At 44.9% G+C, this 72,089-nt stretch overlaps 1 protein-coding gene across 1 annotated transcript; it reads right to left on the reverse strand.

Moving 5' to 3' along the window:
- Positions 1 to 18,650: 18,650 nt before the first annotated feature.
- LOC147678671 (beta-1,3-galactosyltransferase 5-like) lies at positions 18,651 to 32,306 on the reverse strand. The gene is made up of 2 exons (XM_086946619.1): positions 31,696 to 32,306; positions 18,651 to 19,212 (listed from the first exon to the last, which is right to left on the reverse strand). Exons 1-2 carry the CDS (start codon positions 32,294 to 32,296, stop codon positions 18,665 to 18,667), a joined length of 1,149 nt encoding a protein of 382 aa, XP_086802745.1. The 5' UTR covers positions 32,297 to 32,306; the 3' UTR covers positions 18,651 to 18,664.
- Positions 32,307 to 72,089: the final 39,783 nt, after the last annotated feature.

Below are 72,089 nucleotides of genomic sequence, written 5' to 3' on the forward strand. Positions count from 1 at the left end.
CATGCAGGAGAGCTAGGCCAGGATTTATCAAACGATTGTTTGCTCAGGGCGTCCCAGGGGCAACTCAATCCTTAAGTCAGATGTACCAAGTCACACAAGACCACCTTACTTGGCCCTCTGTTGCTTGATAAATCTGGAGTAACGAAAGGCAGCGTAAGTGTCTTGCATTATTCCACCCGGGGATGGCGCTATAGGTTGAGAATGGGTGTTCCCACACATCCACCGCGTATTTAGGTGCATTCCCAGATTTACCAAGACTGGTAAACTTGAGCTTCCAGGAAAACATGGTGGGCAGCTAGCGGGCGGGTCGGGGTCAGCTCGAGGTGCGTTTCGAAAAAGTAAGCCTGCAGACTGTAGGAATGAAAATGAAAACTTTGTAATTACCTAAGATCTTTGGAAAGCAATAATCCAGCTATTTGCGAGTGAACGGGTGCCCTTGTGGGTCTATTGTTAGGTTGTGGCCACGGAGCTCGGCAACACGGTAGAACAGCTGAGGGGGAGGTTGGTGCAGGAGCTGCAGACGGGCCGGCGCACTGCCGCAAGGTTTCTCTTCCGGCGCAGAGGAAGTGGAACCAGGGACAGCGGCCTTGGGTTTGGAGTTGGAGTCGAAGTGTGCTGCAAGGGAGCCAGCAGCTGTGAGACAGTTGGAGTGCGGTGCAGAGAGCAGGGAAAATGCTGAGGCTTGGGCTACAGGTCAAGAGCGTCAGGAGAGAGACGGGATGCGAGCAAAAGCAAAAATGGAAAAAGAGCCCTGTATGGGGGGGTGCAGGTATAACAGGATGTAGGGGAGTATCAAGATATACTCTTAGGAGCACACGGAAAGGAAGTGGTGGGGGAGCCTTTGAGTTGGTTAAACCTGTGCTGGAAATTGAAGAAGGTGAAACAGCATGAAAAGAGGAGGTTAAGGTCAAAGAGAAATTTGGCAAAGAGGTTATATCTCACAAAAAGATATTAAAAAAGTCCATCCCGACCACAAGATAAAGGTTACTCCCTCGCTCAGGACATACTTTAAAGTCTTGCCAAAAACCCTTATTTTAGGTAAAGCTAAAGGGTGTTTGGAAGAGTTGAGCAACAATCTAGAAGATGTAAGTGGAAAGATGGAGCCGTCAATTATGGGTGATTGGTCTAGACACTTGAGCTCGAACAGCTATCAGGCTCCGGAGAGGGGAGAACATCCAAACACTGGCCCTAAGGTGTTAAAAGAGCTTCATCTTAGTGAGGAGGGAGAACGCTTAAGTTTTAAGGATAATCAGAGAGAGCGAGAAGGGTACTAGCAAGAAAGTTGTTGGGCGAAAAGCTGAGGTGGGCCGTAATAACGTGGAGAGGGGGGACCTTCCTGACCTTTCTGTCAGCGCACTTCTTACTACCCTCAAGCTTGAAATAAAGAGTAGATTTGAAACCTCAGGGACTAATCAGAAAGAGATCAGATCGGCATGCGAAATTTTGGAAAAGAAAATTGATGATTTAAGTAACAGAACACTTACGTTAGAAGGCAAGGGTAAAGGTCTCAAAGAAACAGTAAAGGGTAATATGGTTGAAATTAAGGGTATCAAAACAAGGGAGAAAGAAACAGCAGGATACGGTTGAAAGGTTAGAGAATTTCAAAAGAAGGAATAATTTAAAGATCTAAAGAATTATGGCGGGCAAAGAAGGAGAAAACATTAAAACCTATATAGTTCAGTAGATTAAAAGGGAATTGCAGCTGGAGGAAACTGAAGAATAGTTTGTGAGAGATATTCAAAGGATTCACAGGGACTCTTCCAGACTTAATGTGAATCGGACTAAGCCAAGGAGAATTTTAGTTAATTTTCTAACCTACACACTTAAGGAGAAGATCTTGACCAAGGCACTGACAAAACAAGCATTGGCATAGCCAATAGGTTTCGCTTTTCGGACCTTATAAGTATTTAGTTATGCAGCACAATATCCTTGTTGCAACAACATCAACTGTTGCATGGCTAAACACTTATAAGGCACCAAAGGCGAGACCTATTTGCTATGTCAATGCTTTTTTTTAAGGACAAGCAGTGCTATCAGGCTCCAGCTGCCATTTAGAGGTAGAGAGAGAGAGAGAGAGAGGTGTGTAGGGAGAGGGGTAAAGAGAGGTGTAGAGAAAGGTAGAGAGAGAGGTAGAGAAAGGTAGAGAGAGAGAGAGAGAGAGGTATAGGGAGAGAGCGAGGTAGAGAGAGAGGTAGAGAGAGGGTTAAAAGGCTTTAATTGTGCATTTGTCGGATCACTAGTGGCACATCAGGCAGTACGTCCTACCTTTTAAAGCTATTCTCATAGTGTGTTCTGGGACTTGTAGTTTCACTTTTAAAACTGCAACTAGTTCCTCAATAAACAGCATGAAAAGCGAGGGCGGGCTAAAGGTTCCAGTGCCACATGTTCCATGTGCGGGTCCACATTGCAGATATGTTGTTTAACTTCAGTCCTTCGCTTGCAGTTATAAATAGAGAGAATATGAACGTGGCAGTGCCAGAATGTAACAATAAACTGGTCTGGATAAACCACTCACACGTGACCTGCGCAGATTAAAAGTTAGGGTTTTGCACTTGCCAACACGCCCCTACAAACCGAGAATGAATATACATGTTGCACAAAATGAGCCCCACATATGAATTTTTTTCAACATAGCACTCATTCATTCACTCTTTCAGACACATAAACAAACAACATGACTGGCCACAAGTACACAATATTCACAGATCTCATGAATGGTCAAACCTATAACAAAAAATGCCCTATTAATGTTATTTCCTTATACACTGTTGCATTAATATCAGCAGTAACTTATGTTTTTTTAAATTATTTTATACATTAAAAAAATGTTTTTTATTATTGAAAAACAACATCATGTATTGCCATCCGATCTTGTTGGAAAATTTGTGCCAGATGTGTTGGGAACAAAATACGCCAACGTGGGTTTCAGTGAAAGAACCAGATACAAGGGTCACACCTTCTTCAGGGCGCTTCAAGGTTGAAGGAAGGGGGCAGCGAAGGCATGGGGAGACTGAAAACGATGCAAAGCATTCATAAATACAATAGATTCAATAGAGTACCCTAATTCATAAAAATTCACACTGGAGCTCCAGAGGTGGGTAAGAAATTCCCACAGATAATACATATAAAGAACAGGGATATGGAGTCATGCATCGAGTACAGATGACAGAACCTTATAACTCTGAGAGTACGGTGTCACATCGTGCAACAGACAAAAGAGGTAACAAGTAAATGAAGAACCCATTTGGGTGCCACTTAACCAAAGAGTGCCTCAGACATACCGAGAAAACCAACTAATGGAATAATCTGAAGCAGGTAAGAGGTGTGCCCAGTGAGGTAACAGCATGCTCTATAGCGTACCTTAGTGATGTATAGGAATAAATATACATATTTTACAGGTACCTGAGCCGCAATCTTTGAAGTCGTGGTGTTCCCCCTCCAAGCTCCACAAACGGTATGCAGGTTTGTAACTGACATTTGTCAAGTACATGACCCAAAGGGCTTAGAGCCCGATGTCAGGGAGATTAGGCACACTGTTCCCACAGACAAAAAACTGTCAAAATACGCCTGAAAAAACGGCCTGAAAAACCGCATCAACCAAGCTACCAAGGGTTGAACCCAGGAATTGAAACTTCAATTAGTTGTAGGTTTGTTTTATTGAAATAACCAATTTTCTTACAGGCATTTTCTCAACTCTTCACATAAAATATGTATAAACCACATATACTGAAAAATTAAAGGATTAGAAGGATGAGTGCACACCACCAAAGTATGTTCTCTGAAGTTTAAATTATTGCTGTACCTTTAAGAGATATGTGGGATTTGAGGGGTGTGGCCTTACGCTAATGGACTAGGTAGCCTTGTGCAGAGCTCCCGCTGGCAACTCCTATCTAGCGCCATCTAGCACTACTTGGATAAGGGGCCCCAGTAAGTACAGCACAAAGCACCCTGACACTCTTGGAGCTGGTGGCAGTGACTAGCACTGACATTCAAGGCGGATTGCCGAAGAAGACGAGCAGAGACACACGACGGCGACCTCTAAATGGCGGCCGGGAGCAACTAGCATCAGGCCCGCTGCCAAGACAATGAGCTGTTGCAGAGCCTCAAGCTGTCCGAAGTACGGCGGGCGGTCTGGTGGAGTGGCACAGAGTGGCCCTGCCTAGGGGTGAGCAGCGGCTTTGCTGTGGTGGAGACCTGAGAGGAAGGCGGAGCATGCCCAGTTCGGCATGAGACGGCAGCAGCAAGCACTGCAGATGAACGCTGAGCTCCTGGTGGTCTTGATAGTGCATAATTACAGGAACAAGAAGACCTGCATGGGGTTTCCGGGCTCTCCCCTCTTCTGCCGTCAAAGCTCCCTTGGGGAGTTAATAGGCAAGTGATTTGGCAGGCGAGGAGGGAAGGCGGGAGGGCACGATCATCTTGATTTAGCAGCCTGAGAAACAAGCACAGGCGAAGTAGGGAAAAATAGCACAACTAGCATTTTAATACGGCAAACACCAATCTTGAGGCAGTAAATAAAAACAAAGTTAAACAAGTGGAAATTACTTTAAGTGCTTCTGCATACCTGAAAAAAGACACACTGTGAGTGTGAATGTACTGAAGGACCGGGTTTTAGAACCCAGCGGCGTCAGGGAAAACGCCCGATGCCTTCGAGTTACCCTGCTTTGGCAAACGGAGACACTGGATACTTCTTGATGACGTCAAAGAGCAAAGTTTATTGGCTGCAACCAGGAACAGAGATCTACGAAGCACAACACGGGTGGCTTGCTAGAGACTGCACAAATTCAATGAGCGGAGCATGGTCTTTTATGCCAAAAATCAAGCCTCAGGCAACATTCTAAATTAGCATTGGGTTCATACAAACTGACCAATGACAGTGTGACATTTCAAAAGTAGCATATGACGACAATCCAACTTTCCGTTGTCCAGCCCACCAGAAATGACCAAGCACATTCCAGGTTTCTTGTCGGATCAGGCCGGACAAACCCATCATAAAACCCTCAACCCAAATCAATGATTATGTCGTAAAGGAAGGGCAGAAACAGATTGGAAGTGAGATAGAAAGGTGGATGCAGTGTACCGTAAACTCGGGCATGTCCTACTTTTTGATCTTTATCAGACCAGCTGCTTAACAAGGAACTGGCTCAGCGAGGTCAGCCTCTGGCAAGGAGTCAGTTCGGCCAGGTCATTCAGAAGTCAGCTAAGGCATACGTGTCTCAAGGACTCGTTCGGCCGCAGTCATCGGCCTATGTGAGGGCAACCATACAAAATGGCTGCCGTACACAAAATGGAACCCGAAGGTTCGAACAAAATCCTTAAATACGGAGTGTTCTCATTGATCAATTCATGCGAAAACACTCAGACACACTACACTCGTCATTTGCGGTCTGCTGACACCAAAATCGTCTATTTCCGACTACCTTTATTGTACGGGTTCGGAACCATCGAACCTCACTCACAAACCACGGAACTACAGTACCTGATCAGTGAGGTCATCATTTTAGGAAACTCAGTAACTTGGAAACAACAAGCAATGGCTGCGAAAGTGAAAGTAATGGCCAGCGGAGGAAGAGATAAGAAAGGCAGATGGCGGCTGCGCGCGTGCACGCAAGCGTGCACGCAAGCTTCAGGCCCGCAAAAGCTTGTGGATAGCACTTTCAAAACGCCCTTACTAAAAGTCGAGCAGGCAGCGCTTGCGCTGCTCTAGGCTCGACCTAAAAACAATGGAAGTGGACGGGGCCAGGTTTGAAATCAGATCCGACCTGTTTAGTGTCTCCTCTCATAGACAGTGGGAATTAGGGAAAATAATTGAACCTCAAAAAAAGTTGGGGGCATCGGTTTAGCTGAAGTTCCCTGCTTTTCTGAAAGTGATGTATAACAATAAAATGCACACATTTCGTTTTGTTGAGGGGCGGATAAGTTCATTGAAACACTTCAGCCGGGGGGCTAGCGAGATGATATGAACTATGGATTACTGTAACGTTAAGATTAAGATAAAGGATAATTGAGTTCTATTAAGTGTAAATATTTTGGGGGTTTTCTGAGGCGCACTCAGGGGGACACCCACAGGGCTTTGGCCATGGAAGTTTGGGTAGAGTTTTCCACGGGGGGAGTGTTCACAGAGTGGGGAGCATGAGGGAGAAAATACAAAAAAAAATCCTCAGAAGTCTCGTTGATATGGTACCAATGTTTGAAGTTTGATTTTAGAGATCATGGTTGAGAAAGGAACAAAGGAGATACAAATTCTTTGACAGAATGTAAATGGGCTTCGGGTGAAGGGCTGGTGGGAGAGGATACTACCATACTTAGGGAAATGTCCCGCATAAATTGTTATTTTACAAGAGACGCACCTAACGGAGGAAGAATGTAGGGAGATATTTAAAGCCAGGAGATGGGTTTTACAGGTTGTTCATACAAAACAGACCGCAGTTACAAAACGGGTGGCTATTCTGGTCAAACAAGGGATGAACCCCAAGATGTCCAAATTGATACGATTAATTATGGTCCAAATGGGACTTTGTGATATTTGGCATCTTAGGGCAGGAACCCAGAAAGGCCTCACATTCTATAGTAAGAAATATAGACACCAATCACGTATTGATTATTTTCTAGTAGATGATAAATTAAAGGATCAAGTTCTAGATGAGGAACATGTAGGTGTGCACCTGTCACTCAGCAATACTATTACATCTGAAGGTGGCTGAGGGAGCTGTCTAGTCAAGATGGGCATTAGATCGCACAATACTACTAGAAGAAGGAGTTTTTGATATCTTAAAGGAAGAAACAATAGAGTTTTTCTGTAATAATCAGGGTTCATCTGTGACAGGGGTAGTATGGGACTCATTTAAGGCCGTTTTAAGAGTTAGAATGGGTTCCCAAGCCACATCAAAAAGGCGAACATATCATAAAGAGGTGTTAGAATTAGAAGAGCAAGTTCGGATTTTAGAAAAGAACTTGATTACTTCAAGAAGTCTGGTAGACCAGGAAAAGATCCTTGGTGAGATAACAAATATAAAACTAACCTGACCGGAATTTTTCAGGATAGGGTTAGGAAGAAATGGGAGTCCAGTTGATTAGCTCATTTCGAGTACGGGAAGGCTGTGGTAAGTTGCTAGCCTGGAAGGCTAAGAATGACAAAGTTAGGAATACGATTAACCCCTTCAGCGCGGCGCGAATTCTCGCGCTGTGCGGAAGATTCTATTGAGCCAACAGACTCATGACGGAACGGTACCGTCATGAGCACAGGCCAGCCGACGCTCATGACTGAACCGTTCCGTCATGAGCACCGAAGTGGTTAAAGAAATTAGGTGTGAGCAATCGGGAAACCTTATCGGAGACAGCCAGGGTATTGGATCAGCTTTTTTAAGGCATTTTTAGAAAGTGTATCAGGAAGATTTGAATATGACGGAGGAAGAAGTACTGACCTGGTTAAGTCAAGTTTTGACAAAAAGGGGTAACCCTGTGTCCCTCAGAACCTGGGTAGGAGTGGTTAACAACAAAAGTGGTTCTGTCGGGTAACCGGATAAATTGCTTTTAAGAAAAGTCTGGGTTAGCTCCAAGACACAATGTAATACTTCAAGTGCAATTAAATTGAATTAAACCTCTCTGAAAACAAATATAGTTCAAGGTATTTATATAGGAAACAAAATCACATTTGTAGAATACAGGAATTACTTCATTCCATTTCAATTTATACAAATTCTAAGAACATGTGAAAAAGTGACTAGAGGTGAACATGGTGAATAGTGCAATATATTGAGTGACACTTATTTACAATTATATACAGTACTATACACGGGGAAGGGAAGGAAAAACAACTTTGAATTGGCGGTCAGTGTTCTTAATTAAAACTCCAAAAAATGTGATTTTGTTTCCTATATAAATACCTTGAACTATATTTGTTTTCAGAGAGGTTTAATTCAATTTAATTGCACTTGAAGTATTACATTGTGTCTTGGAGCTAACCCAGCCTTTTCTTAAAAGCAATTTATCCGGTTACCCGACAGAACCACTTTGGTTAAGTCAAGAGCATTTTGACCCACTACAGATGAGAAGAATAAATTGTTGAACGATAGGATAAGTTGTAGAGAATTGGAAGAGGCAATTGGGGGAGATAAGAAAGGGAGGGCACCAGGACCAGATGGTCTTCCTCATGAAGTTTATAAACCATAGGCCAGTGTATTGCGTCCTATGGTAGGTGATCTTTTTAACTGAATATTTTTGACAGATGCGATAATGCCGGAATCCTGGAAAGAGGCTATTATAACTTTAATCCCCAAACCAGGGAAATGCCCGAAAAAGTGTGACGCTAATAGGCCCATATCACTTTTGAATTGTGACTATAAGATTTTTGCAAAGTTATGGCTGAAAGACTAAATGGGGTTATGTCACAATTGGTACATGAGGATCAAAAGGTGTTCATTAGAGGCAGGTCGTTAAAAGAGCTTACGTATGCGCTTATAGGGTCTATTGACTTGGCCTCTGCCTATGAGCTCCTGTTTGCAGTCTTGGCCCTAGATGCTGCCAAGAATACAACAAAACAAATTACCTCTGACACCATAAATTAGAAAAACATTTCTTATCCCAAACAATTTTTTAATTAATGTTGGGGTGTATATATCACTATTTTTTCTTTTTTTGATTGCAAAACAAGAATGCCCATGAAGTTGGACCCCGTTTTTATCAAATTGTGCAGTTAAGCATAGAAATCACACTTTTAAAAAAAAAACACAATGCGTCCATTAATTATATACAGTGAAAAAAACTGTTATATGGTGGTATATACATTCAAGAAGTGAGACAATTATATACACATTTGTTCAAAAGGTACATGAACAGCATAAGGGCTTGATGTCCACAAAGGAAGTCCTATTATTTTATACGACAGGGCAGTATATTCTATTTGACCGTCCTTAAACTGTTTTTCTTTATCTTGCCAGGTGAGAGGTCTTGGGGGATTATCTCAGAGCACGAAACAACAAAAACTTTAATTTAAGGAATGTTTAACCAGAATATACATGTATAAAAATGTAGATTCAAAATACTTTTAAAAGTTACGTTAAAGATTTTAGGGGGTATGGCTGAGACTTTATAAAGGATTATAAAGCCATACAACTGCCATATTTCTGCCATTTTGCCCCCATATAGGAAGCTCTGGGCTCCCCAGAATGGAAAAAGGACGCCTTGGCACTGCCATTGAAAGAGGCTGGTGTATTAAGATGGAAACATCTATTCAAGGACGGTCACCTGATTACGTGGGAATGGTGTGTACAGGAAATGGCTCAAGGCATCTCAAGATTTAAGTTTCTTCGAATTCAAAGTTGGTATCAAGCGGGAAAGATAAAAATAGGAGAACTCAATGAATTTGATGAGAAAATGCTGTCGGGGGTCATACCAAAGAAAGAAATTGAGATGTGGTATTGGCTCATGATAGCAGTGCTTAATTTGTAAAATATGAAGTGCAGGTGCTCAAATGTTTTTCGGAGGCCACCCACCCTTTTCATGGCTCCACCCACTCCCTTCACTAGCTCCACCCACTTCCTCTATTGGCTCCACCCACACCCTCAACTGGCACGCAAGCCATACACCGTGAAAATGTCACACATGTCCTCAGGCCAGAACGCATGGAAATGTTACACATAAGCACCCATGCCATAAACCATGCAAATGTCACACAAAAGTAAGCACCCAAGCCATAAACTGTGGAAATATCACACTTAAGCCCTCAGGCCAGAAAGCATGGAAATGTCACACATGAGCGTCCAGGCCAGAAAACATGCCATAATCCGTCACACATAAGCATCCAGGACAGGGCTAGGCCAAAAACCGTGGAAATGTCACACATAAACATCCATGATCCAGGCCATAAACCATTGAAATGTCACATATAGGCATCCAGCCGGGGTGTGTTGTTAACTTCCAGCCACAGTAAACCAGTGCTTAATTTGTAAAAACATAAGTGCCAGGACCCTTTTCGGGAGGCCATTGCAGCTTGCACCACGCATTTTCCCTCCCTGGCAGTGCTGCTAATAGCAGTACCAACACAACTAGTACACACTCACCTACAAGTGTGACAATTCAGACTATTTAAAGTCACTTAAAGCTATAATAATGGTGTGAGCAGTAGATATTATTCATATATAATGTATATTAAATTATTAATCTATTGCTGTGCTTAACTCAAAATTAGACAGACACAGAGCCACCAGGTGCCAGACTTTCATAGGTACCTGAATACAGGCGTTGAGAATTAGGTACTGGTACTGAGCACCGAAAACACCAGCTGAAATTAAGCGCTGGGTGCTGCCCTTACTGCACTGCTTAATTTGTGCCAGTTGTTGCAGGTGCTGGTAACAAGCCCTCGTTTTTGAAGGCCTGGACTTATTGTTCAACAGCAGACTAACTGAGTCAGAGCAGGAGAGAGAAAGGTGAAAAAGATTGAATGGAGGAAGAGAAGGGTAGGGAAACAGAGACACAGTGGGAAAGCCGGCTTGAAAAAGAACATACAAGAGAGAAAATCGTACAGAGTGAAGAAAGAGACATGATGAGGTGGAATCAAGACCAGAAGCCTCCGTAGGTTGCAACACTGGCATTCAAAAGTTCTCCCAATGGTCTCAAAAGACAAACTTTGGCCCCCTGCATTTCTTTTTTTCACACTTTAAGCCCTAACTGGCAACAAGGCTTCATCCTCACACTTTCAGGTTCCAATCACCAGCTCAGCATTGGACCATCTGGAATTGATCGAAGTTTGTCTGAAGCCTGTAGTTTCGGCCAACTACGGCTAGAACTAGTGATGGCTGCTGCCTTTACCTTCTGCCTCCACACTGCCTGCCAGAGCCCCACAGTCTATCGCCTGTCAGAGCCCTTCGTGCATAGCTGCGAAGGTTTTAGATTGCTAGGTGTGACTTTTCTATAATTTCTGAGCAAATATGAGTGGCATTTGAAAGACTATGGGTGACAGTTTCTCGTTAGTCAAAATAAAGCAATGACGGCCAGGGAAACATATAAACATCAGAAATTGCACCCATTTGCGCAACAAGAAACTCTAGGAATCAGTTATTAGCATTACGTTAAAAGGATCATTATTATTATATGCGGCCTCCTACTTGCATCATTTTTTAATTCAGCTCACTGAGGCTGCTCACTTCCACCTAGCCTTTCAGCCTCTGCTTAGATTTATTTGTACAGTGTATACAAGCCCACAGGCTACCAACACGCACTGTGGAAGCTGGTATTACAATCACAGCTTCCTTTCAAAAACTCTGGAATTTGATAATTAATCACTCGACTCCAGTTCGACTTGGCAGTGGCATCACATGGCGGCTACAGCCGCTACCTTACTTTACATGCAGTCACAGTGTGTGTGCGTCATGTCATGTGTCAATTAGCTTAAGTTACCGGTTGGTTCGGGCCGGGCGGACAGGGACACGCACACACGCACAGACTGATTGCAGTAGTGCACTGCACAGCCTGCAGGCTGCCGCTGTAGCCTTACTTAGGCTAACTAATTGGGCCTGCTGCTGCCGCCCACACTTTGCACAGGCCCTGCCTCACCTGTTGGCTGGTGCCTGCCATGCGCTTACTGGTGAAAACCTTTGATACATCTGGCCCGAAATCTGCACTGGTATGATTGCAGTCTGCCGTGGTACAGAGTTGTGGCTGCCATTAATGCAGCAGGTGCAGTGACACCGGGACACGGAGTGCGCGAAGGACCAACTGCAGCCAAATTGCGGTTGTTGTTTAATGCCAATTCTGACAGGGGGGGGGTGCATGCTCCATATTTGAACTCGAGCCATTGTACTTTCGCGAGGCCACTACACAGAGACACAGCACTGTGAATGAAGATGAGTGAACACACGACCCATCAAGTTGCCACGATCCACACCACGCGCTTCCCAAACCCCTATTCGGTACTGATTTGAACAACTTTCTCCTCTCCCTGTTTCCCAAACAGCCTCATGGGATGCACTGAGCCACGCAGAGTCTGTCTGCACAGAGTGGGCACGTGGCAGTGTTATTGTTCTCAGGTAGCTGCCACTTGGCACTGAAGACCGGTTCAAACGGTGAGCTTGTGAATGACACCCTGGCATCTGTGCGAGGTGTGATCGTGGGGCTTTGCCTCAGGGCCGCAGACGTTTTTTTTCTGACTTTCCGGAGAAGGTACCTGCTGAAGTTGATATACTGTTGACTCCATAATCAACAGAACCCGTTTAAACCTTGGCTCCCAGCGCCCTCCCAGCACGGCAACAGTTGAAATCCAAACGCCTGTCTCGCTCAACTCCCTTTTTAGGTTTTGCCTCGCCAAAAAGATGCGCTCTGCGCATCTTTTTCGCGCAGGCGAAAACCTGATGAGAACTGTAGTGTGGCTTTGGGTCGGCCCTCGTCATTCATTGGCTGGCTCCATAAATGGAGCCTAGCCATTGGACGAGGGGCCTGTCCGTCAATGCCGGACCAGACACGGGGGCGTTCCCGACATTCTTTGGCTTTTGCCGATGTCACGCGACGTCAGGCGAAAGCCGGGAACGCCCCCGAATCTGTTCCGGCATTGCCGGCACTTCTGCGTCCCTCCTCCCCCGTTTCCCGCCCCGTGACTGGCCGGCCGGCCAATCCTAGCGCGGCCGGCCGGAAGTGCCCGCCCCCCGCAGCCCGGGGGAAGAAGGAAGACGGCAAGAAGTATGGCGGCGCCCGCGGGGCTCCCGTGGCCTGGAGGGAACCCCGGGAGATGCGGAGGACGTTACCGGTCTCCCATGCCGAAGAGGGAGACCGGAGAAGTGCCGCCGTCGCAAGGTGCAGGTGAGTCGATTTGTTTTTTTTTTTTTCCCCTCCTCTCTTCCCCTGCCTTCCTGCCCCAACCTCTCTCCCCCTGTCTCCTACCTTCACTCGTCGCTCGTCATGTCCTCCCGCAGCTCCTCGTCCACCTACCGCTCCTCGCAGCCGGTGAAGTCAATTGTGGCGCCCAGGGCTCCCGGCCAGCGCGCCGCCGCCCTCCGATGTCATTCGATCGCTGGTGCGCTGGCTTCAGGAGGACGGTGCTCAGTGTAGAAAACTTAGAGAGGCAGCTGTCCAGATTCGCTGCAGTGGCCGCAGTGAAGGAAGCCGGGTCGACGACTCGATACGGGCCGCCGCTTAAGCGAGGTCGCTGCCGCCTTGCAATCTCCACGAGGCAGGACGCTGTCGTCTCCGATGGGCTCCGCTGCCTGCTTTCAGCCCCCGCCGGATCTCAAAGCGGGCGTCAAGGGCAGCAACGGCACAGGGGAGCTCTCCGAAGTCAAAATCAGGCTTCTCCACTCTCGTTGGGCCTATACGATGCTAATGACGATGGACGGCGGGCAGGAGCTCAGGAAAACGTGTCCTACCTCGCCGCCATCTTGGCCACGTCCCTCAAACGAATGGGTTTATAGGAGTTTATATCTTTCTTATCTTTATCTTTTTAAAAAGCTATCAACAATTGCTGTTCTAAAAGAAGATGGTATTTTCCCGCTTAGTAAAATAGGACTGGCAAGTAGCACAAGTTCCTTTATTCAGACTTGGGCTAAATTTCTTTAAAAACTCAATCGGAATCCCATCTTCCCCGCAGGCTTTGCCATTGTTCGAACCACTCCTTCTATTTCTTGTATTGACACATCGGCCATTAAACTTGAGGGTTGATCCGTAGTTACATTTGGAATTTGTAATCCACTGAAAAAAGAATCTAGCTTTGTGCTATGCACTTCTTGTCTGATGGAATAAATAGACTCATAATGCCTGACAAACCCACTTTGTATTATGTTTTCATCTGTAATAAGACTCTTAGTGAGTTTATCACTTAGTGCAAGAACTCTATTCTGTGCTTGTTTACCTTTTATTTGCCAGGCTGCTAAAAACTAGCCTGTAAACTTCCTCTCTTCATAGACCTTCTGTAGATAGGCCGAGTTAGCAGTGTTAACTTTAGAATAATAGTAATCTTGCATCTCCTGATGCGCCTGTCCCAGGGCCTGTTTATTCCTATTGCTTTTAACCCTCAGGTATCACTCGTTTGTATGCTTAACCTTTGCCTCGAGGTTATTTCTCTCTATCATCTGTGCCTTTCTCATGGAGATCTGCTTGGATAATATAACCCCGCAAATTGCTGATTTAAAGGCCTCCCAAACATTCTTCAGTAAAGCTGTATCTCTATTAATCTGGAAAAAGCCCTCTATCTCTGCATGAATTTTCTCACAACAGTCTTCATCTTCCAGCAGAATTCTATCGAATGTCCATTTCCGGGTATTTGAATTTCTATCAATACCACCTAATTCTAGTTTTAGCAATGTATGATCTGAAAAGCTATTATGTATCTATACGCAATTAGCCTGAGATAGGTCCCTAGAAAGCAAGAAATAATCCAATCTAGCAGCCGAGTTGTATTTTTCTGAATAATATGAATATTCTTTTCTTTCTGGATATCTTGACCACCAGGAATCTATCAAATATAAATTCGTCTTGCAGTCCTTTAATTCCCCTACCCGAGGTTTTTTTTGTTTCCTCAACCCTGACGAAGAATGGAGCTTCAGAGTGGAGCTTCAGAGTGGAGCTTCAGAGTGGAGCTTCAGAGTGGAGCTTCAGAGTGGAGCTTCAGAGTGGAGCTTCAGAGTGCAGCTTCAGAGTGGAGCTTCAGAGTGGAGCTTCAGAGTGGAGCTTCAGAGTGGAGCTTCAGAGTGCAGAGTGGAGCTTCAGAGTGTCAAGAGCAATGCCAATAGCTCTAACTTTAACAAAGGCAAAACCATTGCATTGTAAATGCTTGTTGCAAAAGTTAGCAGTACTTCAAAACAGGCTAGCTGCGTCAATGACGGAAGGGTGTGGCATGGGATACGTATGTCAATTTTATAAGAAAATATATGTGCTTTCAGAGCTGTGTGTATAGCTGCAGCAGAGGGTCCTGATTGGTGCCTTTCTTATGGTGATAAACTTGTATATGGTGTTACACCCAGATCCCAGTGTGGAACTATATAATAGAACAACAATACCAGGTCGAAGTCCGTTTGCCACCAGGCTCTCTTACACGCCCCCCCCCGCCCCTCCCATCCTGAAAAACAGATGCGCATCATATTTCAAAACAGAGAGGGGTTGCGGGCAGCACTGGCCGGAGTCAGACCGGCCAGTACTAGTAGTAGAGTACTCACTCACTCACTGCTGGTGGCGGACGGCTACACTAATCTTACACCCGCGCCGGACTACTACTCAGGCTCGCCAATGAAGCATGTGATGTCGCACTTGCAGCTAAACAACACGGTCTGTCCTGCCTGGCTGCTTCTTGCTGCTGGCCTACTTTCGGTTTCACTCTTACACTGACTTACTTTCACTTAGCGACGCTGGTGAACGGATCTTTGAATCTTGAACCGAATGGCCATGTTCTGTTTGGAAGTTCCTGACTCGGAGGTGAGAGGCGGCCGGGTATGAGGTGTGCACTGTGCTGTCTGCTGTGTGCCAAAGCAGCGAAAGTGTGCAATCCGCGCATTGAAATCATTCTAAAAAAACTGCACGCCTCTTGGCGCGCAGAACCCCAACCCCCGCAGAAGACCAAAGCCCTGCCCAATAATCAGTGTCTCGCCCACTGGGCGGCAACACTGAGCCGCCTCAGTGCATGATTCAACAGAAGAGTAATAACTAACTAGTGTGACAAGTGGTGTGTGACTGAGTCGTGAAGCGAGGCAAATGAAGTAAACAAGTACTTCAACGCGTTACAAAAGCTATGCCAGTACTCTAACAGCAGCACTTACGTGGTAGAGCAGCAGTGGCACTGACTGTGCCACTAATTACCATAAAATCAATTACGTGCACTTAACGCTCGTAGACCCGGCCCTGATAATTTAGTGCCGGTGCTAAGCACCGGCAAGCACCGGCACAAATTAAGCCCTGCATGATAGAGATGAAGGATGGGTCTTTCCCCTTGCCGGAGGATCTTCGGGGAGGATGCTTGCTGGAGACTACGCTGGAAGATCACTGGCAAGTATCTATGTCTATGCTATATAAAGTAGTTAAACCTGCATACCTGAGAAGGAACCATCTTTTTACCATTCATAAGGGTTATTGGAGCCAGCAAAGGTTATCTAAATTTGGGTCTTGTGGTGATGTGGCATTTCCAAAATGAGGCAGCAAGAAGGAAGACGATCTGCAAATGTTTGTACACTGTCCAAAGGTCCAGCCATTCTGGGAGGCCGTGAGTAATGTGTTAACTAACGCTTTGAACCTACAAGTCAAGGTAAGCGCTTTATTGGTTATCTTTCGAGGTTTGGATCTGTAAATTACAGTCAATAACAATTATGCCAAGCTGGTCTTCTATGCCGTACTTCCGGCATGTAGAGAGATTTGCAAACGATGGGTATCACAGGCTCCCCCAAGTTGTGTTGAGTGGTTTAACTCTGTGAAGAGCATGGCCAAGTTGAACATTAAAGATAAGGGGAAAAAGAGGTATGAATTTTGGACTCCCCTCTTACGCTGGTGTGAGCAATAAGTAAGAATGTAGATCTAGGGTCAAATAACTAAGCCTCTCGCCCCCTCAGCTGGCTCCATCCTCCATTGAGCAGTGAGGCTTGTGGAGTTTGGTGTGTATCGGAAGTAAAGGAGGAAATATGTCGCAATCCGAGGGCGTTTAAGATCAAATAAAAGAGCGAATCCCCTTCTTGTTCCTTTCTTCAGCGAATGAGGTCTGGGACACCCCTAGGGTGGAAACGTTGGTATAAAGGTTGAAAGGAGGCAAATGAGGACAAACAAAAAAAAGGCTGGTAAACTTGGGAATTTGTCAGACCTGTAACGCTGGAGGCACAGCAAGGAGAAATTCTTTATTTCTCCTTGTTTTTTCCTCTTTCAAAGTGTGCTGTAATCTGCAGCACACTTAGAAAGAGGAAAATGCTTCTCAGTCCTGTTTCTGTGCCGGTAGGTGTCCCTTCCTGTACAAAAACAATACTGCCCGCAACACTGGCACCCTTGCATCCTGGCAATAGGGTATCTGCATTGAAGTTAGGCAGCCGCAAGTGCGCCATCACAAAGAGAGTGCAGGAATGCACCATATCATGGAAAATTCCTGCTCTCTCCATTTGATGCAGAACAGTTTCTTGCTGTATTTAACCCTGGGCGTAGTTCGTGTAGTAGCGATACGCATAGCTACATGAAGTGCACTTTGCACTACGCGAGCCACGCATAGCTACGCGAACTGCGTAGTGCACTGTACAAAATGCTGTTCGCACTGATTGCACAGTGCCGGATGCTTGCCCACACTGTGCAATTAGTGAAAACGGCATCTTGCACAGTGCAAGCAGTCATTTTCTGCCGCTCGAGTAGATTTCTACTCTAGCGGCAGCTTTCTCAATGCGGACTGGTAGTTTCTCATCGCGAGCAGTTGCGAGCATACGCGACCACTCGCAATGAGAAACCTGACCTCCCTGGGACGTTTATTTTCCACGCTCGCGATCGGCAACTTGATGTTGTTGATCGCAAATGGGGAAAAAGTCTCGCCAGGATGTCATTTTTCTTGCTAGTGGTCGCCAACTTGACGTTGAGGACCGCGTGCAAGCAAAAAATTACCTCTACACTACACGGGTTTGCACTGTGTTACGTGGAATTTGCGTACTGTGAAGTAGCGCAAACTACGCGAGCGTAGTGTAGTACTTTGCCCAGGGTTAGCTGTATTGCCAGCATCAAAGTATGATAAATTTCACCTCTTGTATTTGGTCAGGCCGAGTAGAGATAATTGTGGTGGATCAGTCAGAACTCCTACAGATGTTTTGAATTATGTTGATTTCTTTTCTGGCGGCTGAAAAGGCTCATGGCACAGAGAAGACAGAGATAATGAGGCTGAACACAGGGAAATAAGAAGTCTTCTAAGTATCAAGTGTAAAGATGATATGAGGGTTCCTCCAGGCTCTGGATCTTCAGCTGGGAGGCTGTGCTCTCAAGGATGTTAGTAAAAATGATGGGACGGCTGCAAGCAGAACAACAGCTGTACTTTGGAATAGGTGAGTCTGAGGAAGGCTGTGGTCATCCATGCCTCAATCAAAGGCTTCTAGAGCTTGGGTTTGGTTGTGTGTTCTGACGACATGGAGATACAGCAGTGTGTACCTGAGGTAGGAGTGGAAGAGGTTTCTAGTTGCTTGCACACATCTGACCTCCAGCACTGAAGATTTACACCCCACCTCATTGTGCTCTGTCCAGCCTGTTGATTGACCATGACCTTTCCAGAACGAACCGGTCAATCAGTCTTGTGATTTATCCTTGTGACACAATAAAGAGTCTGTGTTTGTTTATACGTTGATACTCAGTACATTCTTCTGTTTTGCATCTGCAACCAGTATGCGACTGAAGATGCAGAGTTGAACTTCACTTGCTGAATAACTTTAACAGGCTGACCTTACTCTGGCAACAGAAGAACTAGTGTCTTCCCCACACTGTCACTAATGGTCCATCTTGGACAGACAAATTAGTGGAAGTGGGTGAAAGATAACATCACATAAAAGCAGAGGTACCCATAAGCTTTACTTTTCATCATCCCCCTTTCCATTCCTAGTTCCCTGAACCCCCAAACACACCTAGAAGAGACAGTCATGGTCCTTCCTAGTCTTATTGAGCCCAGTGAAAGTGCGGACACCAGATGCTAAACATAGGAAAACATTCCTGACTTTTCCCAGAGGGCCGTATAATCGCATCATCATCATGGTCTCACAGAAGCGGCTGACAACTTTGCCAATAAGAAGAAGCTCATGATTAGAAGATCAAAGATCAGAAGCATACTAATCCAGAAGGGCCTTGGGTCGCATGGTTCTTCTTTCTGGACATCCTCCCAGATGTTGATCAGCTGTCCTGGATTGATGCCATGGACGACCAGCGCCTCCTTGAAGGCACATCTGCTGTGCCACAAGGGTCGCATGCCTTGGACGCAGAAGCGGTAGTCATGCCGGTACCTCACGCCGGCTGCCAAGCCCAAGAACCCAAAATAAACATCATCCAGCGGAAAGGTGGGCATCCAAGTGGAGGCGCGATGTAAGACAGGGATGAAGGTCCTTGGTATGATATATCCACCACCAGATGGGTACATAGGGTATTTGCAGCTAGGGTACATAGCCTCAGTGATTTTGTACTTTCCATATCGTTCAGTGTCGGATCCCTTGTGGATGTAGCCGTGGACTGTTGCGGAGACATTCACCGTCTCCTTCAGGTATTTCACCAAGCCGGGTGGGTTCACGTACTCATCATCATCACCTGCCGAAAAGAAGAGAAAGGAGAGGATGCTTAATGATGAAAGTTGTTTACGTTTTTTTATATTGGCACCTGAACTGTTGATCTTCAGTGACCAAAAGTTTTAGAGGACTCTGAACCAAGACTCAGAATTCCCGTGAGAAATCTTCCCAGCAATACTTCCATTAATGTATTGGTGTATATTTATTTTTGTTTGTATGCATTTCAACCAGAAATACTTTTTGTTGGATGTATAAGAGCTTAAACAGATGGTCGAGACATTAACCATGGTGGTGGGGTGAAGGTAGGATAGAGAATAGATGCCACTAAAGTCATTGACAAAATAACGTTTTTAAACTAAAATCCTGAAAAAGATTATTGTGTCTTCTTATACTTTCTGAGTGAGGACCACCAGACAACCATCTAATAGGTTTTTGTGCCAATTCACTAACCATTTCAACCAGCATCTTGTCCTCAATACATATATATTGTCAGAGTTAGAGTCCTGATATGGACTGAAAACACATTCTGGCTCAGAGTCTTGCATTATTGATTGATACCATGTCATTCGATGGATATACGATACTAGGCTCGTACGACCCTACTCCATGGAAGATACCACTAGTAAATGTTGCTTGCAAGGCAGGGCATAAAAGTGATAAAACATTCAAATACAGCAGTGGCATTTACAGATGGGCCTCCATACAATTTTCTATGCTAGGAATATATGGCTAGTGTTAAAACTGCACCTCCCACTGTAAGTAAGTAATCTTTATTGTACAGTTAATTAAAACTCACAATTGAAAACTCACAATTTAAAAAAGAAAAAAACGTTCAAACTTTAAAATACATTAATCAGCGTTGTCTCACTTTATGCATTAGTGATTAAAATTCATGCTTTCAGTTTAGTTTATTGGTGTTATTCTGTGTGCCAGAGTCTCATTCCCTATTTTTATTTGTTTTTCGGATGCCTGTTCAGGCATTCAGGCAATTCAAGACATAATAAAGTGCTTGAGCTTCAAGGTGCAAAAAAACCTGGGCAAACAATCCCGCTTTGGTTTGGCTGTTGGCTTACTCGATAAGGTGTGCTAGCTGCCTGCTAGTCTGCTTCAGCGTTTTGCTGATGCTTTAGTCTTCCAGCCACTGAATCAAAGTATTTTGAGAGACGGCAGTTTAGCTGGGTCTCCTGCGGGATAAAACACAGTTTGACTGCCTGCCTGCAAGTCCTGATGCCCTTCAGGTTCCATTTAGCTCGTGGTAAAGCTCGCCTTTTGTCCATTAAGCTTGGGCAAGTACAGATTATGTGTATTAGATCCTCGGATCCTATTCTACAGAGACGACAGGTCTGCTCTTCTTGTCTCCTTTTTGAAGTTTTTTTGTTTATTACACACTTTTAGTCCTGATGAATTGCCTGGTAAAATCACACCATTTCATGGCAAGAAACATGTCGACTGATATCTAGGAATCTACCACTCAACTAATTGTGGACTGCTTCCATACACATAAAGTTTAAGTAATGTCTTTAGCGATCATAGAATAAAGTTTTTTGATACACTACAGACATTTTTATTACCTTCACCACTCATTAGTTTAGTTTGCACAAACACGTCCTAAATCTCACTAACCTGCTCCGCAGTAGATCTGGCGTTGTAGCACACCAAAGAGACACTCGGTCTCTTTGTTGGAGCCCGATGATGAAGCATGTCATCACCAGGTGGTGAGTGAGGGCTTTATTTAACCTCCTAAGTCAGGCCGTTCCCTTCTTTTGCTCCCTATATGTGGTTTAGTGTAACCATTAGACACTCTTTACCTGTTTATTCCTTTTTCAAGGTGCCAGGTGAGGGAGAATTGGTAAGATACCAAACCGCAGCTTTAAAAACTTTTCTTTAATCTTCCGGTTAATTCCCCTTTTCAAGTAAGATTGTGAGTTAAGTGCTTTGCAGTCATTCAACACTGTCCAGCCGTGTGCCCTCTTTGCCAGAGTTTCCTTGTCTTCTGTTAAGGATATCATTTTCGTTACTTTGGTTACAACCATTTAAAGCTCTTATGATCTGCTGGTGATTCCCAAAGATCTGTCAGTTCAAATCTCTCTAATGATTCCAACAGGTACTTTCTGGCTGGTGATTGCTCTCGTACCAACTCGGTCCGAAGGTGGGCATTTAGAGTTCCTTGCTCTGCGTCTCAAATCTTGTGCCAACATTTTATGTAGGTGCCCCTTCTTTCCACTGTCTGCTTCTGAAGGCCAAATTTGAGGCATATTTGGGCAGGTGATACATAGTTGGGTAGCTGAAAAATTGCTCTATATGTACTGCTAATCACTTTGTCTAGAACCAACGCATCTTTTCCATGTGTTGGTTCGCTCCCATATGTGAGCAAGGGCTGAAATCGTGCTCTGATTACTTGTAGGAGGGGCCAAGTGTACAGTCTGGTAGGACTTTCTTCAGGGGCTTCATCGCGAGATAGCTCATGGTGCCCTTTGGATGCAGGGACTCTAACTGAGGTTTAAATGAGCCTCTGCTATCCAGTAGTACCCCAAAGTACTTATAGCTTGTTACCTGATCCAGTTTCCACCCTTCCAAATACCAAGTGTTTTTCCTGGTCTTATTGTAGTTCACGGTCATGGTTTTTGTTTTTGTTAAATTGATGCTTAATCTGTTGTGTTGCGAGAATTTACTTGGTAGTGTCCAGGAGGTGTTGGAGGCCAATTGGAGTCCGGCTTATTAGGACTAGGTCATCCGCGTATAGGAGATTAGACAGCAAGATTTCTCCCAGTCGTGGGGCATGTGATTTAGTGTTGTACAATTCCCCTGGAAGGTCTGCTAAGAAGAGATTAAACAGCATGGGGGCTAGGACGCACCCGTGTTTTAAGCCTTCGGAGGTGTTAATCCCCCTTGAGAGATGCGTCCCATCTCCCATCTTGACCCAGGTGTTGGTATGAAGTAAGATCAGCTGTTTCATGAGAGGTCTTGGTATCCCCCATTTTTCCAACTTTTGCCGTAGTATGGCCCAATCCACGTAGGCAAACGTTGCGCTGTAATCTATAAAACATAAAAATAGCGAGTCCTTTGCTGCTTTAGCAGCGTCTGCCAATAGGGTTAACGCCATGATGTTAGTGGTGGTACCCTGTCCTCTACAGAATCCTGTTTGATTTGCCGGGATTAAATGTTTTGACGATGCCCAAGATGTCAATTCCTCCAGTACTAGGCCGGCATAGATCTTTGCCTCTATGTCAATTAGGGCGATAAGCCGGTAATTGCAAGGGTTACTCCTGTCGCCCTGCTTGTAGATTGGACTTTTGATCGAGCCTTTCCAGGATGCAGGGCTGATTTCTAGCTCTTGAAAACTGGTACCAGAATGTTTCTCCAAAATTCAATGTCATGCTTGTATATTATTGGAGGTATTCCATTCGGACCTGGTGCTCCTTCCGACTTGCCCTTCGGTATTTGTGATTTTATCTGAGCCGCTGATATATTAGTATCATTTTCTTTGTCATTTGATATTAATTAATCCCACTGGTGACTGCACTGTTACAGAACTGGGGTCGTCTCACTGGGTCTGACAGTAAAGTTGTGTTTCTAGGGGCAATTCAGCAATACTTCTAGCAAGTACTGCCTTTCACCTCTGGGTCACCATGGACTAGACCTTTCTGCAAGCTCACTGGGTCGTACAATCTAAAATTCAAGGGCCTGACTGTCAGCGGGTTGGGAGGTGTAACAATCGAAGGTTAATGTTGGGGGCGGGGGAGTTATGTAGCTTTAGAAACTGAAAAACCTACAAACACAAATAAAGACACAAACAAGATTGTGTTATGATTTTAAAAAAGAAATACCAAGATTCTTCACTAATAGGTCCAACACCTTTTACCCACATTGGGACTATCCAGCTTCTTAAAACATCGCAGCACAGTCTTTGCAAAAAACACATGGGCATGTAGAGCGCTTTGATTTTGGCATTATTAATGCTCCTACATACTGTTGCTCAGTGTCACTGGATCTGTCCAGAATGTTTTGCCAGCATCTCTTTTAGTCTTAAATATTCAGTACCTGTAGCTCCTGAATGAATCCACAGCTCACCCGCCTATGTATTTAGGCATTCTCTTTGACAAAAAACGAAATTGGGCTGTAATGGCCAGAAATAGAGTGAACCAGAGGACCAAAAGTATAGCTGGCCTTTGGAAGTTCGCAATAAAAATAGGAAACAAACCAATCAAGGAAATGTTAGAAATTTACTCTGCAAAAACATTATCCATAGCGACCTTTGGTGCAGCAATCTGGGGTATAGCAGAGGTTGATCTCTTACAAGTTAGAGAGGACTCATTTTTAAAGAGACTACTGGCCATCCCTAGTTCATGCTGAAATACTTTATTCCATAAGGAACTGGGCTTCACGTTTAGATCTGATATTTAAAAATGTTCCCCTTTTAGCTTGGCTCTCGATTTGGAAAAGGGAAACGGTCCCGTTAAATGAAATTGTGTTAATGGTCTTTTTATCTTTGGACCGAGCTTCCTCAATTATCCGGCTTGCATATGTGAAACAGAGTTTTTGCGAGCTAAACTTCGAGTTTGTGTTTAACTCACCGTCTGAGTGCATATCCTTTTCTAAATCCAGATGAAAGGAATTTTTTACTGTCAAATGCACTCAAGATAGGTGGCAAAAAAATCTAACCCAAACCCCAGTTATTACCTACCGAGCATCACAACTGTGGCAACTGGGCACCTATGTTATCTCTCATTTGTTAAAAACATCAGACACCGTTTTATATTGGTGAGATTTAGACTGCATTATACTCTGTTAATACCCGGGTATCCAGCACAAGTTTACTCGGTAAACCAATTGTCTTGATGTCCTTGCGACGTTATTTCCAGCCAATCTATCTCGCATCTTCTATTTTACTGCTCATTTTAATTGTCATTATGACTGAAATTGTATTAATTGACTTTTAAACATGTTTTAAATAGTTTTATAAATGTTTAGTATACTTTTATGATTTTAATTAATCGAATAAAGTGGTTTTTGACTTGACTTGACTACTGCTCATTTTAGAACGCTTAAAGGAAAATACTTATTATCCCACTACTGAGAGAACTTGGTCTATGTCGCACAATCAGGCTCTAGAAACTCTTCGACTACTGGAAACGCCATACATATGCTTTATGATTGCGTCTTTCTTAATAGCTGTTTTAAAGATCAGACAGGTGAATATTATACCATAAGTGTCACGCTTTAAGAGCTTGTTTTGTCTGTGTAACTAAAAGTTTTGTTGACCTATATAATGGTACCCCTATTGTTGTCCCTATCAAACTGCTAGTAGCTATTTTTATATTTATTAACTTATTTGGATGAAATTATTGACTTTTATTGGATGCCTATTATTTATGATTTTATGTACCTTTTATGCATTTATCCAAATGCGAAATAAAGTTGATTGATTGGCTGCGACAGTTATCCTGACCAGCTTTCCCACAGTCCGCTACCCCTGTTGCCTTTCTAGTTGCTGCCCTCTAGTTTGTGCCTCCTCTGCTCCGTTTTCCTTTTCTGCTCATTTTCCTGCCCTACGTTTTGCCTATTCTGCTAATTTTTCTGCCCTCTGTTTTGCCCTATTCTGCTCTGTTTTGCATTGCGCGCTCATTTTTCTGCCCGGTTTTGTCTCTGCTTTGCCTTTTCTGCTAATTTGTCTGCCCTCTGTTTTGCTTTTTCTGCTTGTTTTTCTGCCCTCTGTCTACCTATTTCTGTTTGTTTTTCTGCCCTCTACTTTGCCTTTTTCTGATTGTTTCTTCCCTCTTCCCACCGTATCTCTCCACCTCCCATTGCTCCCACTCCACTCCACTCCTCCCACCATCCAGGGGCCCCCTCACTCCTACTTAATGTAGGATGCAGTACAACGCCATCTAGCAGGTCCTCATACCAGATCACCCTGCAATAGTTCTCCTGTTCAGCATGCTTTCAGTCCACTACCCTCTGCTGTCTGTCTACCTGTTGCCCTCAGTTTGTAACTCCTCTGCTCATTTCTTGCTCTGTTTTGCCATTTCTAGTCATTTTTCTGCCCTTTGCTTTGCCTTTCTGCTCATTTCTCTGCCCTCTGTTTTAACTTTTCTACTTGTTTTTCTGCCCTGTTTTACCCTCTTTTGTCTTTTTTGCCGTTTTGCCAACTTCTGCTCTGTTTTGCCTTTCCTGCCCATTTTTCTGCCCTCTATTTTGCCTTTTCTGTCCTCTGTTTTGCCCTCTTCAGCTCTGTCTTCTTCCTTTTTGTTTTTCTACCCTCTGTATTTCCTCTGCTTGTTTCTTGCTGTGTTTTGCCTTTTGTGCTTGTTTTCCTGCCCTCTTTTTTGCCATTTCGGCTCTTTTTTCTGTCCTTTATTTTGCATTTTTTGTTTGCTTTTCTGTCCACTGGCCTGTGTTTTGCCCTCTTCTTCTATGTTGTGCCTTTCATGCTCATTTTTCTGCCCTCTATTTTGCCGTTGCAGCTAGTTTGTCCTCTGTTTAGCCTTTTTTGTAGTCAGTTTTGCCCTTTTCTGCTCTGTCTTGCCTCCTTCTTGTTTTTCTGCCCTCTGTACTTCCTATGCACGTTTATTGCTGTTTCTTGCCTTTCCTGCTTGTTTTCTGCCCTCAGTTTTGCCATTTCTGTTCTTTTTCTGTCCTCTGTTTTGCATTTTCTGCTCGCTTTTCTGCCCTCTGTTTAGGCCTCTTCTGCTCTGTTTTGCCTTTTCTGCTAATTTTTCAGCCCTCAGTTTTGGTTTTCTTCTAATTTTTCGGTCCTCTGTTTTGCTCTCTTCTACTCAGTTTTGTCTTTTCTGCTTGTTTTCCTGCCCCCGTTCTGCCTTTTCTGCTAATTTTTCTGTCCTCTGTTTTGACTTTTACTACTCTTTAGTTCCTTCTATTTCCCTCCTCGCGCCGCTTCCCTCCTCCGGCCACCCTGCACACCAACCTCTTCCCAGGACCTACCTAATAGAGGCCACAGCACAACCCCATTAAGCAGATCCTCGTACCAATTCCCCCTGCAACAGTGTTCCTGTCCAGCTTGCCCACATACTGCTACCCTTTGCTGCCTGTCTACCTGCTGCCCTGTTTTGCCTTGTCTGCTAATTTTTCAGCCCTCAGTTTTGCGTTTTCTTCTAATTTTTCAGTCCTCTGTTTTGCACTCTTCTACTCAGTTTTGTCTTTTCTGCTTGTTTTTCTGCCCCCGTTTTGCCTTTTCTGCTAATTTTTCTGTCCTCTGTTTTGCCTTTTACTGCTCTTTAGTTCCTGCTATTTCCCTCCTTGCGCCGCTTCCCTCCTCCGGCCACCCTGCGCACCAACCTCTCTCCAGGACCTACTTAATGGAGGCCACAGCACAACCCCATTAAGCAGATCCTCGTACTAATTCCCCCTGCAACAGTTTTCCTGTCCAGCTTGCCCGCAAACCGCTACCCTCTGCTGCCTGTCTACCTGCTGCCCTGTTTGTGTCTCCTCTGCTCATTTCTTGCTCTGTTTTGCCTTTCTGCTAGTTTTTTTCACCTTCCTTTTTGCCTTTTCTGCTGGTTTTGCTTCCCTTTGTTTTGCCATCTTCTGCTCTATCTTGCCTTTCTTTTTGTATGTTTGCCTCTGTTTGTACTTCCTCTGTTCGTTTCTTGTGTTTTGCCTTTCCTGCTTGTTTTTCTGCCCTTTTGTTTTGCCATTTCTGCTAGTTTTTCTGCCCTCTGTTTCGCCTTGTCCTGCTTGTTTGTCTGCCCTCTGTTTTGCCTTTTTTCTGCTCCCTTTCTGCCCTCACTTTAGCCTTTTCTGCTTGCTTTTCCACCCTCTGTTTTGGCCTCTTCACTCTGTTTTGCCTTTACTGCTAATTTTTCTGCTAATATCCTGCCTTCTGTTTTGCATTTTCTGCTTGCTCATTTTTCTGCCCTCTGATTTGCCTTTTCTGTCTGTTTCGTCACTCTTCCTGCCGTTTTCTCAAGACCTGTAGCGGTGGGAGCTGGCATGATGGAAATCATGCACCCCAGTGCCCAGAAAACCCCCAGGAGTGACAGTGCCACACTCTACAAATGGTGATTGATTGATTGATGCTTGGTGCTTGGCAGGGCTGCTGATATTTTTTTTGCACCTCACCTGCATCCACCCCTCTCTGCCTAAGGGCAAGGTGTAAATGGTTTTGTTTTTTGGCCTACAGACAATGTTTACAAACATCCTGGCCTTTAGTTGTTTTAAGTTAGGCACTGCCTCCTCAGGTCAAACTTCAATTCTCCCACCCACAAGCACCAGATTTATAGTTTCACCTTCTTGGTAGTCTATGATTTGGAGATTCTGTTTTTGAAAAGATGTTTTTGCAGTCAATGTTTTCAACTTCTACCATAATAGGTGGGAGGAGGCGGGGGCTCCACCTATGTTGTTTTATTTTTGTATTTTAAAAGTTTTATATAGCGCCACATTGACCTGTAGGTATCATAGCACTTTACATACACACTGTTAAAAAACAGAAGGAAATTGCATTACATAGTAGGCAGGCAGTAAGGAAGCAAAACCAGAGATAAAAAATAAATAAAAATACAGCATGAAAAATAAGTACACAGTGCATCGGAGGGGGAGAGAATAAAAAAATTTGGTTAGCTCAGTCTGGTCACCAACTATCCTTGAATGTCAAGAGAGGGAAGAGTCAACTCGGATATTGAAGTCTAGGTTAGTTGACGTTGGTCAGGAAAGAATTTGTTTAGGAGATGGAGTTTCAGGTCCCTTTTGAAACAGGAGGAGGTGTTGCATCTCTAGGGAGAGCGTTCCACATCCTGGGAGCGTTTCCAGAAATTGATCGGTATTGGGTGGTTTTCTTTTTCAGCTTCGGAGGAATAAGAAGGAGTGATTTGGAGCTTCTCAGTGTTCTGGATAAACCTGCTCTTATCAGTTTATTGTTGAGGTAGTTGGGGGCCGGAGAGTGAAGGATTTTGTGTGTGATGCAGGCCAGCTTGTAAATACACCTCCCTTTTATGGGAAGCCAGTTGAGGGAGTTGAGAGCAGGAGTGATGTGTTAAAATCTTTTGACTCCAGATGTGAGTCAAGCGGCCATGTTCAGCACTGCCCTTAGTGGGGCTAGGTGAGCTTTTGGAGTCCCTGTTAGTATGGCGTTCCCGCAGTCGATTTTAAAGAGAACTAGGGATTGGACTACCGTCTTGAGGTCATCATGGGGAAGAAAAGGTTTCAATATCATGAGGTGTTTTAGAGAGAAAAGAGCACTTTTCGCAGAGTTTTTGATGTGGGCCTCCATTGATAAGTTATTGTCAAGGGTGATGCCTAGAGACTTAACTGAGTTGGATAGGACGAGGGGGCAGTTTAGGGCAAACAGATTCTTGAGCCACTCTTGGATTGGTCTATGGTTGCTTTTCGGAGAGAATAGGATTAGTTCCGTTTTATCTGGGTTGAGCTTTAACTGGTTGGCGTTGAACCAAGTTTGGATCTCGGGTAGAGTGGCATTGAGGTGTCGGATGTCGCTGGGAGACTTGATCCTGAAATAGATTTGGGTGTCATCAGCGTAAAGGTGGTAAATCACTCCTGCTTTTTTCAAGATGATTGTGAGGGGCTCCATGAAGAGATTGAAGAGGGAAGGGGAGATGATCGCGCCTTGCGGGACCCCAAGTGTGACTTTTGTTGGCTTCGAGACTCAGGAGTTGATTTTAATTTGTTGTAAGGGTGTGGCAGGAAGGAGGTGAACCATTTTAGTGCTGTGCCATTAATGCCGGAGCACTTCAACAAGGTCTCCAGAGGAGCTGGATGATTTAGTGTTGAATGCCGCAGATAGGTCAATAAGGATGAGTAGGCAGGCAACACTTTCATCTAAAGCCTTGTGAATATCGTCAGAGACGGTAAGCATAACTGCTTCCGTGCTACATCCTTTCCTGAATCCTGATTGAAAGGTGTCGAGGAGGTTGAAATCATCAATGTGTTTGTTGAGTTGGTGGAGAACGCATTTCTTCAATGTTTTTGCAAGGAATGGGAGGTTGGAGATAGGTATGAGGTTTTTAAGATCATTAGGGTCGGCCCCAGGTTTCTTGAGAATCGATGTGATTTGTCCTAGTTGAAGGGAGTCTGGAACACAGCCTGAGGAGAGAGAGGTGTTGATGATTTTTGTCCAGAAAGGGGAAATGGTGTCGTCAAGTTCTTTTATAATTGTGGATGGGAGGGGGTCCATAGTGTGGGAGGAAGGTTTAAGGTTAGAGATTACACTGAAGACCTCGTTTTCCGACATTAGCTCAAATTCGGACCAATGCACATTGTTTTTTAGCTGGAGGCAGACCTGCTTGTGCTTGATAGGAACTCTTTCTGAATGGTCAAGGGTGGTTAAAGGGGGGCAGGTTAAGAGGGAAGGAGGGTTAGCGGTTTGGATGAAGGATTGATACATTTTTGAGTCTTTACTAGAGAAGAAGGTGGCAATTTCTTCACATCGCTCTTTGGTGGCTTTGATTTCTTGAGAGGCAGTGCAGTTTGTTCGGCTTTTGACAATGTTGAAGAGCTCACTCAGTTTGTTTTTCGCCAGATCTAGTTGGCTGCGGAAGAAAGACGCCTTTTAACTGAAAATGTGTTTTTTGTATGCCTGCCGAGCAGATCTAAGTTGTGCTAGATGCAAGGTCGAGGGGTTAAGTCTCCAAGACCTTTCCATTTGTCTGAGTTGACGTCTTTCATCATTCAGAACCAAGCTAAACCAGGGTTTAGATTTGGTTTGCCTCAATTGTTTAACTTTGAGTGGAGCTACCTGGTCTAAAACCTCTGCCATTTTTGAGTTAAAGTGTGTAGTGAGGTCATCGGCCATCCATGATGAGGGTTGGAGTTGAAGATGGGCATGAATCCTGGATTCAAGTTCGGAAAAAGGGACTTATTTGATGTTTCTGGTCCAGGGTTTAGGTTTGTCATCACGAATAGGTTGGTGGCTGGCAAGTGCGTCAATCTTGAACAGAATGAGGTGGTGGTCGGACCAGTCTATGGGAGAAATCGCTCTGAAAGAGACCAGTTCATTGTTGGTAATGATTGCGTCCAGTGGCGCACCTTTGATGTGAGTTGGTTTATTGCAAAGTTGTTTGAGGTTATTTATTTCAAGTAGGTTGGATAGGTTCTGGACAGTGGAGTCTTCTGGGTCGTTCCAGTGGATATTGTGGTCACCCAGGAACACGTCTTTAGTGTCAGTCATGGAGAACCGTGCTATTAGGTCTGATAGTTCTTCGGGGAAAAGGGTACGCTCTTCAGGAGGATGGTAGATGGTGTGGAATTTGATGGGTGAGGTGCCCTTGGCAGTGAGTTCGACACCCAGATATTCAAACAAAAGGTATTCTGCAGGTTTAAGTTTGGCAATCTGTATACCAGCTTTGTGAATAATGGCTACCCCCCCCCCCCCATCCCTCCAGTTTTGATCAGCCTGTCTTGTCTGATGATGTTGTACCCTGGAGGTGTGAGAATGTCATGAATGGGGGTGGAGTGGACATTGAGCCAGGGTTCTGTGAGGAAAGTGATGTAAATTTCTTCAGCGAGTATAGCTTCAGCAATGTCTGTGGCGTGTTCTACAGCTGATCTACTGTTTAGAAGCATGCAAAAGAGAGGGCGGGGAGCCACGTGATAGGGGGAGTTAGGTGGATAGAGGAGTATTGAGCAGGAGGTCTAGGAGAGTGGACAGTTTTAGGGATTTTGTTTGTGCCAATAATAACAGGGATTGGGAGAGGGGCTGACTTCTGGCTCAAAGCGAGGTAAGAGTTGTTGATCTCATTGGGTTTCGGTACCGAAAAGGTTTGGCAATGTTATAATTATGGTGGAAACCCTGTCTACCGCTGTGAGGCACATGTTGGGATCTGACAGCCATTCTGCCACTTTATTCAAACATTGGCAGCCAGGGGTGATGGTGAGTTCTGCTATCTTCAACACCTCCTCAGGGGTACTAAGCACTAAATAAATACAATTTAATTTAGAGATAGTGGGATGATCCCACATAGGCACAAGAGCCCCTCTCTCCCCTTCCCCCGGAGACATTCGCAATCCATGACTGTGACGTCTAGCAGGAAAACAGAGGAATTCAAACCGATGGCATCATTTGCAATACGACAGCAATGACTATGGTCTGCAATATCGATTAGGGAATATTGAGTTACCAGTATATCGTAGTAAAGAAACGAGCCCAAACGTACACAGAAAGTAAGATTATATAGGTAAGAATTGATTTACTTTGTTTAATTCTACACCTATTTACCTTGACAATATGTATACATCTAGGTAAATATAGCAAACTTATCCTTCTTAGACATGGTTACTTTGCTACTATCTTCTGATAGCTCACTCTTCTATACATCCACTGCTGCAGTTTAGGCTATGAGTGAATATCTTGAGGCTAATACTGAAATGGTGGCCCATGGGCTTCTGCACTTGTCTAAGGAGTGAGTGCAGACAGCAGGTAGAGGTCATTCATTTGCTGATGACCATCAGTGAGCCAAGGGAGGCCCTGGAGACTCACTACCAATGTAACAACATCACTACATCTCCACGTGCAATTCATAAACATCATCAGACGTACCTTTGAAGATAAAATCCGCCTCCTTGCAGTTGTAGTGCAGCCACTCTATGAAGCATCGCTCCTTCAGCGACAAGTTATGATGGCTTTCGGCAAAGTCCCACAGAAGGATGTCCATATGTGCTGCATTCTCTTTTGCCACCTGCTGCATCTGTGTCTCATCCGGGGACTGTGCCATAAGAAAGACATGCTTGACCAAAAAGTCAGAGAGCTGCTCATCTCTGGCCCAAGTCTGGCGCAGAGCAACTCGCCTCTGGAACGCTTCTGGGTGGGATTTGGTGGCCAGCAGGAGGAGAGACTTATTCTCTGCCACCCGGCAAAAGTTTAGCCTTTCCTGCTGCAGTCGGCACTGGTAATGCTGCAAGTAGGGGAATTCTGATTGGTGCTGGCGCAGGTTGAGATGGTAGACAAACATCCCATCAGACATCTCCAGGGAGGAGTGACCAGAAAGAACACGAGACGTAGGAACAATGAAAAGATCAGTTTTCCCTGTGGACCAGGTTCTGTCTTCCTGCATGGTGTACAGCAGAGCACAGAGCAGCAGAGAGATGCACACCATCAGCAAAATACTGCATCTTTTCAGGCCCCCCCTCGGAAGCCTCATAGCTCTTCCTTATTCACCTGGAAGGAAGGAAATGGAGACGATGACACACATACATATGGACATGTTGGTGACAGAAATTTATTAAAGGCTATTTCCTATACTGCTACATAACAATGTGCATTTTTCTTGTAATCTTTATCTTACACTGGGCTTAAACTGTCCCCCTCACCAGGCCATGGATTTTCTCCTGGACTGTTTGCAACCAGTTTCTGAATTTTCTTCCAAAACACCTGTTGGAACCAGATTCAATACATTTGTAATGCTTTCACTGAACAACACCCTGGTGTCTCCATTGTGTATATTTATTGTACTAGGAGTTTTTACCTCACCAACATGATGGTACAGAGTTGTGAAAATTCACCTAGTCAAAGGTTCCTGAGTTATCATGAGGTGAAGTAAAACTCATCTGGTCCCAATAAAGGACAGATTTCCAGGCACAAAGAAAAAATTCGGGAAAAAGTTAGGTCAGCGAGGCAAGATGGCGGCTGCTTAGTAGTAGCCGAAAGCAGCAGAGCAGTGCAGCTCGTACGGATTGCCCTGACGGAGATTCACGGCTATGGATCGTTGTACCGCATTGGTGATGGATATCTACAACGCATGAATGGTTAAGAAGCGGAATTTACCTAAAGCACAGTAATCAGGCGGAAATTCTTTGAAAAAACATTCGGATGATTCTGCCGCTCACCTGTCGCGGCTCGGCAGTACGGCTGGTCCAGGATTTGACGCGGGTGGCTCTCTCACTGTGCTCCAGCCGGAGAGCAAGAGGGCAGGGCTCGAGTGTAGCTTCGCGGGGCTGGGTATGCTCAGACGTGAGTCCCAGGCTCTCCACATCACTGGAGTCAAGCTATCCAGGCTGAAGAAGGCTGATAGCCAGAAACCGGTCCTTGGATGCTTGATTCCGGTCTAGGAAAGACATGGCTTGGTAGTTCGGGCTGGACTGTTCCCATGAGGCACAAGGTCAAGGCTGCTTTGCATATAGCCATTGTCTGACCTAGGGTGGTGTGGAGTGCAAAAAAACGATGGATTTAGGCCCAGATCTTTGTACTGGGGTGAATGTAAGACATTGTTCTGCATTCTGTCCATCAACTGTGTTTTTTGCGAGAAAGTGGGAGTCAGCACTGTGGGTATCAGTAGTGCTTAATCTGTGCAGGTGGTTGCAGCTGCTGGGCACCTGACCTTATTTTTGGGTACCAGGACTTATTTATCATTATCAGTGCAACACAGAGAAATACAGAAAAGGGAGACGAAAGGAGGCGAAAGATGGAAAAGCATTGACAAAGGGAGATATCAAGGTTAAAATGAGTCTGCAATAGTGAAGTGATTGAAAGTGAGAAGTGGTGTAGAGCTGTGAAAGTAAGAGGGGTGCATTGGCATTAAGCCTAGGCCGCATTCGTATTCTGTAGCACTGGTGGCACCTCTGAAAGAAACCTTTGGACGCCCGCATTAATTGTTTATTCTACAAATTAATCACTAGGCATGGTGGTGAGTGGGTGGTGCCATGTGGCAGAAGAGGGTGGAAGGGCACTTCAGGACCCTGCAGGCAGAAAGGTATAGTTATATTGTGGGGGGGTCTGTGACCCTGCAGGAGACAGCTCCTATAGGTTCCACCGCATGGAACAAGGATGGAGGAGGGAGGCAGGGAGATACAGTATGGAAAGTGTGGGGCTGTTGAGGGCATGAGACAAGAGCTATAGGTTACTGCTGAACAATAGCAGTCCACATACTGCCCTGCAGCCAGTGTCAATCTAGCCCTATGGGCACCCGGCGGGGGTGGGTTCTGGCTGGTATTTTCTCCTAGGCGGCAGGTGATAGCGGGTGGAAGCAGCCCCCCCTCCCTCTCCCCCCCCTAGTTACGCCACTGACTGTAGCACCAATGGTCTCCCACTGAATCCACCCAAGGTTTGTACTTCGTATTCTCGCCCAGTTTTAAAAAAAAGTATGAATTTGTAAAGTTGGCAGTTGCAGGGCTGTAAACCTCTGCATACCTATAACTAGAAATGCTCCTATTCTGGAAAATGAATAGTCTTTTTATGGCCAGTTCTCATGAGTCTGGGGGAGTCGTGCTGTCTGCCCCAGTTTGAGTTTGTCTTTGGCATGTCCTGTGACTTCACCAATATGTGGTTTCTTTGGCATTCTAGAGCTCCACCATATTCTGCTGTGCTGTTGTGGTCCACACTTCACAGTAAGGTGGAGATACTGACAGTTCATTACAGGTTACAAGGAAACTGAGGGGCAATGATTTGTCATTTTGATTAGAGGGCACATGCTTATTCACAGGTCGGTTACTAGCCATACACTGGATACTCTGTGTAATCCCACATACATGTAGTGCTTCTTTACTAGCCATGATTTGTATGTAGTGGTTTTTTTGCTTGTCTTGGTGTCTGTCAGTGTGATAGAAAGAGTGTGCCTGCATTTAGGGTGGCCTCCGTATGTCCCTTTCTACCTTGGTGTGGATGTCACTGTGTCAGTCTTATGGTTAAAAAACTTTGCTAGAAAAACAGACTGTAATGATCTTGCCTCTTCCTTCAGAATCCCTTTTGCATCATCACATTCCCTCTCTCACATCCGGAAGGACCTCCGTGTCATTATTTTCTGTATACTAGAAACTGAGTGACACTGAATTCCTTTGTGGACAGTTGCTGTTAGTTGAATGTGGATAGGACGTATTATTTTACCTGCTTAATTCTACTTGCCAAATAAAACAATCTACGCACGCAGCTGGGATGCCCCCTATTGCCGTATCTGTTCGCCTTGGCCATGGAGCCCTTGGCGGCCTGGGTGCGCATAGATGCACATGTACTGGGTTTTGAGTGGGCCACTGGCATCTCTGATAGAATAGCGTTGTATGCAGATGACGTCCTGTTCTTCCTGACAGCAATAGACAGAACGGGGCCACGGCTTCTGCGCATAATGCAGATTTTCGGGGAAACGCCTGGTCTCTACATGAGTCCTCGCAAATCCACCCTGTAGGCACTGGGTGGGCAGACGACGGTGGGCTCCTGGGCGAATGTGGTTCAATCGGCTGCGGGTGGGTTGAAATATCTGGGGGTGGTGCTCTTGGATGTACCGGCCGTTGTTTGGGAGCGTAATGTGACACCTGTGTGGGAGTGGGTGTGGGCAGACATCAAGTCCTGGTCCGGTATGCCCCTGACACTGTTTGGTAGATCTGAAATTTTTAAAATGGTAGCAGTACCCCGACTTCTCTACCAACTGCAGAATCACCCATACGCCCAGATGGTTCCGATTGGTGAACTCTGTGCTGGGGCAGTTCCTGTGGGAGAGAGGGAGGGTACGAGTTGCCATACGCACATGCTTTTTATCCACATACTCCGGGGGGTGGCATCCCCGGACCTCCTCTCGTATTATCAGCCATCGCATCTGCTGGTCCTCAATGAGTGGTGGTACGGGGATAGGGAGGACCCGGCGTACGCATTGGAACGTTGCCTCATGGGTCACCACTCACGGCACACACTCTTGTACTCGGCGCAGCTTCGGAGCGCGCTGCCATCAGCTACGCAGGTATTATTTATGGTTTGGAGGCAGGCGCTGCGGCGCATGGGGTGGTGGGGTGTCCTGACCCGGGAGACTCCTCTGTGGAATAATGGGCGCCTGCCCCACTTGGCGGCCCTTTCGGGGTTCAGGGGATGGGATGCTATTGGTATCTCCACCCTGGGCGATGTGCTGAGGGATACGACACTTAAATCCTTTCAGGAACTCCAAGAAGAGTATCATATGCCCAGGACACAATTCTATCGATATTTACAGCTGCGGCACACGGTATCCCCTAGCTTGCAGGGTCTGGAGTCCACTCCTGAGTTTAGTCCCATTGAAGCTAAAATCTTTATGAGGGATCTACAAGACAAAAATATTTTGCGTATTTATCAGTCCCTGTTCAGACATTGCTCCCCTACACTTCAGAAACTCCGAGGGGACTGGGAGGCAGATGTCGGCAGGATGGAAGAGGAGGACTTGATGGAGGCCCAAGCAGCCCCACAGGGTCTACTTTACTAGGACGCGATTGTGGCGGGCAGGGATGATTGCCTCCCGGGAATGCCTTTGCTGTGGCCGGGAGGAGGGCACGTTTATCTATTGGCTGTGCACGTCACTAGATTGCTTCTGGAGGGGGGTGTTTGCTTGCCTCTCTGAAGTTTTGGGCTGGAAACTTACCCGTGCACCACAGCTGTCACTGTTGCATGTAATGAAGGGGGTGGGGGGCAACATTTATAAACGACACCTTCTGCTGCTCGACCTTACTCTGGCGAAACAAGACATTGCCAAAGCTTGGAAGGAGACGAGGGCCCCCTCGGTGGCGGCTTGGAAAAATGGTCTGGACTTCTGCATGGGTCTGGAGCAACCCATATTTGTGACCAGGGGGTGTCCGCATAAACATTATAAAATATGGAACTGATGGGCGGAGTATAGAGGACTCTTGCTGGAACCTCCGGCGATACAGGAATCTCTGCAGCCGGTTTGAACCGAGGTTTCTGTATAGGGGGAAGAGGGGGAAGGAGCAAGGGGGGCGGTAGGCCTGGTCTGGGACCTTCTGAACAATTTCCTTTAAATACTGTAGAAGTAGTAGTATGGATTTGTGCGATCTTTGGGGGGATGGGAGTGGGAGGGTGGGAGTTGGGGATGGGGGGTGTTTTCATTTATTGCCCCTTTGTTTTATATTGTTGCTTATGGGGGGTGAGGGGTAGAAACTACAGTTGGTTACTGTTACAAATTTATTGATTTTGCTTTGGCAGATGACTCTGATGTGCAGAGCCCTGCTTGATATATGTGAATCGACAAATAAAATGTGTTTTAAAAAAAAATAAAACCATCTACTTCAACTCACTACCAGTGTACCTACTTCATTACACTAGCGACGATCTTGAAAGGGACCCAGACGTCATCCTAACACATCGAGCAGCTTCAGGTGAAACTTTCAAGAAACCTTAATACATCAAGCCCACCTTCTTTCAACCAGCTGTGGCATCTACGCTTCTCACCGCACTCAGCCTCAAGAACAGAGCCTTACACAGAGAGCCTTCACGCCGTTTCACGCTGCTGTTCCTGTTCATCTCCAGTTGATATTTGCTGTTCAGCTAAGTGGGACTGCCGAGATAACTTTTCCGCAAGCTGTTTGCTGCCTACGCAATTCTGTGAGTAGCTGCATTTATTTAATTTGTGAGAGAGAGACAGGCCACGCAGTGCAGGCGGTGCTGCGCGAGCTGCTGCACGAGACTGGGCGTGAGCTCCTGCATGGGATCAAGCGGTGACGGGCCTCGCGGACAACGGGTCCAGCGTGAGCTCCTGCGCAACTCCAGGCGCGAGCCCCAGCGCTAGACCAGACGCGAGCTTTGACGCAACACAAAGCACGAGCACGCTGCGCATGCAATCATTGTATTGTATTGTAATTACATTTATATAGCGCTTACTACCCCTGACGAGGTATCAAAGTGCTTTTTTGGCGAGTAGCACGCTACTCCGGGACCCATAGAGGATTAGTGTTGAATTAGTATAATGAAACATGCAAGTACATTTTAAGTGGGGAATAGGTTAGTCAGTTATTTGGATTTGGAATTATAGTAGAAGGATAGAGGAGGACAAAGGTTTGGATTTATATAGCGCTTGTTGACGCACGCTATTCAGGAAGCCTACAAAGGATTAGTGGTGAATTAATATTGTGAAATATGAAGTAATTTCAGTAGTGGATATTAGTCAGTTACTTGGAGTGAGAAGGGTAGTGGAGGGATAAAAAGGGGAAGAAAGATTTGCATTCATATAGCACTTGTTACCCCTGATGGGTGTTGAATCGCTTTTCTGGCGAGTAGCACGCCACTCCGGAACCCATAAAGGATTACTGTTCAAAATTAGTATAGTAAAAAAATATATATATATGAAGTAATTTGAGTAGTGGATATGTTATTCAGTCATTTGGGTAGTATATTAGTATAGTTTAATATGGAAGAAGTGAACATGTTAGTCTGTTAATTGCGATTGAAAAGGATAGTGGAGGGATAAAAGAGTGAAAGAATTTTGGTTTCTTTGTGTTTTTAGGTCTTAGCAATAGGAGGAGGCTTTTGGATGAGTAAAAAGGAGTTTTGGAGGCTAGGACTCAGAGGAAAGAGTTTAGAAAGGTTTGTTTTAGGGGAGCGGTATAGTAAAAGAGGTGTCAGATGATGCAAGGAGGGGTAGAGTAGGAGAGAGTCTAGAAAGGGTTATTTTGGCAATCATAGTAGTGGTATGGGGTTTGGGGTTTGGGATAAATGAGAGAGTGGATGTAGAGGATATATTGATAGATGTATAGGATAAGAGATAGGGTAGTGCATTGGAAGGAGTAGTGGAAGAAGTTTGAGATGAGTCAGAAGGTTGGGCAAGAAGATATATTGAGCGAAGTATAGGTTGAGAAATAGGGTAGTGCATTGGAAATGCTAAATTAGAAGAAAGTGATAAATATATAGAACCATAATTTTATTGAAAGTATATAGATACATATAGGAGGTTTTTATATGTAGATTAAAGATATTGATAGAGGCACAGGATGAGAAATAGGGTAGTGCATTGGATATGCTTTTTTAGGAGAAAAGTAACAGACATACAGATCCAAGTACATGGAAGGTACATAGATGCACAATGGAAGTATGTACATGTAGACCAAAGATGATTTTTATTTATTTATTTATTTATTATTATTATTTTTTTCTCTCAACAACATAATTATTTTACATGTTTATACAAAGTAATACAAAAAGATAGGTACATATCTATAGTGAAAAAAAATGCTTGTATACAGAGGGATATGCTGTAAATTTCTGTTTTGGTATGGTACTTATGTGGGGAAGAGCCAAATCTTGAGTAGTTTTCTGAAGATAAGGTGGTTGTCGGTGGACCTTATGTTGGGGGGTAAAGAGTTCCATAGTTTGGCTGCTTGAACAGAGAAGGATGTGCCACCCATGGTTTTTTTCTTGTATGGTGGGATTTTGAGGCGAGATGCTCCTTTAGAGCGCAGGTTCCTTTGTTGAATGTGTTTGGTGATTTTATTCCTGATGAAGAGCGGTCCCATTCCATGTATTGCTTTGTGGGTGAAACAAAGCAGCTTGAACGTATATCTTCTGGCAACCGGTAACCAATGCAGGGCTTTCAAGGCAGGGGAGATGTGGTCTCGTGGTTTGATATACAAGAGTAGTCTGGCAGCCAAGTTCTGAATCCGTTGTAGTCTTTTCATGGTTGTTAAAGGTGATCCGTGGTAGAACAAGGGAGATGGTATCTTGGACCTTATGTGAAAATCCCAAATGAGGGAAATTTTGTTGCAGCGTTTTTATAGTAGCAAAGCTTGATCTTGCTAGTTTATCCACTTGGGCATTCATCGACAGCTTGGAGCCCATGGTCATTCCGAGGTTTCTTACTTCCTTTGATACTTTAGGCAGTGATCCCAGTTCGTCAGGCCATGCAGCAAGTGCGTTGTAATGTTTCCAATCGCCACACGTGAGTATTTCAATTTTTGAAGCATTCAATTTGAGATGGCTCCAGGTCATCCACTGATCCACGGCTCTGAGACAGCTGAAAATTGGTGATTTTCCAATGTTTTTGGGGCATTCCAGTTGAAGGAGTATTTGCGTGTCATCTGCATAGTTATAGCACGTGAGGTGAAACGTATTGATCAGTACTGGTAAGGACTTCATGTAGATGTTGAAAAGCATGGGCGGGATGATAGAACCTTGAGGGACCCCTGCTTTTATGGAGTATGGTTTGGAAGAGAAAGGTGGGGTATGGATGACATTAGTTCTGTTTCGAAGGTAGGACGCTATCCAGTCTAAAGCAGTTCCCTCTATGCGGGCTTCATAGAGTCTTTGTTTCAGAGTTTCATGGTCAACCGTGTGAAAGGCAGCTGAGAGGTCCAAGAGGAGTAGCGCAGCAACCCCGTTGCGGTCAACTGTATTGTTTAGGTCATCCCAGATGACAAGGAGGGTAGATTCAGTGCCTCTTCCCGGACGGAATCCTGTTTGGAAGTCTGAAATTATGTCATTCTCTTCAATGAATTGTGACATCTGGGCGAACGCTGCTCTTTCTATCAGTTTGCCCAGGAATGGTCCATTTGTAATGGATCTGTAGTTGTCAGGGGTAAGCGGGTCCAAGTTGGTTTTCTTCAGTAAAGGGCATATGTATGACTTTTTGAGTTCTTCTGGAAATATTCCAGTAGTTAAGGAATCGTTGCTGACGAGTCGATATTATGTTTTTCTTATTGAACTTCATCCTTTATTTTACATTTTTATAAACGTTTTGCAACTGCCTACGCGCTTTGTCCACAAACGGACTTCTTCAGGGCTCACAATATTTTTTTAGGATGCGCTTTCATATGACCATTATGACCGTATTTTCGACCAGTTAGTCTGTAATAGATTTGGGAATAATCGACAGCCCGTGTACAGGTTATTCTTCAATTTTTTCTTTTTATAATTCTCTCTTCACGCCAAGTAATTTACAATGTTGAATTTAATAGCAATAGAAAAGGGCACGTCTATCCGCCCGATCGTCCACAGCAGAAGCAGCGCATAAAAGATTCTTTGTGCAATAATTGTACTCTAAGGTTGATAACTGTTTGGCTTTTAAAAGTGTGCTGGGCTAACTGTTCTGTATGTTATACTGTTGCTTCATACTCTAAAAACAAGAAAATAATTTAGATCATCTTACATTATGCCTGTTGAGCCTTACTACGCTGACAGGCACAGCATCTACAGTTCACTCATTTGATCTACATGACTGTTTATCCTTTTACTGTTTTCATCAGCTCAACCTGATTTTTTTCTCTTCTGTTCTAAATATGCAGCATTTGTTAACTACGCCAGAGTGTGCAGAGTATCCCTCAGTGCTGAGAGAAAATCAGCTTTGTTATTACATTGTTTAGGCACCGAAGGACAAGAAGTTTTCGAACACCTACCGGATCTTGATGACTCTGAATCTAATAGCCTTAATGATTTTGAGATTTGCTTGAAGAAATTAGATAAACATTTCTTACCCAAAGTAAGAAATACCACTTTGGAAAAAGAATTCAACAAGCTAAAAAAAACATAGAAATGTACGTGTCTCAGCTACACAAACTAGCCTCCACTTGCAAGTTTGAGGGCGCACTTGAAGAACGGGTACGTGACCAATTCATGCTTGGTTGTTCAATTGAAAAAATGAATGATGAATTATGGCAGAAGACTTGATGAGGTCATCACAATTGCGAAACGTATTAAATACTCTTTAGCATGTGTTGAAACCATTAAAAAAAAAGAATCTGACTCTTCAATTAAGGTTGAATCTCAGGCGAGCCTGGTCGCGCCTCGTGGTTGATAACTGGTCCATTAAACTTGCCAGCTCACAACCCGAGAATCAGGAGGACCCTACCCTAGCGAATCAGGCCTATGTCAACTGGATTACTCACACCCTTGACATCACTCTCCCTATGAGTAAAACTGTACTGAAGCGTCCACATAAAACTGCCCCGTGGTATACGCAGTCTCCTAGGGACAAGAAACGTCTCTGTAGAAGGGCGGAAAGACGCTGGCGTTTAGACAACTCAGCAGACAACAAAACCCACTACCGTGAAACTCTTAGCGAGTATAAAACCCAAATAAAAGCAGCTCAGTCCACTTTCTTCGCCGATAAAATCCTGCAGGCCAACTCTAAACCTAGAGAGATTTTCCAGATCATTAAAAACTTAACAAACCCACCCCCTGCGTTGCAGGTCGCGAAATCTGTCACTCACTGCAATAATATTGCCGAGTTTTACTATCAGAAAGTAAACAAGATTTATTCAGCATTTCCCTCCCCAAAAATTAACTTATCAATCCAACTCAATACTTCCCCTATCCTCTCCCCCTTTCCCTCCCAACACATCTTAACCCATTTTCCCCCACTGAACCTTTCAACATTTGAATCACTAGCTCTCAGTGTCAAATCCGGCTCACGGACGACCCTGCCCCACCAGACATCTTAATGGCAGCATTCCGGATTATCTTGCCCGTCGTCAGGGAGGTACTAAACGCGTCCATCTCTTCCTGCACTGTACCAACTGTCTGGAAACAAGCCTTGGTCAGGTCACTAATTAAGAAACCCAATTTGGACCTGTCTGACTTAGCCAACTATCGCCCCATCTCCTTGCTCCCATGGGTGAGCAAGGTCCTAGAGAAATACATTAATCAACAGCTAGTGAATTATCTGGAAGACTATCACATACTAGATCCCACGCAGACGGGCTTCAGACCAAAACACGGGACTGAAACCGCTCTCCTCATGGTTACCGAGGAAGCTAGAAAAATCCTGGATCAAGGAGGATCAGTGGCAGTGATCCTCCTTGATCTAAGCGCGGCGTTTGACACGGTCAGTCATGACACCCTACTGAACCGCCTGGCCTGTGCGGGGATTAAGGATAAAACCTGGGCGTGGTTTAAATCTTTTTTGGAGAACAGATCCTTTAGGGTTTTTGATGGCGAGTCTGTGTCCTCCAGTAGGCCTTTAAAGTGCGGTGTTCCTCAGGGCTCCTCTCTGAGCCCTGCACTTTTCAATCTGTACATGAGACCACTAGCCGATGTCGTCCGCCCATTCGGAGTTAAGATCATCTCCTATGCGGACGACACGCAGCTAGTGGTCTCACTGGCGCAGGAGGCAAACCATACTGCACCAGGCGGGCTCAGAGAATGCCTGGAGGAAGTGAGGACCTGGATGTCATCATCATCCCTGAAGTTGAACGGGGACAAAACAGAGCTGATGCTCTTAGGCCCTTCTGATCTGGTCCTTCCTCCCTCTCTGTGGCCTCCCTGTCTAGGTCCCCCTCCACTCCCCAAAAATAACATCAAAAGCCTTGGAGTGTGGCTGGACAGATCTTTATCCTTCAATGTGCAAGCCACAAAGCTTTCAGCCACCTGTTTTGGCATCATGAGGGTGCTAAATAAAATATTTCCCCTCCTTCCCATGGAAGCCAAACAGGTAGCCATTCAAGGTCTCATACTATCACGCCTTGATTTTAATAATGTACTCTACCTCGGCGCCCCAGAATATACTCTACGCAGGCTGCAGATTGTACAGAACTGTGCAGCGCGTCTTCTGCTCAAAATCCCCCGTGGACACTCAGTGAGGGCCGGACTGACCAGCCTTCATTGGCTACCAATACGGCAGAGAGTTTTGTTCAAGGCATTATGTATAGCCCATCAAGCCTTCTGGAATATGGGCCCTAGTATCACTCGTGATCTGGTCACCCATTACATCCCAAACCGAAGTCTTCGTTCCAGCCAGACCTTCTTGGCAGTGGTGCCAAGAATAAAAAGATCTAGATCTGGCGGAAGGACGTTCGCATATAACGCGTCCAAGACTTGGAACACTCTCCCACTCCATCTCAGAGCCAACGCTAACCTCACGGTACTTCGCAAGCAATTAAAGACTTTTCTGTTCACATCCTCTTACTAACTGCCTGTCCCCCTCCTTTGCCTATCAGTAGGTTTGTGGCTTTCTCAGCGCTTGGACGCCTCCGGGCAACAATTCGCGCTATATAAATCTGCAAGTTTACAAGTTTGAATCTCATACCATGAAACCCAAACGTTTCGAACCACAATCATCATGGCAAAGAAAACCTTTCCCTGAAAAATGCTATAGTTGTGACAATATTGACCACCTAGCCAATGATAAGTCTTGTCCTGCCATGACTGCAAAATGCCTCAATTGTGGAAACGTGTTCAATAGATTTGGATCTGAATCTAGTTCTGATGATCTACATTGTGGTGAGATTTTGACACATGTTGCCCAAGTTAAGTGCTCAAGCCCTGTCGACAATGTCCTTATAAATAGTCATCCTGTTAAAATGCTTTTTGACCCAGGAGCAAAAATCACTTTAATCCCGAAGTCTTTTTACAATGTCTTTCTTATGGGAAAAGTGAAAGTATTGAAACCTGACATAAGGCCTCTCGCATACGGGGGGCAACCTATCAAACAGTTTGGTTCCTTTGAAGTTGACATTGAATTCAAGAATAGAATTACAGCCAGAAAAATATATATCTCCTCAAAAGGGGATAGCATAGTGAGTTGGATTCACCAAGCTGAAATGGGTGTCATGTTAATTCCGGGTGGCAATCCTTGCATTGTTTTGAGAGAAAAACATAATATTCCTCTCGAAGAGACAGATATCTCCGGACATGCACGGTCCTCTACACCTGAACTCACTAAAGTGGATCAGGTAGATAGTCTACTCTCGGAATTCAAAGAAGTTTTTAGTGAGTACTTAAGTTGTTTATCCAACTACACTCACAAGATCATCTTGAAACCTGATGCCATCCCAGTAACTTGCAAGGTGCGGAATGTGCCATTAGCTCTGAGATATTCCATGGAGAATGAATTAAAAAAATTACTCAAGGAAGGCATTATCGTTAAAACTGAGGCAACTGATTAATTGGCCCCAGTAGTCCCTGCCCGAAAGGCCTCAGGTGAGGTTAGACTTTGTGTGGACCAGCACTCTCTCAATCGCTCAGTCGTTCCTGATAGGTATCCTCTCCCCAACATTGCAGAAATGCTGACTCAACTGGCCGTAGCTGAAGTATTTTCTACACTTGACCTCAGGGCCGCCTATCACCAAATTAATATTGATCTTGAATCACAAAATCTCACAGCTTTCATAACGCCGTTTCGCACATACAAGCTAACTAGGCTTCCATTTGGTCTTAATTCAGCAGCATCTGTTTTCCAGAGAGCCATGGAAGATGTCTTTCAAAATATATCAAGACGATGTGTTAGTTCACGGCCCTTCTCAAAGTACTCACGATGTAAAGCTCAGAGCAATTTTGGATCGTTTCAAATCACGTGGTTAGACACTACGTGAGAGTAAGTGTAAATTTAATCTTGATAAGCTTGACTATTTAGGTCACAAGGTAACTGAACAAGCATTGGCATAGCCAGTAGGTCTCGCCTTTGGGACCTTATAAGTGTTTAGCCACGCAACAGTTGATGTTGTTGCACCAAGGATATTGTGCTGCATAACTAAATACTTAGAAGGTTCCAAAAGTGAGACGTATTGGCTATGCCAATGCTCGTTTTAGCTGTGTGCTAAAGGCATGCATGGTAAAAGGCATCTGGTTTAAAGTCACACCAACATGTGCCCCAATAGTAAACAATAACAAAACCTCCTACAGAAGACTTTAATTGGAACTCTGTACTGACAACATAGAAATACTTGCTGTTATCTGCGTACCACGAGTACACATCCGCCAGGCAATGAGCACATGTACCACCCAGGGAAACAAGGTAACCAATCTGGTACCCACAAAAATTCTCACAACTCATTAAAACTGACATCTTCAACATGCTAACCGCACCTCTCCATAAAACCGATCCCAATCTGCGACGGAAACGTTTTGAAAGCCACAGCCCTGACTAGTGATGCCATACTAATGATAGACAGTGCACAATATAGGTGTGAATTAACAACAACTAGACATCCTCGAATTATAGGCCTATAATCAAAGAGGAAAATAAGCTAACCTACAAGTACCAGCTGTGGTTGTGACCCAAGACTTAAAACACGAGACTGGCTGAATCTCACCCGATGACATGGCCATTCTCGTCAGCTAGGTTTCAGCTGGGAGGACACCTTCACCATTCGTCAGCACAGACAGCATTGCGGTTACATGTCAGCACCAATGTATTATTAATAACAAAACAACGTCACTGTGACTCAAACCTTTCGCGTTGGGCTCAGCTGGTGTTGCTGTGACATTTCAAGCTCTCCTAGACACCCTCGCACTGATGTCAGCCTGAGGCAGGCCAGGAGGCCGCGTGCGCCCCGCTGCTCTGAGTGAGCACGCACCATGCACTGTAACGGCCATGTTTGGATGCAGACTGCAGGCTTCACGCTGCAATGGAATCTCCCCTTCGGAGCTTGTTTTGGGAATCTGTGGTGGAAAGTTGAGCCGTTGGAAGCTGTTCTGAGAAACGTTTTTCATTTTTAGGTCCAGCGAAAGACTTTTTTTTTTACTAATAATTATGCCCCAGAGTTATCAAGCCGTTGCGTTTTGCTTGCTTCGCAAAAGGCGACGCAAGGACACCCAAAAGTTTCAGGACCAACCAGTGCCACTGTACCTGTTGCACTGAAAACAGCTATGTCCCTGTTTCTAACTCTTACCAGCACCGCTTTGAGTGTTTTTCTGTGCTTGGCGAGCACACCATTAGACTGTGTGCAGATATTTTAAAAAAATAATAATTTGTATATCTAGGGTAATGAATTCGAGTACTCAAGGTATACCATCATTACCCACCTTGGAGCTGAACACTCGCTGCTGAGATGTCCACAAGAGGTCCACTAGGCCCCCAGACAAGTCAGGCAGCAAGGATCAGTCCACTATGCTCAAGGGGGTCGCAGACTGAGGCTCACACTTACCTGAGATTGTCTTTAGTCTGTGCAAATAGCTGCGGGTATTCGTGGAGAGTGGGAAGGCTTCCTCTACTTTGTACTGGGTGGGTTAGAGGAGGGTGGCTTTCACGTTGTCTACTTGATGGGAAAACATAGGATGGCTTCCACTACCCTCCAATGTGCTGAAAGAGTAGTATGGTTGTCTCTGCACTTTTGGGAATTTTGGCCTCCTCTCTTCTTGTTGGCAGAGCAAGGCGGCTTTCATTGGTCTCTCCCGAGAATGGGAGAGTAAACTGACTTCAGTAGCTCTTTCTTGGGCTGGAAGAGTAGAAGCGTTTCTGCTACTCTCTCCTGGGCTGCCTTCTTCTGGTCGGTAAACTAGCAGTTCTTTCACTGAGGCCAGGAAGAGTTTGCTGGCTTCCACTACCACCTACTGGGCTTATAGAACAGGGTGGCTTCTGCTACTTTCACATAGCTTGCTCTTTCCTGGACTGGGAGGGTACAATGGCTTCCATTGCTCTCGCTTTTACAGAGGATAGTAGGGCGGAGGTAGGGTGCCTTCCAAGGCTCTCCTTGCCATTATCCCAGCACAACTCTCTATCAACTACCTGAGCATGGCTGGTGACACACAGAAAGTAGGAAGAGCTTTGCTAGTGTTGAGGAGTGTAGCCCTTTAACACCCATACCCACAATCCATCATCTTTCAAGAGCACTAAAACCCAAGCACCTAGAAAGTATCTCACAGTGTTGGATGGACAAAAAAATACACTGATACTCTGTTGTATATGTTAATGTTGTAAAGCATGGGAACACTACTGGGTCGCACTGAATGGACCGTCTATTTACATTGGAAGAGTGCTCCCTTGCAAAGACAAGGCTTTTTGGTGCTGGTAACAGAGCTGCACCAAGCTAAACAAGACGTCAAAAGTGAAAGCAGGGGTGCGTGCGCACCACTCGCGCAGAGGGCAGTGCTACCCACAGGCTTTTGCCAGCCACCAGCTTGCTATTAGGCGCACAAGCGTGCGAGACGTGCACAGCAAGCCAGATGGCAGCTGTGTACGTCACGCGCGCGCTTGTGCGCGTGATAGTAAGCTGGTCGCCGGGAAAGTCGCACTTTTCAAAGCAGCTACTAAATGTCTCGGCCAGTCCAGCGCATGAGCTGGACCTGGCCGAGACCTAAAAAGGGGTCAAACCTAAGGACAAATTAGTGAGAACTATTGCGGATCTTCCTGTACCTCAAAGCAGAGATAAGCTTATCACTTTTTTAGGGATGGCAGAATATTATAACAAATTTGTTCCCCAAATTGCCTCTCGTACCTACACCCTCAGAACACTTCTAAAACAAGCATTGGAAATGCAATAGGTCTCGGATTTATTTGAGTTAGAGCTAATGGCATTGTAAATGGCAATGTCTTTTAGCCATGTGTTATGGAGTGTATGCATGTGGTGTGTAATGGAATTATGTGGTATGGATTGGAATTGTTCACCCTGCGCACTCACTGCTCTGCACTCACTGCTCTGCACTCACTGCTCTGCACTCACTGCTCTGCACTCACTACTCTGCACTCACTACTCACTACTCTGCACTCACTACTCACTACTCTGCACTCACTACTCACTACTCTGCACTCACTACTCACTACTCTATACTCACTACTGTGCACTCACTACTGTGCACTGACTACTGTGCACTCACTACTCACTACTGTGCACTCACTACTCACTACTGGGCACTCACTACTGTGCACTCACTACTCACTACTGTGCACTCACTACTGTGCACTCACTACTCACTGCACTCACTACTCACTACTCTGCACTCACTACTCTGCACTCACTACTCACTACTCTGCACTCACTAGTCTGCACTCACTACTCACTACTGTGCACTCACTACTCTGCACTCACTACTCACTACTCTGCACTCACTACTCTGGACTCAGGACTCACTACTCTGGACTCAGGACTCACTACTCTGGACTCACTACTCTGGACTCAGGACTCACTACTCTGGACTCACTACTCTGCACTCACTACTCACTACTCTGCACTCAGTACTCTGCACTCAGTACTCTGCACTCACTACTCTGCACTCACTACTCACTACTCTGCACTCACTACTCTGCACTCACTACTCACTACTCTGCACTCACTACTCTGCACTCACTACTCTGCACTCACTACTCACTACTCTGCACTCACTACTCACTACTCTGCACTCACTACTCACTACTCTGCACTCACTACTCACTACCCTGCACTCACTACCCTGCACTCACTACTCTGCACTCACTACTCTGCACTCACTACTCTGCACTCACTACTCACTACTCTGCACTCACTACTCACTACTCTGCACTCACTACTCACTACTCTGCACTCACTACTCTGCACTCACCACTCACTACTCTGCACTCACTACTCACTACTCTGTACTCACTACTCACTACTCTGCACTCACTACTCACTACTCTGCACTCACTACTCTGCACTCTGCACTCACTACTCTGCACTCACTACTCTGCACTCACTACTCTGCACTCACTACTCTGCACTCACTACTCACTACTGTGCACTCACTACTCTGCACTCACTAGTCTGCACTCACTACTCACTACTGTGCACTCACTACTCTGCACTCACTACTCTGCACTCACTACTCACTACTCTGCACTCACTACTCTGGACTCACTACTCACTACTCTGCACTCACTACTCTGCACTCACTACTCTGCACTCACTACTCACTACTCTGCACTCACTACTCACTACTCTGCACTCACTACTCACTACTCTGCACTCACTACTCACTACTCACTACTCTGCACTCACTACTCTGCACTCACTACTCTACACTCACTACTCTGCACTCACTACTCTGCACTCACTACTCACTACTCTGCACTCACTACTCTGCACTCACTACTCTGCACTCACTACTCACTACTCTGCACTCACTACTGTGCACTCACTACTAACTACTGTGCACTCACTACTCACTACTCTGCACTCACTACTGTGCACTCACTACTCACTACTGTGCACTCACTACTCACTACTCTGCACTCACTACTGTGCACTCACTACTCACTACTGTGCACTCACTACTGTGCACTCACTACTCACTGCACTCACTACTCACTACTCTGCACTCACTACTCTGCACTCACTACTCACTACTCTGCACTCACTAGTCTGCACTCACTACTCATTACTGTGCACTCACTACTCTGCACTCACTACTCTGCACTCACTACTCTGGACTCAGGACTCACTACTCTGGACTCAGGACTTACTACTCTGTACTCACTACTCTGCACTCACTACTCACTACTCTGCACTCACTACTCTGCACTCACTACTCTGCACTCACTACTCTGCACTCACTACTCTGCACTCACTACTCACCACTCACTACTCACTACTCTGCACTCACTACTCTGCACTCACTACTCTGCACTCACTACTCTGCACTCACTACTCACTACTCTGCACTCACTACTCACTACTCTGCACTCACTACTCTGCACTCACTACTCTGCACTCACTACTCTGCACTCACTACTCACTACTCTGCACTCACTACTCACTACTCTGCACTCACTACTCACTACTCTGCACTCACTACTCTGCACTCACCACTCACTACTCTGCACTCACTACTCTGTACTCACTACTCACTACTCTGCACTCACTACTCTGCACTCACCACTCACTACTCTGCACTCACTACTCACTACTCTGCACTCACTACTCTGCACTCTGCACTCACTACTCTGCACTCACTACTCTGCACTCACTACTCTGCACTCACTACTCTGCACTCACTACTCTGCACTCACTACTCACTACTGTGCACTCACTACTCTGCACTCACTAGTCTGCACTCACTACTCACTACTGTGCACTCACTACTGTGCACTCACTACTGTGCACTCACTACTCTGCACTCACTACTCTGCACTCACTACTCACTACTCTGCACTCACTACTCTGGACTCACTACTCACTACTCTGCACTCACTACTCTGCACTCACTACTCTGCACTCACTACTCACTACTCTGCACTCACTACTCACTACTCTGCACTCACTACTCACTACTCTGCACTCACTACTCTGCACTCACTACTCTGCACTCACTACTCTGCATTCACTACTCTGCACTCACTACTCTGCACTCACTACTCTGCACTCACTACTCTGCACTCACTACTCTGGACTCACTACTCACTACTCTGCACTCACTACTCTGCACTCACTACTCTGCACTCACTACTCTGCACTCACTACTCTGCACTCATTACTCACTACTCTGCACTCACTACTCTGCACTCACTACTCTGCACTCACTACTCACTACTCTGCACTCACCACTCACTACTCTGCACTCACTACTCACTACTCTGTACTCACTACTCACTACTCTGCACTCACTACTCACTACTCTGCACTCACTACTCTGCACTCACTACTCTGCACTCACTACTCTGCACTCACTACTCACTACTCTGCACTCACTACTCTGCACTCACTACTCTGCACTCACTACTCACTACTCTGCACTCACTACTGTGCACTCACTACTCACTACTCTGCACTCACTACTGTGCACTCACTACTCACTACTGTGCACTCACTACTCACTACTGTGCACTCACTACTCACTACTCTGCACTCACTACTCACTACTCTGCACTCACTACTCACTACTCTGCACTCACTACTCTGCACTCACTACTCACTACTGTGCACTCACTACTCTGCACTCACTACTGTGCACTCACTACTGTGCACTCACTACTCTGCACTCATTACTCACTACTCTGCACTCACTACTCTGCACTCACTACTCTGCACTCACTACTGTGCACTCATTACTCACTACTCTGCACTCACTACTCTGCACTCACTACTCTGCACTCACTACTCTGCACTCACTACTGTGCACTCATTACTCACTACTCTGCATTCACTACTCTGCACTCACTACTCTGCACTCACTACTCTGCACTCACTACTCTGCACTCCCTACTCTGCACTCACTACTCACTACTCTGCACTCACTACTCTGGACTCACTACTCACTACTCTGCACTCACTACTCACTACTCTGCACTCACTACTCTGGACTCACTACTCACTACTCTGCACTCACTACTGTGCACTCATTACTCACTACTCTGCACTCACTACTCTGCACTCACTACTCTGCATTCACTACTCTGCACTCACTACTCTGCACTCACTACTCTGCACTCACTACTCTGCACTCACTACTCTGCACTCACTGCACTCACTACTCTGCACTCACTACTCTGCACTCACTACTCTGCACTCACTACTCTGAACTCACTACTCTGCACTCACGATTCTGCACTCACTACTCACTACTCTGCACTCACTACTCACTACTCTGCACTCACTACTCACTAGTCTTCACTCACTACTCACTAGTATGCACTCACTACTCACTACTGTGCACTCACTACTGTGCACTCACTACTCTGCACTCACTACTCACTACTCTGGACTCACTACTCACTACTCTGCACTCACTGCTCTGCACTCACTACTCTGCACTCACTACTCTGCACTCACTACTCTGCACTCACTACTCTGCACTCACTACTCACTACTCTGCACTCACTACTCTGCACTCACTACTCACTACTCTGCACTCACTACTCTGCACTCACTACTCACTACTCTGTACTCACTACTCACTACTCTGTACTCACTACTCTGTACTCACTACTCTGCACTCACTACTCACTACTCTGTACTCACTACTCTGTACTCACTACTCTGTACTCACTACTCTGTACTCACTACTCACTACTCTGCACTCACTATGCACTACTCTGCACTCACTACGCACTACTCTGCACTCACTACTCTGCACTCACTACTCTGCACTCACTACTCTGCACTCACTACTCTGCACTCACTACTCTGCACTCACTACTCTGCACTCACTAATCACTACTCTGCACTCACTACTATGCACTCACTACTCACTACTGTGCACTCACTACTCACTACTCTGCACTCACTACTGTGCACTCACTACTCACTACTGTGCACTCACTACTCACTACTCTGCACTCACTACTCTGCACTCACTACTCTGCACTCACTACTCACTACTGTGCACTCACTACTCTGCACTCACTACTGTGCACTCACTACTCTGCACTCACTACTGTGCACTCATTACTCACTACTCTGCACTCACTACTGTGCACTCACTACTCACTACTGTGCACTCACTACTCACTACTCTGCACTCACTACTCACTACTCTGCACTCACTACTCACTACTCTGCACTCACTACTCTGTACTCACTACTCTGTACTCACTACTCTGTACTCACTACTCTGCACTCACTACTCACTACTCTGCACTCACTACGCACTACTCTGCACTCACTACTCTGCACTCACTACTCTGCACTCACTACTCTGCACTAACTACTCACTACTCTGCACTCACTACTCACTACTCTGCACTCACTACGCACTACTCTGCACTCACTACTCTGCACTCACTACTCTGCACTCACTACTCACTACTCTGCACTCACTACTCACTACTCTGCACTCACTACTGTGCACTCACTACTCACTACTGTGCACTCACTACTCACTACTGTGCACTCACTACTCACTACTCTGCACTCACTACTCTGCACTCACTACTCTGCACTCACTACTCTGCACTCACTACTCACTACTCTGCACTCACTACTCTGCACTCACTACTCTGCACTCACTACTCTGCACTCATTACTCACTACTCTGCACTCACTACTGTGCACTCACTACTCTGCACTCACTACTGTGCACTCACTACTCACTACTCTGCACTCACTACTCACTACTCTGCACTCACTACTCTGCACTCACTACTCTGCACTCACTACTCACTACTATGCACTCACTACTCTGCACTCACTACTCTGCACTCACTACTGTGCACTCACTACTCACTACTGTGCACTCACTACTCTGCACTCACTACTCTGCACTCACTACTCTGCACTCACTACTCACTACTCTGCACTCACTACTCTGCACTCACTACTCACTACTCTGCACTCACTACTGTGCACTCACTACTCTGCGCTCACTACTCACTACTCTGCACTCACTACTCACTACTCTGCACTCACTACTGTGCACTCACTACTCTGCGCTCACTACTCACTACTCTGCACTCACTACTCACTACTCTGCACTCACTACTCTGCACTCACTACTCTGCACTCACTACTCACTACTCTGCACTCACTACTCACTACTCTGCACTCACTACTCACTACTGTGCACTCACTACTCTGCACTCACTACTCACTACTCTGCACTCACTACTCTGCACTCACTACTCTGCACTCACTACTCTGCACTCACTACTCTGCACTCTGGAAACTCACTACTCACTACTGTGCACTCACTACTCTGCACTCACTACTCACTACTCTGCACTCACTACTCTGCACTCACTACTCTGCACTCACTACTCTGCACTCACTACTCTGCACTCACTACTCTGCACTCTGGAAACTCACTACTCACTACTCAGCACTCTGCACTCAGCTGGTGGTGTCTGTGTGTGCATGGCAGTGGTGGTGTGCGTGTGTGCATGGCAGTGGTGGTGTCCGTGTGTGCATGGCAGTTGTGGTGTGCGTGTGTGCATGGCAGTGGTGGTGTGCGTGTGTGCATGGCAGTGGTGGTGTACGTGTGCATGGAACCTACTTGCAATCAGACGTGTTGGTTGTCACCAGAATGCTTCGTTACTGCTGCCGGTAATGCTGCTGGATGCTAGGACGTGAAGAGCACACCACTCACTTGAGTCGGGTCCAGCAACTTTTTGAATATCCGACCTCACTTCCTTCAAGAGGAGGATGCGAGGTCACAGCCACGACACACATAACCACTGCCCGGGTCTCCATACTATTAGGCAGTGAGTCAGTGTTCATCTTTCTTTTCCCGCTCGCCAGCAGTTAAGTCACCCATTCTTTCAGCTCAGTTTGATTCTGGTGGTTAAGTGACACCGCGGGAGCATTTCTTCATCGCTCCAGCGGTACTTAGTAATCGTCTCGGGCGGCATCAATGCTGTAGCGGCTGGGAGCCGACAGAGGGCGCACTAACAGCAACAGTCAGTGAGGTAATAAATAGCATGTGAATAAATGTGACATGCAGTAGACACGGCCCTGATAGGTAAGTGCCGGTGCTAAGCACCAGAAAGCATCGGCACAATTAGCAAAGCAACCCGCTTCTCCCTATGTACTGGCGATCTTAGGCCTGCTGCTTCAGCTGCGGGGGGCGCGCCTAGCCGTGAACGGCGGCTGCGCACGAGCACTAGCACGCAATCTGAGAGGCAGGGACGGCACGCGACTGGGGCAAGCCGGTGTGTCCTGTTGAAAGAGGGTACCCCTCCTTAGGTGCTCGGTGACTTGTTGGGGGCCTGTTGACGACTGTGCACCTGCCCGTCCTTGAGCAAGACAGTCTGTCCAGTGCTCACCCTCATTTGGCGAACGTCACCATGGAGCGCAAAGACACGCCGAGACGAGGTAGGAAGGGGGGGGGTGTGTCTCTGTGTGTGCTTGCGCATGCGCTGCGGCGAGGGGGGGATGTTCTGTATGTGTGTGTGTGAGTGTGTGTGGGTGAGTGTGTGTATGTGCGGCGGGGGGGGGGGTCTGTATGTGTGTGCGTGCGTGTGAGTCTGCTTCCAAGGAGCCATGGGAGACAGGAAGCGCGCGCGACCTGATCCCAGTTCCAAGGTTGCGCGTGCACCTCGCTTGTCTGTCTCCCTTGACTCCTCGAAAGCCAGAATGATTACAATAGAGTCTCGGAACGACAGATTGCTTCGCAATCTGTTCGCAGTTCCGAGACCTAAAAAGGAGCAAGATTTGATACCTCTGCATCTTCCATACTTGTTACTGATGCTAGCTCTAAAAGACTTGGGGCTGTAGTTAAGCAAGTTAAAAATGGTCATGAAACAACTATTATGTTCCTATCAAGAGCCCTCATAGGGCCTGAGTTACAATATTGTGTAATTGAAAAAGAAACACTCTGTATATATTGGGCGGTTAAGAAACTCAAAAAGTTCCTACGGGGAAGCTTTTTCACTGTACATTCTGACCACAAACCCCTGAAAGACTTATTTGCAAAAAAGAGTCTTGGTGCTGTGTCCTCGAGAATCAACAAATGGATTATAGCTTTACAGGACTATGATTTTGTTGTCCATCACATACCTGGTACACAAAACAAAGTTTCCGATTGTTTGTAAGGAATGACCCAGGTGACATGTGTGATAAGTTAGGTGAAGCATGTAAGTTCGACTATTATAAGGTCTATTGAAGTGACTGATGGTGTCTTGAGCGAGGATGAATGGAAATCTTCCATGACAAATGATACAGTCATTCTTAAGGTTTGTGAGTTGGTAACTGTAGGTTGGAATGGTATAAAATATCTCGATGAGGAGACGAGGAAGTTCTGGAAGTTCTGGAATGTACGACATGAGTTGTCTTGTCTCCTCCGGTTTACTTCGGAGAGGCACTAGACTAGTTCCACCTATTTCCCTCAGGGAGAAAATCGCTCAACAGGCTCATAAGGGATACCAGGGGATCTCTAAAACGAAAGAGAGAATTTGTTTGCACTTCTGGTGGCCCGGATTCGACCTATTAATTGAACGTATGGTGAGAGATTGTCAGGAGTGCAACTCTTCTGATAAAATATATTCAACCTATGCATGTACCTGAGGCTCCCACTCGTTGCTGGCAAGAAGTAGCTCTGGATCTTCTGGGCCCCATTTCTAGTAACTCTGGTCAGTCATTTGTCTTAGTTTTAATTGATCTGTTTCCGAGATGGCCAGAGATTAAGGTTTGCCACAGTGTCGAGACTAAGGATGTCATAAAATTTCTAGATGAGGTCTTTTCTCGTGAGGGTTTCCCTGATCGTCTTCTTACTGATAATGGGGTCCAGCTTGTTTCAAAAGAGATGGAGATCTATCTTACAAAGAAAGGGATCAGACACAAACGTTGTGCCCTCTATCATCCAGAAACTAACAGGATGGTAGAGAGGTTCAACCGTGTGCTTAAAGACTCTATTCAGCTGGCTAGATCTCAAAACAAGGATTGGAAAGCTGAGATCTAAGAAAGAGTAATGTTGTACCGTCTTACTCCTCATTCGACAACATCTTTGGTTCCATATGAACTCTGTTGTGGTAGAAAACCTAATTATCGTATGTTTCAATCATGGATGAGAGGGGAGAGTATATGTTCTTGTTTGAGTGATGAGATGAATTTGACTCTTAATTCTAAAAAAGTGTCTTGAGATGTCAGTACAGCTCCTGATTCAGCTTCTTGGCAAGCCAGTCAAGACTTGAAATCGCTAAGAGGAAGGCATACTTTGACTCCAGGCATGCAGTCTCATACACTCGTGTGCGTGTGGGTCACAGAGTGAGAGAGTTTGTCTTTCTCAAAGGTCCTCTGGCACTTCAAAGTTTTCCTTGCCTTATGTTGGTAAGAAATTGTTTCTAAATGCTGTCAAATTAAGTGATGGTCGTATCTGGAATCCTAACAGAATTGCTCCCGCACCTAACATGCTTGTCACTCGCAATGATTCTCCTGTTGCTTTGCCGAAATTAAGAAAGAGTGTGCGCGTTGGAAAGCTCTCAACAAAATTCAATGACTTTGTTTTGCATTAATGTTTGTCTTAGTTTTTTTTCTTTTCTTTCTTTTCTCTTTCTTCCTCCTTGCGCTCTCAACTCTTTTCTTTCTTTTTCTTCTGGAAGGGGAAGATGTGTAATGATCTTGCCTCTTCCTTCAGAATGCCTTTTGCATCATCACATTCGCTCTCTCCCATCAGGAATGACCTGCGTGTCATTATTTTCTATATTCTAGAAGCTGAGTGACACTGAATTCCTTTGGGGACAGTTGCTGTCAGTTGAATGTGGATAGGACGTATTACTTTACCTGCTTAATTCAACTTGCCAAATAAAACAATCTACTTCAACTCACCACCAGTGTACCTACTTCATTACACATACACTTGAGGCGAGCAAATCCAGTGTTGCTGGTGATGTATGGAGCATACAGGAGCTGCTCTCCATCTAAATGTTGGACCTACCAAGAGTTCTCTGCTCCTTTTTGGCATAATTTATCAGCACTCTAAGGTAACTATAACACGCCCCCGCCATGCACAGTTTTCTCATCAATGATTTTATTGCAGATGTTGCAGTGATATCATCAATGATGTCATCGAATGATGTAATATGTGGAGTAATTAAATGTGCATGGTGAGGGTGCAAGTTATAGTTACTTGAGTTAACCATAACTATAACTGCTGAATTTCTATGGTTTTGTGCAAGTAAATTCAGAACCTAACTATAATGTTCCGGTAAACTTCAGTTTTTCAGTGAATTTCAGTTTTTTATTAGCACGCACGTTAATGTAACCAGTGCCGTGCATGGCCTACTTCCAGGCCCTGCGACCAACCCTGCCACATAAACCCAAGCTGCCCTCAGCCGATGTCATCAGTGATGTCACTGACCATGCCATGAGTGTTGTAATATGTGAGGTCTTAAGCAGTCTATTGTGGGAGCATAAATTATAGTTAGCTCAAGTAACTAGAATTTCTGAATTTCACTGGTTTTGTACGAGTGAAATGTGAGCCTAACTATAATGTACTTGTGACCTTTGTTTTTTCAATGTATATATATATATTTTTTTTTTTTATTTTTTTTTTTTTTTAACAATAAAGACCTGAATCTGAAATTCACCAGCACCATAAGTGATCAGAGTGTGTATTACCTAGACCTAGAGGTATTTGTGGAAGAAGACCATCTCCGCACTCGGCTGTATAGAAAGCCGACGGCTGGTAATGCTGTATTACATGCAGCTAGCCACCACCCTAGAAGTCTGGTGAAAAATGTACCATATGGTGAATACCTGAGACTCAAAAGAAACTGCTCAGAAAGGGAGGACTTCAGAAAAGCACAGGAAGATGCTAGTGAGAGGTTCCAAGCGAGAGGATACTCCCGGAACATCTTAGATCAAGCTAGTGCTAAAGCAGAAACTGTCGACAGGAGGGACCTCCTGTTGGTCAAGGAGTCAAGGAAAAGTGAGGATCAGGTCAGAATGATAACGACATTTAACAGTAAATCTGGAGAATTAGTCCAGTCGTTCAAGAAAAACTGGCATATACTGCATACCGATAACATCCTGAAAAAGTCATTACCAGATAAACCCATGGTAACTTATAGAAGATGCCAGTCACTTTCGGACTATCTCGTCCACAGTCACTATTCCCCTGAGAAAGCTAATAAGCCCTCTAACCAAATAGTTGGCTTCTTTCCCTGCCTGCGTTGCAAGGCATGCAAATTCAGTAAAAAAATCAAGGAGTATCCCTGTAGATCAGGCGAGGACAGACCCAGCAGAAAGATTCTAAAACATCTTAACTGTAATTCGCAATACACTGTCTACTGCTTGGTCTGCCCATGTAATAAACGATACATAGGAAGTACCATAAAACCAGCAAAAATGAGAATACTGGAACATATGAGGGCTATCGTGAATAATGACAAAACTTATCCGATAGCCCGTCATTTCGCTGAAAAACATCACAGCAACAGAGATCTACTCATGTACTACTGTATAGATCAGGTTCCTAAATCGGAAAGGGGGGGGAACAGGGAGAAAGCCCTCCGGATAATGGAATCAAAGTACATCCTAGACCTCAAAATGATGACACCTTGGGGCCTTAACAACGATGCTGAGATGTGGGTACACCTATAAGAATAAGCCTGATCTAGTATTCCATCAAACATATTAAAAGATCAAAAAGAAAAACTCCTAGGGCCTATATGAACAGAAACTGAACGCAGCCTAGCGAATTAGCAAATTCCCATTCTTGTACCATGCTGAATAATCTTGTAATAACAATGATGATACCAAAAAAGTGATGTGACAAGGGGTGGTAAATCAATAGCCCATACAGGGCGGAATGACTAGCCAACTAGCTTAGTCTAGTAAGTGCCCGATGAATGCAAAATACTTATATATATGTTATATATTGTAGATTTGTAAATAGCGGGCATTTGGGTAGACAATTTCATCACCTGTATATATTAAACTTGCACAAAACATTTACATATATGAAATCGGGCATACACCCCTACACAATGGTTTAAACGCCTGTAAAATATGTAAATAGTACTGTTTGGTATCATTAATGGAAAAACTGTAAATATGTGAAAGTCTCAATAATTATCTAGTCACATGTCGAACTTTTTTTCACATAACTGCACTGAGCACTTTATCTGTCGCCATTTTTAAACAGGAACAGTAATCATGCATTTGCACACTAAGAAATGGCCGCCATAAAAAAGTTTTGTGTACCATCTTCTATGTTTACCAACTAAAATGAGCGGACTGTTTAAAATGGCGAAAATGTTTGTTCATGGACGACACTGACGAAGCCTTGAGCGAAACGCGTCTGTCGGGGGTGTAGGGGGTTCGGAAACGGAATAAAGAAAAAAAGATCACATCATCTGTGTGCTGGCCGTTCTTTCCTGGTTTATTGTCAGGAATCGTGTGATGATATATATATATATATCAATCACTGAAAAAACTAAGGGTAATGCAATATTATAGTTAGGTAACATGTCAATGCAACATTAACTTTTTGAACTAAAACAACACAGAAATTCACCAGTCACAGTGAGCAGAGCCTTGCTCCTTTGCCATGTACTACTTATCACCTCACATATTACACCACTCATGACATTGTATGACCACCATAACTGATTTTCACGGATGACAGACATCTCAAATGACATAATTGTTTACATCACTGATGACATCATTCAAGCTTATTTTGGGCACATTGCTCTATCACAGGTACAGCATTAGAGCTATGAAAGTAAGGGCTAAATATCTCAGAATAATATGAAGTATCATTACTGCTAACATACATACAACCCCCATAGGTAAAGCAATCTTGTCGTATGTGCAATGTTGACCCAATACCATACACTTCATGGGTAGCTGAGCATGTTGACTATGAGCCATAGATGAAAGGGTAATCTATTCTGCACACAGCATTCAATCTGTATACAGTTGCTAGGAAAAACCATGTTCCTCTAGATACTGAAGGCCTGTTACATAGCTAATGCCCTACTACAACCTTTACCCGTATCAAACCCCTGACAGTTTCTGAACCTATATTGAGAAAAGAAGTGGATATAAGTAGAAAGTGGCTGCTGTTAACAATGTTTACTCTTTGGAGAGAGTTTACTCTGTTGCACAGTGTTTGTAGACAAACTCTCATGAGAAATGCTCCCCAGAGTATTAAACATTATCGACTAAGAACAGTGTAAAACATGTCCAAAAAGCAACTGTTAACTTAAAATAATTAAGGTCTGGATGTGCTAAAGATCATACTACCCGCAGCCTTCATACTGTGGTGAACACGTTACAGATAGCCCATCTTCTGAGTGTTAAGTAGAAATTGACATGCTGAGATGATTCTGCCTAATAACTCAAGGCTACTTACAATAGTTAGTATGTAGAATCCTGCACACAGAGGCACTCTTCAGTACAAAGATTTATAACGTGTTCAATACCTCAACAAACCTATGATGCATTCAGAGCACATGTGTTTTGTAAACAATTATGCCAATTAGCTAGACACAGGCTGCTCGAGGGCTTCCCTGCACTGGTTGGTGCTGAACTGGGTAACAGTACCTACTAATGCATTCTATGGGGGAACAACCAGGTCTTGTGTTTTTTTCTAAAGGTGGATTCACCTTGCAGTGATCTAAGGCCAAGTGGGAGACCGTTCCACAGCTTAGGTACTAAGTGTGCGAATCATCTTCCTCCCCATCTTGAGCTTTTGACTCTGGTCGTACTTAAGAGATGTAGTTGAGAGGATCTTAAGAGGCTGGCTCGCACATATGAAGATAACAGATTTCAGAGCTTCACTGGACCTTTGTTCTTTGTGGCCCTGTGTGCAATACAAAGGGATTTGAACTTGATTCTTGTCTCAATCAGCAACCAGTGGAGCTGTTTGAGGGATTCTCTTTGTGGAACATGGCTTTGAGGCTTTAGCTGGAGCCTAGCTGCCACATTTTGCTCGACCTGAAGCCTCTTTGTTACATACTTAGATGAGCCCACGCCTATGACTATGAGAGACTGAATCACAGTTTTCCTTAAATGATCTGGGATCAATGGTAATATCTTCCTGATCATTCTGAGTAGCCCGAAGCAGATTCCAAATAATTTGCTTGCTTGACAATCCATTGCAAGGTCTCTATCCAGCCAAATTTCCAGGCTTTTTGGGGTGATTTCGTGTCAGAGGGTCACTCATACCTGTTCCATACCTTGGTAGGATCTGTTTTCCAGGAAGGAGATGAGCCAAACCAGCACTCTATCCTGAATTCCTACTTCCCTTAGCCTATCTTTCAAGATGGTATGATCAACGGTATCAAACGTCGTACTCAGGTCAAGAAGTAGGATGGGGTGGATCCTCCCTCATCTAACAGAGCTTTAAGCTCCTCTTTAACCACTAGAAGTGCCACGTCTGTGCTATGCTGAGCATGATCGCCCATCTTGGTTGGACGGAGAATGTCACTTTCCTCTAAATAACTGTCTATTGACCTTTTGACATGTTTTGCCAGATGTTTACCCAGAAAAGGAAGTAGTGAAATAGGTCGAAGGTTGCCAAGTATTACTGGATCTAAGTGGGTTTTTTTCAGTAGAGGTTTGATTACTGTATGCTTACAGTGTCTTGGAACCAAACCCACGTCTAGTGAGTGATTGAGTAGCGCCATTAGTGAAGGAAGAACGACAATTATAATTTTGGAAAGGATATATGGAGGTGCAGGATCAAGTGGAGATCCAGATTTGGTTACCCATATCAGGTTAAGATTAGTTTCTTCGTTGAGCCTGGGGAATTGTGATAGAGTTGGAGTTGGGGATAATTCCCTGACGTTAGTTTTCTTGCCAGGAGCTGGTTCGGTGGTACCCTGAAATTGGTTGTACGGAGGTTTTTACCCTAGAAAGAGGGACCAGACAGGGGTGTCCCCTCTCACCTTTTCTGTTTGCCCTCTCCATGGAACCATTGGCTGCCTGGATACAACAGGATTCCTCCCTGAGGGGGCTTCAATGGGCAGACGGGTGGGAGGACAGGATTTTGCTTTATGCAGATGACATCCTTCTGTACCTCGCAAACCCTCATAATTCCCTTATAGTAGCCTTAGACATTCTTACCAGCTTCGGGAAGAATTTGGGATATTGTATTAACTGGGGAAAGTCACTCCTTTACGTCCTTCATGGGGCCCCCCCAGCAATCCTGCGCAACTGCCTAATTAAGGTGGCCACAAACGGGTTCATGTATCTAGGAATCTTTATCTCCAAGGAGAAGGCCATTAGATACGAGAAGAATCTCCTGCCACCTCTGCAACGGCTGATGAGGGATACCACTACATGGAAGAAACTCCCGCTGCAAAATAAACAGAAGAGGGACCCTGTATCTAAGGAATAACTACAAAAGGGGGGGAACAACCCGCCAGGGCGAGACCAGAAGGAAAAAACATGAAAGGGTGTTCCCTAATAAACAAAGTACAGAAATTCAACCCACATCAGCGGCTAACCCACACATAATAATACAAAAGATTATATTCAAAAGAGTTTTTAATTTTCATTTTTTTCACATGTAAACATCAAAATATTTCTTTTAGATAAATTCATTTAAACATTAGAAAATTTAATCATCAAGGAACAAATGACAGTTTAAAAAAGCTAGGACACGCAAGATCAGTTTAAAGAAAGGCACCAAATTCATCCACTCGTACATACAAGCATCACTTTTATACCATCACTTCCACACACATGTATTCACATCCACATCCATGTGAAAAAAATGAAAATTAAAAACTCTTTTGAATATAATCTTTTGTATTATTATGTGTGGGTTAGCCGCTGATGTGGGTTGAATTTCTGTACTTTGTTTATTAGGGAACACCCTTTCATGTTTTTTCCTTCCAGAAACTCCCGCTGCCCCTACTGGGTCAGGCAGCGCTTTTCAAAATGATGGCGCTGCCACGGTTTCTCTACGCCCTCCAAAATTACCCGGACTTAGTTCCGCAAAAATATTTTGCTGCCATCGAGGCCACCAAAAAGAGATCTTCCATGGACTGGAATGCCCCGAATATCCCTTCAGAAACTCACACTAGGTTGGTATGATGGGGTATAGCACTTCCGGACATCCGGAAATACTACTGGGCTGCACATCTTTCTGCCATAAATCAGGGTACTTACTGTGATGGAAATGACCCCGGCTATGGGATGGACAGATGGCTCCTCCCGGGCGGGAACTTCGAGGCTGCACTCTATTCCAGGTCCAACAGATACCCCCTCACGGGACCGACAAAAAATTCCGTCCAACTCTGGCACATTGTTAACCGTGAACTGGGATGGGCTGACAAACTTACACTGGCTACCCCGCTATGGGCTTCTGAGAGGTTGGGTACACTGAGTCGCACCAAAGGGTTTCACAATTGGGACCTGATAGGTATCTCTCATATAAAAGACCTGTGGGGTCCTGACGGAGTGGTGACATTTGCTTCGCTTCAGCACACTTACGATTTGGCGCACACGGAGCACTTTCGATATTTGCAGATTAGGCATTCCCTGCAGGCGAACATCCTACCAGGGACACAGCTCCCCAAATCCTCCCCCCTTGAGGACAGGCTGCTGGATGCCACCTCCCAGAAAGGGCTATTTCCCTCACATACAAAAAGCTTATAAATCACACCCCAGACCCCTTGCTGGATCTTAGGAGAAAGTGGGAGGCAGACAGACTTGAAATTGACGATGAAGAATGGAGAGAAGCACTAGCATCCTCCAAAGAAATAGCAATATCGGCTAAATTGAGATTGATTCAGTTGAAAGTACTCCACCGAGTCTATATTTCTGGCACCAGGCTGGTGTTGATGGGCCGAAGTGAGGATGGGCTCTGTAGGAGGAGATGGGGACTTTCTTTCACATACTATGGGAGTGCCCTGTTCTGCAAGCTTTCTGGAAGCGGATACACAACTGTATGCGGGAGGTCTGAGGGGTAGAATTGCGTCCAGAGGTTAAGAGGTGCCTTTTGAACATCTGGGAGCCCACAGATCTATCAGAAAAAGGCAAATTATGGGTAACGCTAGGATTGGCAATCGCTAAAAGGAATATAGCACAATTGTGGGGAGCAGTAACACCTCCAACGCTCAGCTCCTGGAAGAAGGATATGGACTGGTGCATGATCGAAGAAAAGACAGTCCATGAGGCCCGGGGCTGCCACCGGAAGTGGGTAGCCGTTTGGTCCAATTGGAATGATTATCGTGGTAATCTGTGTGAATCCCCCCTTACCACACCCATTGACGAACTAATTACAATGTAAAAGACTTCTGCATTGATAACATCCAGTGTAATGCTATACCAGATACAATCTACATGTTTTGTGTTTTCAAATGGTAACTTTGTGAAAACTGTAATCCCTAAATGTGTTGACCACCGAATTTACTTTCTTATGACAATAAAAACATTTATAAAAAAAAAAAATTGGTCGGAAATATCAGTCACTTTTTTGTAAAAGAAAGATACTATTTCCTTACATCTTTCTATTGTGGCTTGTGGGAGGATGTTCCTTTCTTGAGGGGTGGTTGCGGCTTTAACCACTTTAAATAGTTCCTTCTGAGATTTTGAGGCCTGCATAATTGTTTCCTCAAAACATTTAGCTTGAACTTTATTTATTTTATAATGATAGGCCCTAATTAAGGTTTTATATTTACTTTTGATGACTGACTCATACTCCTTCCTCCAGTTCCTTTACACTTTCTTGCATTGTTTTCTTAATAAGATGAGATGGTTGTTGTACCATGAGGCTTTTTTGTCTGTTTTTTGGGGTTAATGGCTATCTTTGGAATGCCTGCATCCAGTGACTGAACAATCCACCTCTCCCATTGCTGGTAATCCTCCTCTACATTGCCTATACAATTAGGTGTTGGGCCCTTCAGAGCTTTGGTCCAGGCTCTGGGATCAAGTTTCGACCAGCTCCTCGTCAGGATCGGGTGGGCCAGATTTTGGTACCCTAAACAGAATTAGGCAGTGGTCGGACCAGGGGCCGGAATTACTTTAGATAATTTAATCTGGGAGTTGTCGGAAAATATAAGATTCAGTGTATGCCCTTTCTCATCTGTGGGTGTGGACAGATGTTGAGTTAATTGCAGTACCTCAAGGTCCTCCTGCAGCCTTCTACAAGGTGATAATGTCAGTGACATGCCTAGAGACTGAGCGAGCGTTAATTATTCCCATATTCCATGCAGCTTCTAGCAGCTGGGGGATACTAGAGGTGTAACCTTATTTGTGTGCAACTCAAAGCTGCACTGAGTACAAACTCCTCTAAGTTTATGCAAGTTACTTACCCCCAGCAGAGGAATACATAGGAGATTTGATAGTGGTCTAGCCGTTAATAGATGATATTTAGAATACCTGTACAGACCTGTTCTGGATAGAGTAGGGTTCGTGGCCCCTGGTCCCGCTCGGGCACGGACGGGCTTGCCTTTGGCACGCCCTTGGCCATTTAAAGCCGAGGTGGCGTTGGCAGCTGTAACGCCAACCTCCAGGTTCTGTAGCGGGACTCTATGGTGGAGAATGCAAGATTGCCTCTCTATGGTTGCTCAGTTTAAGTATAAAGTAGTAACGGTGCCCCGTCTACAATAAGTTTCCCTACTGGCAGTGATTCAAATTCATGACACTTAAACAGGCAATTGATTTACATAAACCATATTATACATTAAAATAGCAGAATAGCACAGGTAATTTGAGAAACAAATGAGGCTATGCTTCCGAATGTAGCACTCTCACCTTTGCGCCTGGCCAGCAGCCGTCAATATAAAGATAGAGTGGAGTTGGCTGCTAGAACGCCAACCTCCAGCCTCTGTAGCGTAACGCTTTGGTGGAGAAGGCAAGATTGCGTCTCTATGACTGCTCAGTTTAAGTATAGAGGAGTAACGGTGCCCCGTCGACAATAAGTTTCTTTACTGGTAGTCATTCAAATTCATAACATTTAAGTTATAAAAGTAATATGATAGTTACGCGCCACTATGCAAACTATAAAACAAGCACACTCATTGGATGATGTAATAAGTGAAGTCATAAGTGATGACATCAATGTCATTTGAGATGTCATCAGTAATGTCATAAATTATGTCATATAACATGTCATGAGTGATGAAATATATCAGGTCATAAGCAGGGTATGGCAGAGTGCAAGTTATAGTTAACTCTGCCAACTATAACTGGTAAATGTTTGTGTTTTTAAATTTTAAAATGTTAATGTTGCCACTGACATATTCACCTCACGTTACTCTAACTTTTGGTTTTTCAGTGAATTTCTATGTTTTTTTTTTCCGTAAAGTTATATTTTTTTACATATGTAAAGCCAATCTCCCTCTGCACATTACCTTATTTTTTTAAAGGGGATGGGTCTAGGTGCCTTCTCCTGAGCCAAATTAGGCCCTGGAGAACCTATTCCCCAGGTCCTTTTTTTAAAAGGGAAGGGGGGACTAACGGCTGCCCTCCCTGAGCCTTGTTAGGCCCTGGAGACCTAATACCAGAGGGCCTTTTTTATGAAGGGAGAGTAGGGCCACGTAGCGACCACATCCCCTAGTGCCATTGTTTTATTAAAACGGAGGGGTCCACATGGCATCCCTCCACGAGCCCTGTTGACCCTGGGAACCCATTCCCTAGGGCCTTTTTTATGAAAAGGAGAGGGTGCCACATGGCCCTCGTCCCCAAGCCTTATTAAGCGCTGGGGAACCCATCCCCCAGGGCCATTCTATTGTAATTAAAAGAGAGGGGAGGCGTATGCCCCCAACTCATCCTTATTAGGCCCTGGGGACCTTATCCCCTAGAGCCGCAACTTACAATAAAGGGGAGGGGCCGCGCTGTCCCCCTCCTCTTGTCTTATAAAGCCCTGGAGACCCCTTCATTAGGGTCATTTTTTTAATCAAAGATGAGAAAAACCGCTCGGCCCCCCTCCCCAAGCCTTTTCTGGCCCTGAGGACTCCATTCTGCAGGGCTATTTCTTTTTAATTAAAGAGGAGGTGGGCCACGTGCCGCCCTAATAGTTATACCTTGTTCCCTGGGTGATGGGGTCCCCGGGGATGAAGGCAGCCACGCGCACCCCTTCCCTTAATCAAAGAATACGCCCCTGGGCCACCACTTTGGTTTTTTTCAATCCCAAGGAAGTCTTGCATGATCGTGGCAAAAATTGCAGTTTAAAAAAAAATCTGGTCCCAAAGGGGCTCCTTGAGTCTGCCCCACAGGGTTTATGGGGCCAAGATATCACTACCTTGCCCCCTTAGATCACGTTTAAAAAAAAAAATCAGGATAGGGGACTAAGGCTCAAAGTACTGTAATGGCAGCAAGCAAATTTTTTTCTGATTGTGCTGACAGCCAATCAGGGCAGGGCCACCCCCTCCCCATGTCTTTTAAGGTCCTGGGGAGCCCACCCCCCAGGGCCATTTTTTAAATCAAGGGGGAGGGAGGTCGCTTGGAGACCTAACCCCCCAGGACCACAACCTAAATGGTCTCTCTCCCCGTGCCTTGTTAGGCCCTGAGACCCCATCCTGCAGGGCCATTTGTTTTTATTGAAGGAGAGGGGGGGGGGGGGCTGCATGCTTTCTCAATATTTCTAAATTGGGCCCCAGAGGAAGGGGTCGCAGGTACCGAAAACAGCCCGGGGAGGGGGCCGCTTCCCCCCTCCCCTTAATGAAAGAATGCCTCGCCATTTTATTTCTGATCCCAAGGTACCCTGGCATGATTGTGGCAAAAACAGCATTTTTTTTATTATTTTGGCCCCAGGGGGGCTCATTGTGGGTCTCCCCTATGGTGCCCTGGGGCAGGGTATCTCTAACCTGCCCCAATATATCACTTTTATTTTAAAGTTGAGAACAGGGGACTCAGTGGTGATCTGATGAGACTCTCTTAGGCCTATCTCAAATATCTATAACTCATACCCTAACAAAACTATAACTTGCGCCGCCGCCATGCACAGTATTACCAGCTACGAGGGCATTTTAGATGTTATTAGGGATGTTATAAATGTAGTCAATCAATTTGTCAAGTGTCATTCAATATGCGAGGGCAAAAGCAGTACATGGCAAGGGCGCAAGTTATCGTTATTTTAGGGTACGAGGTATAGTTACTTGAGATAACTATAACTGGTGAATTTCAGTGGTTTTGTTAGTTTCAACTGGTTTGTTTTACATTTCCCCTAGCTCTAACATCCCTTTAATCCTTTGTTTTTTTCAGAGAATTACAGTTTGATATTCCTACAATTCCTAATTATAACGTCACTTTAACCTTTGTTTTCTCAGTGAATTTCTAGTTTTTAAAAAAATGTAAAGTATGGTGTCCATCATTATGCACAGTGGGGGGGGGCTGGACGCAGGGTCTGGCCTGGCATTATCCATTGTGTTACTGCCATCCAAGCTTGCTGTCCCTGTCCCCCTCCTCCTTGCCTTCCATTGTGCAAGTACATTCCCCTTCCCCCTTGTCTAGCTTTGTGTGGCCATTCTTCTCCCACTGCCCTTCCCGCCTCCCCAGCACAGTTAACTTGCTGCCCCTACCCACCTCCTCTCTGCCCTCTACTGTACAAGAACATTCACTTGCCCCCTCCCTCCTGTCCTGCATGGCTTGATGTACTACCACTGCCCCCCAGTTAGCCTGATGTCCCTGCCCACTCCTTCTGCCCTCCATTCCTGAGGCTATGCCCCTATCATTGCTCTCCTGCTTAGCCTCTATTCTTAGCTTGCTGCCCTTACCCTCCTCCCCCTGCCCTCCAATGTCTGTGTGCATGCTCCTGCTCCCTCCCTTTTCCCCGCCATGCTTCATGGACCTGCCACTGCCTCTTCTGTCTACTCTGAGTTTTCTGTGGAGCTTCCACTACACATCTGCCTTCCCGGCATGGTCAAATGGCTGCTGCATGTTCCTGCCCTTCACCCTTTCTTCCATTGTCCACGTTCCATACACCTAACCCCTCACTCCTGTCCTCCATGGTCCATTTTGCTGCCACTCCCTTCTCGCTCCATGCTCTGTTGTGCTGCAACTGCTTCTCCTTCCCATGCTGTGTGGTTTGTTGTGAAGCCACTGCCCCCTTCTCCTGCCCTCTCCTATCTTTGTCCAACCCCTAGCTCTCCCTGCTGCCTTCCATGGTCTTTTGTGCATAACCCTCTATCTTACCCCTGACATTGTTCTGCATTCTGTCCATCAATAGTTCTTCTTACCTCTATCTTACCCACAATAGGAGTTGTGCTGCCACTAACTCTCCTACTTTCCATGCACGGTCTTTTGTGATGCCACTGCCCCTCACACCTGCCCTGTGTGGGTGAGCAGCTTGCTGCCCCTGATCCCCTTCCACCTTTCTTCTATTGTCTGTGTCTATGCCATTATAGCCTCCCTGTTTCTCTTCATGGTGTGTTGTGCTTTGCATATGGGCTGGTGGGAGAAGCAGGTGCTCACGAATAAACATGTTGAAGAATTGTCTCAAAACGTTGTCCATGGCACCCGTTTCATTGATGATTTCTTTGTCATATGGAGGGGGACAGAAGAAAAAGCAAGGAAATTCACTGGGAGACTTAATAATGACATAACTTTGCAATTTGGCGTAAATAACAAGGACCCCCTGTTAGAGCAACAGAATTTGTTTGACAGGGAAAGAGGACAATGTGTGAAAAACCGTCAAATATATTATCACCAGGGAGAGAACAATAAGTATAAAGCATACAATGAAATAGAAATAGGGAATCATATACATCAACTTGAATATTTCGATTCAAAAGAACGCTATTCATTGTGTTATTAAATTTCAAGAGTATCGAACGCTAGATCTTAAAGCAGCGGAATCGGTTCTTTATCTACAACCGCCTTGCTAACCTTCTTAGTAAACTGGAAAATGAGTGACGACTCCTACAAACAATAAACCAGATGCAACTCCGTCCAAAACAATAGTAATCTGATTTGAGGGTTGCACTCAACTATAATAATTCGAGTCTTCTCAGCCATCCATACTGAGGACAGATCACTCCTGCATGTTCCATTTATATATTGGAAATATCCAGATTATCTAAATACTTGATTGTGTGTGTGGCTCCTGAAGAAGGCGTTCTTGTGAAAACGCCGAAACGCGCGTCGAAGAGGACTAATATTGTCCGCCACTGTTTTTTTTAAATTGATGGTGTCTTTCATTGTATTACATTGACTGTTTAAAATTGATTATATGTTGCTTTTTACTTTGTATTACATATCAGAATTTTTATGTTTTTAACATATGTATATATACCTAATTAATAAAATACATTATATTTCTATTTCATTGTATGCTTTATACTTATCGTTCTCTCCCTGGTGATAATATATTTGACGGTTTTTCACACATTGATAACTTTGCAATTTACCATCATCATAAGTAAAAGCGAGGTATATTTTATAGACCTGACAGTCTTTGTAATCAATGGCAAAATCCACACAAAAATATATAGGAAACCTACAGCGGGTAATTCCCTGTTGCATGCCTACAGTTTCCATTCAAATAACCTTAAATTCAGTATTTCCTATGCCGATAATCTCAGAATGATGCAAAACTGTAGTGACAAAGAGATACTAGGAGGAGTGCAGGAATATTTAAAGAAAAAGTTCTTACCGTCGTTACAGCAAGAGAATATTGGATAGTGCCATCAGCAAAGTCCATCTAAAAGATCGTGAGGAAATTCTTTTTCACAGAGGTGCCATTTCTAAGAGAAAAGGGAATTTGAACAAAGATCAGAATGAGTTAATAATGATTACAGGGTACAGTAAAGAACATTAGAATATAATAAAGATATTCTCCACTCACTGACACCTCATCAAAAGTGATCCTACGATAGGAAATTCAGTACCAGCTAAGCCACTGATGACTTTCTGTCTATGCGAAAAGAGCTAGTAGTTAGCTGCCCTGAAACACAGACCCCAGAAAACTGGTTGACGGGGAGCACAGGTTTCAAACGGTGCTTTAGATGGAAAGCCTGTAAGCTTGGGATAAACACAAAAGAAGTCAGATCCCCATTGTCTAACAAGAGTTTTAATTTCAAATCACCCCTACATTGCATGAGCGAATTTGTGGTCTATGTTTTTCAATTAACTTGCCCAAAAATGTACATTGGCAGTACTATTTATAAAGTACATTTGAGACTATTACAGCATACCAGGGCAATAAAGAATAACGACCAAAGTTATCCAATAACGCGCCATTTTAAGAAAGTTCATGACAGAGATGCGTCAAAGTTAACATATCTTGTAATTGATTCAGCGCCCCCAAAAATCAGAGGTGGAAAC

This window comes from Lissotriton vulgaris, chromosome 12 (genome assembly GCF_964263255.1).
Source record: "Lissotriton vulgaris chromosome 12, aLisVul1.2, whole genome shotgun sequence".
Classification (NCBI taxonomy): Eukaryota; Metazoa; Chordata; class Amphibia; order Caudata; family Salamandridae; genus Lissotriton; species Lissotriton vulgaris.

Excerpts from the sequence above, each read along its gene's own strand:
- LOC147678671 (XM_086946619.1), bottom strand. The coding sequence starts at position 32,296 with ATGAGGCTTCCGAGGGGGGGCCTGAAAAGATGCAGTATTTTGCTGATG. Across the intron at positions 19,213-31,695 it reads GGCGGATTTTATCTTCAAAG|GTGATGATGATGAGTACGTG; the intron begins GTACGTCTGATG and ends TCTTTTCGGCAG.